The following is a 72089-nucleotide window of genomic DNA, read 5'->3' on the forward strand; positions in this document are numbered from 1 at the left end:
GGAGTTCCCAGAGATGCTTAGCACTTGTTGGCCCTTTTTCCTTCACTCTGCGGTCCAGCTCACCCCAAACCATCTCGATTGGGTTCAGGTCCGGTGAATGTGGAGGCCAGGTCATCTGGCGCAGCACCCCATCACTCTCCTTCATGGTCAAATAGCCCTTACTTTCAAAGTTTTCCCAATTTTTCGGCTGACTGACTGACCTTCATTTCTTAAAGTAATGATGGCCACTCGTTTTTCTTTACTTAGCTGCTTTTTTCTTGCCATAATACAAATTCTAACAGTCTATTCAGTAGGACTATCAGCTGTGTATCCACCTGACTTCTCCTCAACGCAACTGATGGTCCCAACCCCATTTATAAGGCAAGAAATCCCACTTATTAAACCTGACAGGGCACTCCTGTGAAGTGAAAACCAATTCAGGGGACTACCTCTTGAAGCTCATCAAGAGAATGCCAAGAGTGTGCAAAGCAGTAATCAAAGCAAAAGGTGGCTACTTTGAAGAACCTAGAATATGACATATTTTCAGTTGTTTCACACTTGTTTGTTATGTATATAATGCCACATGTGTTAATTCATAGTTTTGATGCCTTCAGTGTGAATCTACAATTTTACAAGAAAACTCTTTGAATGAGAAGGTGTGTCCAAACTTTTGGTCTGTACTGTATGTGGGTGAGACCACGATGGAGATCAGGGAACACAAGCACAAGACTACACAAGCACAAGACTACAATTAGGAAGAAGATGTTGGACAAACCAGTGGCGAGGCATTTTGTCGAGCGTGGAAACGTTGCATTGTCTGTTCGCACATATGCTTTGAAATACCATAATAAAGGAGATCGTTGGAGATACTGCTGTAACACCTTTTTTCTTCAAGCACATGACAGGCGTCGCTCTTAGAATCACTGCACACTTCACTTATTTGGGCAGTCACGGGGCCAAAACTGACCAAATAACTCAAGTATGAACTCAGCCTTAGAGGTCGATGTTAGCGCCAAGAAGAAGCGCACTCCTTTTACACCGTCATCAGCTGATTCCACATGGATTTCTACAGAACCTGTTCTATTAAATGCTTATACAAGTAAAGCCACACAACAGAGTGGAGAGGGTGTCAGCAGTAAGTTTGTGTTGACGTCACAGATTATTTTGCCCTTCCTCTGATCCGTCAGAACAATAACCCCCAAAAAATGGGTCCTGTATGTTGATCCGCCTTCACTCGGTCAGTAATCCATCAGTACTGCTAATGCCAATAAAAACAGGAGTGTATCCATAATAGAGAATATTTGCATGTCATCTGTGTTTTGTACCCACTCCTGATTTTGGCTACCAAATCACAAGCCGCACTAAACACCCACTCTGATACCACACTACTGGCCTGGCAGGACAGCTTTTCCAGGGCAAACTCGGCCAGTTGCAGCCACAAATCCAGTTTGGCTGCCCAGTAGTCCAGTGGATTTTCAATGTCGGCTGATAGGTTGCACTCCAAGTATGCCACCACCTGCTGGTTCAGGTTCTGCTCTACGTCTAGCTGCTGGTGAGTAGTTTCTTCAATAGGCGGGTGAAGAAAGCTGCTTATCAGCAACTCTGGACTCAAGTTGCTGCTGATGGAGCTGGAACTACTCCTCCCCCCCCCCCCACCCCCACCCCGCCACAGCAGCCATGGCAATTCGGCTGTCACTACCCAAGCAAGTAAGCATGCATCGGACCATTTGTGCAAGTGACTCGGAGGGAATATCTGCCTCCATCTCCACTGCATACTGCCACGGTGTGTCTGCGTCCCCTGTTTCATCTTCCTCATCGCCCTGTAAATCCTCTGGCTGCTCCCGCTCCTCCTCTCCTGTCACCTGTGTAGAAAAACCACCCTTTTCACTACACATTGCTTGTGCTCCAAAGTCCTCCTAATCCTCCTCCTCCAGTTCAGCCCCCCCATGTGGCTGTGAGATCTAGGCACCACGTCTCCAGTCCCCTGACCAGCCAGATTTACCAGCATCTGTTCCAGGACATGAAGCAATGGAATGACGTTGTTCATCCTGTAGTCCTGGCGACTGACAAATAATGTGGCCTCCTCAAAGGGCCTGAGCAAACTGCAGGTGTCACGCATGAGCTGCCACTGGCTGACATTGAAGTTACACAAGGTAGTACTCCTGTCCATTTAGATCATCAAGAAATCATTTATGGTCTTTCTCTGTTCGTATAGTCCAGTGATGCCCAACCTGCGGCCCTCCAGCTCTTGCAAAACTACAACTCCCAGCATGCCCGGACAGCCTACAGCAGGCATCCTCAAACTGCGGCCCTCCAGCTGTTGTAAAAGTACAACTCCCACAATGCCCTGCTGTAGGCTGATACCTGTAGGCTGTTCGGGCATGCTGGGAGTTTTGCAACAGCTGGAGGGCCGCAGTTTGAGGATGCCTGGCCTACAGCTATCAGCCTACAGCAGAGCATGGTGGGAGTGGTAGTTTTATAGCAGCTGGAGGGCTGCAGGTTGATCATCCCTGGTATAGTCAGTCCAACATATGGAGGGTGAAATTCCAATGGGTGACTCAAGGAGGGTGTGCTTTGCGGTGTACGAGTGGCTGAAGTGCATGCAAAGTTTCCTGGACATTTGTAGGATGTCTTGCAGATGGGTGGAAAACTTCAGGAACCGCATGACAACCAGACTGAACACATATGCCATGCAGAGCGCATGGCTCAGCCCTCCTTGACGCAGCGCCAACACCATGTTCTTCCAGTTTTCAGTAACTATGGTTCCGATTTTGAGTTGTCACGGAGAAAGCCAGGATTCGATTTCTTGATGCATCACATGGAGCAGTTCCTCCCCTATGTGACTCCGTTCGCCCAGGCAAACGAGGTGCAGAACAGCGTGACACCACCGTGCCCTGCACATGTGCAATGCTGGAGGGGCTCTGTGAATTGTCCCTGCAGTGGAGGCTGAGGACAAGGTGGAGGATGAGGAAGCAGAGGCGGACATTGTCACAGGACAACGGTGTGAGAACGTGGAGGCGGAAGCGGCGTCACCTGGTCAAGTTGCTGGTGTGGCTGTGCAGGGACCATATTCACCCAGTGGGCTGTAAAGCACATGTATTGTCCCTGGCCGTAGTTTCAGCTCCACAAGTCGGCGCTGCTGTGCACTTTGGCAGACACAGACAGGCTCAAGGACTGGCACACCTTCTGTTCTACATGTGTGTGCAGGGCTGGTACTGCCTTTTTGGCAAAGAAATGACGGCTTGGAACTCTCAACCTTGGTTCGGCACAAGCCATAATTTCTCTGAAAGGTGCATAGTCTACCACTTGGAAAGGGAGGAACTGCAGCACCAGCAACTTGGACAGGAGCATATTCAGCTTCTGCGCCAATGGATGAGTGCACGCATACTGTTGTCTCTTGGCAATCGCTTCAGGTGACCGAATGACTGACCGAATGACTGACGAGGAGTAGGAGAAGGAGCAGGAGAATCAGGACCAGGAGATGATGGGAAGGACAGACAGCTCCCTTTGGCTGAGGTGGTGGAGCCTTGATTGCCTGAAATCGGGTCTGTGCCACTGGGTGATGCAGCGGTTGCTTCTGCAGACTGGACCACCACATCAGAGCCACGGTTCTCCCAGGCCACTTTATGGTAACGCTGCATATGTTGACACAGGGTTATGGTGCCAACATTGGCACCCTGGCCACGCTTCACCTTCTGCCCACAGGCATAACAAAAAAACTGCCACACCGCCGAGTAGGAGATTTTACCCCCAACACTCCGCACTGACGGACTGCTACTGCCGCTGCTTCCGTGAACCCCTGCACCACTACTTTCTGGGCAGGTTGGCTCCTGCGAAGCGGGTGGTCCACCCCGGGCACGTTTGGCTATCGACCTTCCACTGCTGCCACCCTGCTGACTCCCGGCCATGCTAGCGACTTGCTTGCTCTGCTGCTGCCGCACGGGCAAGCTGCCATCCTCTTCTCCCGATGATGATGAAGCCCCTAATTCACCCGGCTCCCAAGTGCGATCAGCTACATCATCATCATCCAGTACTGTCTGCACGTCACTGATGTCCTCCTCAACGGCCTCTGGATCAGGAGCCTCACCTCTCGCAACACCAGCTCACACGCCACTCTCCTCATCACTACTTGCCCGCCACATGTCTCCACTTGTCTCCTCCACATCTTGTCTGGCCAGTAGCTGCTGACTGTCCTCTAGTAGGTCGTTCTCGCTGTATAGTGGGGCTGAGCCCACAGCATATAATACTCTCAACCATTCAAGAACCGCTGGGTTGCTGATCAAGACACTACCGCTAGATGACACCGGAGCTCAGGCCTTTCGCTGCGACTCCTGCTGCCATGCCCCATTACTCTGCTGCGACCTGTGCCTGCGCCAGAAACATTTAGGGCGCTGTCACTCCCCTGTGCAGGGCCTGGCACTTCTCTGTCTGACATACTGTTAGATCAGATGAATAAATAAAAAGGAAATTAAAACACGCCAAAAAAGTCTGTAATTTTCTCACATCACCACACAACGGCAAATACTTTTTTGTTTCACTAATACATGCAAAAAAGGGGCTTTAGAACATATAACTGCAATGCTGAACGGCAAATAGGCCCTTATTTATTTCCACTAATACACACCATAAAGGCTTTAGAACATATAACTGCACCGCTGAATGGCAAATATATTTTTCTTTTTCCCACTTATGCAATCCACAAAAGGGCTTTAGAACATATAACTGCACCACTGAATGGCAAATATATTTTTCTCCACAAAAGGGCTTTAGAACAGATAACTGCACCACTGAATGGCAAATAGGCCTTTATTTTTTTCCACTTATACACGTCACAAAAGGCTTTAGAACATTTAACTGCACTGCTGAACGGCAAATATATTTTTCTTTTTTCCGCTTATACACTCCACAAAAGGCTTTAGAACATATAACTGCATCACTGAATGGCAAATATATTTTTCTTTTTTCCTCTTATACACTCCACAAAAGGCTTTAGAACATATAACTGCACCACTGAACGGCAAATATATTTTTCTCCACAAAAGGGCTTTAGAACATATAACTGCACCGCTGAACAGAAAATAGGTCTTTATTTTTTCCACTTATATATGACACAAAAGGCTTTAGAACATATAACTGCACCGCTGAACGGTAAATCTATTTTTCTTTTTTTCACTTATACTCTCCACAAAAGGCTTTAGAATATATAACTGCACTACTGAATGGCAAATATATTTTTCTTTTTTCCTCTTATACACTCCACAAAAGGCTTTAGAACATATAACTGCACCACTGAACGGCAAATATATTTTTCTCCACAAAAGGGCTTTAGAACATATAACTGCACCGCTGAACAGCAAATAGGTCTTTATTTTTTCCACTTATACATGACACAAAAGGCTTTAGAACATATAACTGCACCGCTGAACGGTAAATATACTTTTCTTTTTTCCACTTATACACTCCACAAAAGGGCTACAAAACATATAACTGCACCGCTGAACGGCAAATAGGCCCTTATTTATTTCACTAATACACACCATAAAGGCTTTAGAACATACAGTACAGACCAAAAGTTTGGACATACCGTCTCATTCAAAGAGTTTTCTTTATTTTCATGACTATTAAGGCATCAAAACTATGAATTAACACATGTGGAATTATATACATAACAAACAAGTGTGAAACAACTGAAAATATGTAATATTCTAGGTTCTTCAAAGTAGCCACCTTTTGCTTTGATTACTGCTTTGCACACTCTTGGCATTCTCTTGATGAGCTTCAAGAGGTAGTCCCCTGAAATGGTTTCCAACAGTCTTGAAGGAGTTCCCAGAGATGCTTAGCACTTGGCCCTTTTGCCTTCACTCTGCGGTCCAGCTCACCTCAAACCATCTCGATTGGGTTCAGGTCCGGTGACTGTGGAGGCCAGGTCATCTGGCGCAGCACCCCATCACTCTCCTTCATGGTCAAATAGCCCTTACTTTCAAAGTTTTCCCAATTTTTCTGCTGACTGACTGATCTTCATTTCTTAAAGTAATGATGGCCACTCGTTTTTCTTTACTTAGCTGCTTTTTTCTTGCCATAATACAAATTCTAACAGTCTATTCAGTAGGACTATCAGCTGTGTATCCACCTGACTTCTCCTCAACGCAACTGATGGTCCCAACCCCATTTATAAGACAAGAAATCACACTTATTAAACCTGACAGGGCACACCTGTGAAGTGAAAACCATTTCAGGGGACTACCTCTTGAAGTTCATCAAGAGAATGCCAAGAGTGTGCAAAGCAGTAATCAAAGCAAAAGGTGGCTACTTTGAAGAACCTAGAATATGACATATTTTCAGTTGTTTCACACTTGTTTGTTATGAATATAATTCCACATGTGTTAATTCATAGTTTTGATGCCTTCAGTGTGAATCTACAATTTTCATAGTCATGAAAATAAAGAAAACTCTTTGAATGAGAAGGTGTGTCCAAACTTTTGGTCTGTACTGTATAACTGCACCGCTGAACGGCAAATATATTTTTCTTTTTTCCCACTTATACAATCCACAAAAGGGCTTTAGAACATATAACTGCACCACTGAACGGCAAATATTTTTTTCTCTACAAAAGGGCTTTAGAACAGATAACTGCACCACTGAATGGCAAATAGGCCTTTATTTTTTTCCACTTATACACGTCACAAAAGGCTTTAGAACATTTAACTGCACCGCTGAACAGCAAATATATTTTTCTTTTTTCCACTTATACACTCCATAAAAGGCTTTAGAACATATAACTGCATCACTGAATGGCAAATATATTTTTCTTTTTGTCTCTTATACACTCCACAAAAGGCTTTAGAACATATAACTGCACCACTGAACGGCAAATATATTTTTCTCCACAAAAGGGCTTTAGAACATATAACTGCACTGCTGAACAGCAAATAGGTCTTTATTTTTTTCCACTTATACATGACACAAAAGGCTTTAGAACATATAACTGCACCGCTGAACGGTAAATATATATTTTTTTTTTCCACTTATACACTCCACAAAAGTCTTTAGAATATATAACTGCACCGCTGAACGGCAAATATATTTTTCCTTTTTCCACTTATACACTCCACAAAAGGCTTTAGAACAGGCATCTCAAACTCCGGCCCTCCAGCTGTTGCAAAACTACAACTCCCAGCATGCCCGGACAGCCTACAGGTATCAGCCTACAGCAGGGCATTGTGGGAGTTGTAGTTTTACAACAGCTGGAGGGCTGCAGTTTGAGATGCCTGCTTTAGAATATATAACTGCACTGCTGAATGGCAAATATATTTTTTCTTTGCCACTAATACACGACAAAAAGGGCTTTAGAACATAACTGCACTGCTGAATGGCAAATATATTTTTCTTTTGCCACTAATACACACCAAAAAGGGCTTTAATTTTCGCACTTCACCACACAACAGCTAATAAGCCCTTTTCTCCCGCTAATACAAGCCAAAAAATGCTTTGGAACATATAACTGCACCTTACAAGAGCAAATAAGACGTAGAAATATTTCCTTGTAATAAACCCTGTTAATGGCTGAATTAAACAGCACTTGCACCCCAATAACAAGAACAGTTTGCTGGAATTACAAAGCTGTATAATGGCAATTTGGATCCCCAGTCAGTGCAGCAAGGTGTAATAGGATTGTTCCTATCACCCAGGCTGTAACCTCCCCTACTGAACCCTGTTCTACATAAATGCTGTGGATTGATTCCTCCTTATCCTTTCCCTATATCTTGAATAATCTTTCCCTGAACTTGTAAATCGTTTTTTTTTTAGCACAATGAAGTCTTTCCTAGCACTGTCCCGAGCGCCTGCTGACGTCTCTCCCTGCACTAAGTACACAGTAAAATGGCAGAATCCAAGATGGCTGAGGCTATTTATAAGGCTGTGACATCACAGGGCTGGCTGGCTGCTGATTGGCTGCATACATGGCATTATGGGTGATCCCGCGTTTCCAGAGTTCCTTGCTCCATGTCCTCACACGTGCAACAGCCATTTTAGGAAAAAGTGTGATTCGTTACCACGAAGCGTGAGGAAATTCGGATTCAGTGCGAATTACATTTTTCCGGAAATTCCGATCGAATTCCACTTCGTCAACTTCGATTTGCTCATCTCTAATGGTAATAGATAATAGCAAAAATTCCATTTCAATATATTGTACACAGAAACTCAACTCTGTTGTATTTCCTAAAAGACATCCCCATCTGTGACATTTATGGCATATCAGTATCAGTATGCCTGATTGGTGCAGGTCCCACCTCCGGGACCCACTCCTATCTCCAGAACAGGAGCCTGAAAGTGAATTGAGAGCAAGCTGTGCATGCACAACCACCCTCCATTCACCGCTCAAGGACTTCTGATGCTGAGTGCTGCCTTGGCTATCTTTAGAAGTCCCGTAGTGGTGAATAGAGCAGCTTGCTTTTCCTACACTCCTGTGGGATATTTAAAAATAGCTGTGTGCACTCGTTCAGCTGTTTTCAGAAGTCCCATAGCAGTGAATGGAGAGTAAACCATGCATGTGCAGTGGGCTCTCTATTCACTTTGGGGCCCCTTGCTTGAAACAGAAGTGGGTGCCAAAGGTAGCATCCACACCTATCTGACATTTATAGCATGCCCTATCAATATGCCATAAATATCCCAGATGGGATAAGATTTAAAAAAGGCAATCCATAATCATATTTCAATGGAGAAGACTCAAAAAGAGCAGGCATAACTGTGCAGGATAGATGCACAGGTGTGGTACGCTTCTAGAGTAGCAATGGCTGTCATGTTACGCAGCCCAACTATTTCTACTTTATCTCCATTGCAAAACGATTGTTTGAAGAAGGTCTGGGTAACAGAATGAAATTTCACACATTTTCTCTACATTCTCTTTATTAAATCTTATCATTTAAGCCATACAACAGAATTATTATTATTATTATTTATTATTAAAGCGCCATTCATTCCATAGCGCTGTACATATGATAAGCGGTGCACATACATAATACAGACAATTGCACTAATCATAAACAAGACAAGTTACAAACTGGTACAGAAGGAGAGAGGGCCCTGCCCGTGAGGGCTTACAATCTACATGAATGCCAATGGATTAAAGAATGCCAAACTTTAATCCATATTGGTACAACAAGAACTAATAAGACTTCAAGCATAAGCGCAGAAGAACCATGCAATCCACTGAATAGAAGAGTTACGTCTTCTAATAACTGGAAAGAATATATTCTGCAAATATCTAATTTTGCATGCTTCTGACTCCGGCCCTTGAATGCTGCTAAGCATAGGGCATATGTAAGTTACACGTATTATGTATTGTGGATACTATATTTTCTTTACTCTTGTGATTCACAATAATGTGCACAGTGCTTAACCTAATGTGGACAGAATATACACAGGTCTACAAAACAAAATAAAAGCGGTTGTTCAGGATGAGAAAAACATGGCTTCTTTCTTCCTAAAACAGCACCATATCAGCTCACAGGTTGTGTGTGTATTGTAGCTCAGCCCCATTAACTTCAATCTAACTGAGCAGCAATACCACACACAACCTGTGGACTGATGTGGCCTTGTTTTTGAAAGAAAACAGCCACATGTTTCTAAGCCACTTTAATAATAATTTATTTTTCCTTTGAACTGTTTATCCCTATATAGCAATTTCCTCCTTAAAGGTTCATGCATACAACTGAATTTGTCTTCTGTGTGCTATCCGATTTTTCTCGAAGATAGCACACTGACACTTTCATTCCTATGAGCCCATGCACACATCTTTCTTTTCTGGAGATTTATGTGCCCAACCCACTAATGTCAGTGCAATTCCTATTCCTGTCCATATTTATGAATAAGAATAGCCCTTTCTTCTGATGGTAGTTAGAACATATACAGAACTAAAGCGATCCTTATACTGCAGATCCGTTTTTTGCAGACTGACATGCAGACACGTCCGTGCGCATGCCGACTAAGGAGGCCATTTATTATACTGAAATATGTCTATATCAGGAATATTTCAGGTGCAGATGGCGACTTTTCCCCGCCTGCGCCAGGTCTAAAAAAGTGGGCGTGGTGTGGGAAGGGGACGGGCCTGCTGGCCTGTTTTAGTCATAGAAAATGGTCTAAAAGTAAGCCAGCTAGAAAGCTGTCCTACACTTAGACCGGCGCTGGATGCGACGTGGTTATGTAGAGGCCTGCGCTTCTTCATAACTTCGGCGGATCCACCGCCACAGATAGGGGTTATAAAGTCTAGCGTCTAAAATACCAGTCTTAATAAATGACCCCCTAAATGTACATTTAAAGTTTACCCTAAACACAGTAATAGATCAGCTAAAATGTGACAGTTTATTGTATTTGCAAAACGGTGCTATTATGTTTATATTTTAAGTTTGGATTAAGAATCCGATAAAATATGCAAGTCCTTGGTGGAAAGTGTATTAGCTTACCCATAAAACAGAAATCTGAGCACTTTGGAAGAATTTCTAAAAATTACCAGTAAAAATGATGGAAATGCTTCTACGAGACACAAATATTCTCATAAGTCACAAGCAATCTCATTTGCAGCCTTGGTATCATGAGATGTATAAACATAACACTACATTTTAAATGGGATGGTGTAATTAAAACTTTATTAAAGCACATGCTACTGGTACCAGTGAAACACTTCAGTAAATAACAGCATCTATCTCATAAGACCGCCGCTTAAGTGGAGCTGTCTAGAATAGATCAGTACTGGGAGATACTGCATACCAGTGGATCACGGAAATGCATCAATTACTCTGATGGGAAGTTGCAGACTGACAGGAGACAGAAAGAGATATATACATTGCATGATTTGAGCGGTGTTTGCTGGCACGTAATTGTAGTCATTTGGATTACAATATTTTTAATACCGAATGCAGATTTCAGCACTTTATGGGAAAAATGTGTCAAAGCTTCTAGAAGTCACAATTTAGTTGTTTGCAAAAGCCCCTTTTGTGTAGAAATGTTAGACTTTTTGATGGTTTAAACAATGTTTGCTGCTTTGCTAAACAGTGGGTAGGGGGTGGAAGGGGTCTGAGGAGCAGGGTCTACAAATTTAACATTTTTGTGGCACAAAAAAATTATGTAAATGACACCTGAAATATATCCAGGTCCTAGCAGATTCTGGTGCATGGACATCCCAAATGTGTCAAATTTATTAAGAGCCACGCACCTTTGGGTGCATCTTATTCCAGCGCAGACTCTGATTAAGACGAACGGACTACAAACCAGTCTTAATAAATTGACCCTTGTATCTAGCACTACTCCTGGCATGACCTAAGCAGTAACATTTATCCAACAATCGATAGATATAGCATATTCACTTTCACAGCATAAGACAAGCCATGTAGCATAAGTCATGTATTGTACTTCAGCCATGAAAGCATGAGAATCAATCCCCCCCCCCCCCCCTCAAGTATAAATTACCTTGGGTAAGGTACTTCTTAGACCAATGAGGAGGGTTTGGTACAGCTATGATCTGGTTTGATACACCCAGTAAGCCTTGCTTCGTGTATGACATAATACATCTAGAGGAGGCCATGATTAGAGTGCCCAACCTAAGTAGTTAAGAATGAGAATGCTTCAGATAGGATCAACACTTTATCCGATTTTGGAGATAAGATCTTCCTCCAAAGCTTTGTGATCATTGAACTCTCATAATGTATACCTAGAATACCACTATTCAACTAATTCCAACAAATGGCATCACTTATTTTATAAAATACTGACAAATTGCATTTTTGAAGTTGGCAGTATAAACCTCCAAATGAGGTGGCCCTTTCATCCCAGAGAAGAAGAGGATAGCAGTGTGCAGGGTCATAGTGGCAGCCATGAGTGAGAGAATTTCAATTGAACAGGTCAGCAAGAATTTACCCACTGAAACAGGTTAACAATTGTACCAGAGCCATGGGAGGAGTTGAGATAAACTTGTGCCTTTGACTCAGAGTGCCTACAGGAGCATTTTACTAACAGCTGAATTAACCCCTATACCCCATCAAATCCCTGAGTTCCAGGATACAATGATGGCCCCTGCAAGTCCATAAGAAATAGAGCCGAAACACAACTGAGTAATCCACAAGTATCACTCTGGCCTAAAAGGGCACCTTGTGTAAACCATAGCAGTGTATAGGGGGAGGTAAAAAGAGCATGTTGCTTAAAAAGAGACTGTCGACTGTCCAGAAAAAAATCCTTTACAGTTCATCTCTAGTTTTGAAGACCGTTATCCTTAAATATGCTGACAAAAAATGGTTCCACCCCAATTACTCAGCTACTGCCCACTACAGACAAAGAATTTTACTAGTATGTATTATCATTACATCTCAGTTTTTAAGTTTAATTGCAAAATTGCCACCATTGTAACATATCTGCCTATTATTGCCTATTATCTATTATTGTGATTTGGATAAGATTTTATTCAAGGCATAGTATAGTACACTATATCACAGTTAAAGGGGTTCTCTGCTTTTCCTATATTGATGACCTATCCTAAGGATAAGTATGGGCTCTGTTTTCTCCTCACTGTTTACCTGCTTGCTACCGACCTTGCAGCAGCTCCTCCGCCCAATTCACTTAAATGCACCGTTCCTTCCTATTCACTTGAATGTTGACAGCGAGTAGGTAAACAATGTAGAACACAGCGCTCGTACAAGCACTTCATTCTCTTCATACAACTGATCAGTGGGGGTGCCGGCAGTCGAGCCCCCACCAATCTGATATTGATGACCTATCCTGAGGAGAAATCATTGAACAATTTTAGTCATGTGGCCGTCATCAGACGATCAGCTTATCCTATACAGTCTTGTGTAGAACATGATGTGGAGTGTCCCACACAAGACAGTATAAGATAGGCTGATGGCTTAATGAAGGTCTCATGACTGAAAACCTTAACCGCCATATTGTATTATATTATGTCTTGCAAAATGTCCACGGATAATTGAAATAGGCAGAAAAAGTATTATTATGGAGTTTCATGGTTAAAGAGAGTCTTGACCATGCTAAACTGCTGACACCACTATGCAGGGCTAGGAAGTGCAGTACAAATATAATATTTGTGGAGCTGTTCTCATCAGGAGTAGTGAGAATATGAAATTTTATTGTGTTAGATTCTGATCTTGCTCATTGCAGAGAGCAAAGAGATTAGATCATAATTATAATACATAATGATTTCTGCAATGATCTGTCCAAAAATGGCAGGTTATGGCAAAAACTACTTCCTCTAAGAGATCACAATTTATTTGACCTCGGCAAAAAGAACCCTGAAAAAAAAAAAAAAAAATTTAGGCAATAGCAGTATTTTATGATACCATTATGACCATATGTTCTAGTAAAACATCTCTGCATGTCAGTGGGCTGCCCAGAAGATTGCCCTCATAATAAATTACCGGGATGTCAATTGGATAAGTGTAAATCCTGCCTTACATGAGCTGCACATAATGATCAGTTTTTGTAAAATCAGTCAGACGTGCTGCAAATTACCAACCCAGAAATTACATCTTACAAGTAAATCTGTCATTTGTCTCGCTCATTTGACTTTGAATGTGTGGTAAACGGTTTTGTATATTGTATTTAGGAATTATCCAAAGTGTTATTGATGCATATCATATAGCCAGGCTGGCTGGTAATAGTGGCTTAAGGGGGACTAGTGTATTATAGTCTTAACGCTGAGATTAAGAAATACATTTGTTGAAGAGCTAGTCCTTTTAGTCTAGGATGGATTATTGCTTGATCCTTCTTTAAGCATTTTTATACAAGAGTGCATTATCCTTGGAACCACCCTGGGCTCCATGCCTCATCATTAACCCGGGTGTTAGATAAATCAAAGGCAGACTAAGAGACAAAGATAAGCAAACTGCAGGCCAGCAAGACGATGATGTATAGATCCAGGAGGCTAATAGGAAAGTATTGACAGGAAAATGGTGTGCTTATCCAGCAATCACTGCATATTGCAGTGAGAGCTCCCAAAAGCAGATGGGATACACTTTGGGGAATGCATAACCGTGAGATACAGTAGTTAGGCAGAAATGGATACTTGTGCCTCTTAAATTCTCAAAACTTTTTTTACACAAATGCACATTTTGAAAGACATTATGTTTTGTACATGTGACTTAAAGCTCTGGAGAAAAACTACCTCTTCTAATATTTTAGTTTTACAATGATGCCCTTCAGTGATTTATTGGTATGTGTATCTCTAAGCTGTAGGAGACTTGAACAGTTCATTTTTTTCTAAGCAATGTGGTTACAGAACTACTATCATTTACTCGGTGATATTAACACTTTAAGTAAACATTAACCCCTTCAAGACCAAGCTAGTTTTTACCTTAAGGACCAGGCCATTTTTAGCAAATCTGACATGTGTCACTTTATGTGGTAATAACTTTAAAATGCTTTCATTATCCAGGCCATTCTGAGATTGTTTTCTCGTCACATATTGTACTTCATGACAGTGGTAAAATTGAGTCAAAAAATGTCATTTTTATTTATAAAAAAATACCAAATTTAACAAAAATTTGGAAGAATTAGCAAATTTGCAAATTTCAATTTCTCTACTTTTATAATAGACAGTAATACCTCCAAAAATAGTTATTACTTTACATTTCCCATATGTCTACTTCATGTTTGGATCATTTTGTGAATGCCATTTTATTTTTTGGGGACGTTAGAAGGCTTAGAAGTTTAGAAGAAAATCTTGAAATCTTTCTGAAAATTTCCAAAACCCACTTTTTAAGGACCAGTTCAGGTCTGAAGTCACTTTGTGACATAATAGAAACCACCTATAAATGACCCCATTTTACAAACTACACCCCTCAAGGTATTCAACACTGATTTTACAAACTTTGTTAACCCTTTAGGTGTTCCACAAGAATTAAAGGAAAATGGAGATGAAATTTCAGAATTTCACTTTTTTGGCAGATTTTCCATTTTAACCACTTCCCATCTGGGCCCTTTGCCCCCTTCCTGACTAGGCCAAATTTTGCAAAACTGACGTATCTCACTTTATGTGGTAATAACTTTGGAACGCCTTTATTTATCCAAGTCATTCAGAGATTGTTTTCTCGTGACACATTGTACTTCATGATAGTCATAAATTTGAGTCAAAATATTTCACCTTTATTTATGAAAAAATCCCAAATTTACCCAAAAATTTGAAAAATTCGCAATTTTCTAAATTTCAATTTCTCTGCTTTTAAAACAGAAAGTGATACCTCATAAAATATTTATTATTTTAACATTCCCCATATGTCTACTTTATGTTGGCATCATTTTGGAAATGTCATTTTATTTTTTTAGGACGTTAGAAGGCTTAGAAGTTTAGAAGGAATTCTTCAAATTTTTAAGAAAATTGCCAAAATCCACTTTATAAGGACCAGTTCAGGTCTGAAGTCACTTTGTGGGGCCTACATAGTGGATACCCCCATAAATGACCCCATTGTAGAAACTACAACCCTCAAGGTATTCAAAACCGATTTTACAAACTTTGTTAACCCTTTAGGCGTTCCACAAGAATTAAAGGAAAATGGAGATCAAATTTTAAAATTTCACTTTTTTGGCAGATTTTCCATTTTAATCAATTTTTTTCTTTAACACATCGATGGTTAACAGCCAAACAAAACTCAATATTTATTACCCAGATTCTGCGGTTTACAGAAACACCCCACATGTGGTTATAAACTGCTGTATGGGCACACGGCAGGGCGCAGAAGAAAAGGAACTCCACATGGTTTTTAGATGCCATGTCCCATTTGAAGCCCCCTGATGCACCCTTACAGTAGAAACTCCCAAGAAGTGACCCCATTTTGGAAACTAGGGGATAAGGTGCCAGTTTTATTAGTACTATTTTTGGGTACATATGATTTTTTGATCATTCATTATAACACTTTATGGGTCAAGGTGACCAAAAAATTGGTTGTTTTAGCACAGTTTCTATTTATTTATTTTTACAGCGTTCACCTGAGGGGTTCAGTCAAGTGACATTTTTATAGAGCAGATTGTTACGGACGTGGCGATACCTAATATGTATACTTTTTCTCATTTATTAAAGTTTTACACAATAATAGCATTTTTGAAACAAAAAAATAATGTTTTAATGTGTCCATGTTCTGAGAGCTATAGTTTTTTTATTTTTTGAGAGATTTTCTTATGTAGGGGCTCATTTTTTGCGGGATGAGGTGACGGTTTTATTGGTACTATTTTGTGGGACATACGCATTTTTGATCACTTGGTGTTGCACCTTTTGTGATGCAAGGTGACAAAAATTGCTTGTTTTGACACAGTTTTTATTTTTTTATTTTTACGGTGTTCACCCGAGGGGTTAGGTCATCTGATATTTTTATAGAGCTGATTTTTACGGACGCGGCAATACCTAATATGTATACTTTTTTTATTTGTTTCACTTTAACACAGTAATAGCATTTTTGAAACCAAAAAAATGATGTTTTAGTGTCTCCATGTTCTAAGAGCTATAGTTTTTTTATTTTTTAAGAGATTTTCTTATGTAGGGGCTCATTTTTTGCGGGATGAGGTGACGGTTTTATTGGTACTATTTTGTGGGACATACGCGTTTTTGATCACTTGGTGTTGCACCTTTTGTGATGCAAGGTGACAAAAATTGCTTGTTTTGACAGTTTTTTTTTTTTTTTTTACGGTGTTCACCCGAGGGGTTAGGTCATGTGATACTTTTATAGAGCTGGTTTTTACGGACGCGGCGATACCTAATATGTCTATTTTATTTTATTTTTTCTATTTTTAATTTTTTTTTTTTATTCCTTACTTGGGAACTTTTTTTTTTCACATGTGAAACTTTATTTTATTTTATTTTTTCAACCCTTTATTTTTTTTATTTTTTTTATTTTTTTTTACACTTTTCGTCCCCCATAAGGTCATACAAGACCTCTGGGGGACAATTGCTTCACTTTTTCTTTTTTTTTTCACAGTTGATTTCTCCTGTAACTGGGGCTGACATAGTAGCCCCAGTTACAGGACAAATGCACCCCTATAGAGGCTGTACAGCAGCAATCCTGCGCTGTACAGCCTCACAGCAGGGCTGATCGAGGTCTCTGAGAGACCTCACACAGCTCCTGCACACTCCGGTCACGGCGGTCACATGACCGCCGGGCCGGAACAGGAAGCGCTGTGCGCTTCCTTCTCTGCAGACACAACGCTCGGTGAGCGCTGTGTCTGCAGCGATCGTGAAGGCAGGGACACCTGGGCACTGTCCCTGCCTTATCTCTGGGTTGCCCTGCTGTCACTGACAGCGGGCAACCCGATCAGCAGCTGCACGATTAGCGTGCAGCTGCTATTTCTGACAGGACGTTCTAAAACGTGCTGTCAGAAATAGACGTCCACCCATAGGACGTTTATATCCTATGGGCGGACGTGAGGCGGTTAATCAATTTTTTCTAGTAACAAAGGGTAAACAGCCACACAAAACTCAATATTTATTACCCTGATTCTGTAGTTCACAGAAACACACCATTTGTGATTCTAAACTACTGTTCGCGCACATGGCAGGGCACAGAAGGAAAGGAACGCCATGGTTTTTGGAGGGCCATGTCACATTTGAGGACCCCCTGATGCACCCCTAGAGTAGAAACTCCAAAAACTGACCCCATTTTGGAAACTATGGGATAAGGTAGCAGTTTTGTTGGTACTATTTTAGGGTACATATGATTTTTGGTTGCTCTATATTACACTTTTTGTGAAGCAAGGTAACAAAAAATAGCTGTTTTGGCACCATTTATTTTTTTTGTTATTTACAATGTTCATCTGACAGGTTATATCATGAGCTATTTTTATAGAGCAGGTTGTTACGGATGCGACAATACCAAATATGACAACTTTTTTTGGTTGTTTCAGTTTTACATAATAAAGCATTTTTGAAAAAAAATATTTTTTAGAGTCTCCATATTCTGAAAACCATATTTTTTTTTATTTTTGGGCGACTGTCTTATATAGGGTCTCATTTTTTGCGGGATGAGATGATGGTTTTATTGGTATAATTTTGGAGTGTGTATGACTTTTTGATCGCTTGGTATTATACTTTTTGTGATTTAAGGTGACAAAAAATAGCTTTTTTGACATATTTTTTTTTTAAGGTGTTCACCTGAGGGGTTAGTTCATGTGATATTGTTATACAGCAGGTGATTACCGACGCGTCGATACTTAATATGTATACTTTTATTTATTTATTCAAGTTTTACACAATAACAGCATTTTTGAAACAAAGAAAATTATGTTTGAGTGTCTCCATATTCTGCGTTTTTTGTTTTTTTTTTGGGCGTTTGTCTTAGGCAAGGTCTCATTTTTTGCGGGATGAGATGACGGATAGATTGGTATGATTTTTGGGTGTGTATGACTTTTTAATCGCTTGGTATTACCCTTTTTAGGTGACAAAAATGGCTTTTTTTTTACACCGTTTTTTTTTTTACGGTGTTCACCTGAGGGGTTAGGTCATGTGATATTTTTATACAGCAGGTTATTACAGACACAGTGATAACTAATATGTGTACCGTATTTTTCGCCCCATAAGACGCACTCCCCCCCCCCCAAAAAAAAGTGGGGGGAAAGTGCCCCTGCGTCTTATGGGGCGAATGCTGGCAATTTACATCGCAGTCTGCGATGCTGCAGCATCGCAGACTGCGATGTATTAGTGAGGAGGGTCTGTAGTAGGCGAGGAGAGCGGCGGGACCGTGCAGGCACTGTACTCTGGCCCCGCCGCTCAGTATGTACTGTATTGTATGTAGTGTTAATCATCATATCTAAACTGCGCTCCCCCTGCTCTCCATGTGTACCGTACTTACCAGTACATGTCACGCTCCTGTAGTAAGCACTAGCAGCTAGCAGGCAGGCCGGGCTGCAGGCGGCCGTAACTCACGGAGGTCACGTGCCTGCTCCGCCTACTTTATGAATGAAGCAGGCGCAGCAGGCACGTGACCTCAGTGAGTTACGGCCGCCTGCAGCCCGGCCTGCCTGCTAGCTGCTAGTGCTTACTACAGGAGTGTGACATGTACCGGTAAGTACAGTACACATGGGGAGCAGGGTGAGCGCATTATTACTCAGTTTAGATATGATGATTAACACTACGTATAATACAGTACATACTGAGCGGCGGGGCACTGCCCGCCGCTCTCCCCGCCTACTACAGCCCCTCCTTAAGGATCTGTGTATGGGATAATGATGGGGGGTTCTGTGGATGGCATTATGATGGGGGGATCTGTGGATGGGACTGTTATGGGGGGATCTGTGGATGACACATATAGCAGTGTCATCCACAGATCCACTACCCCATAACAGTGCCATCCACAGATCCCCCCATCATAATGCCATCCACAGATCCCCCCCATCATAATGCCATCCACAGATCCCCCCACCATCATAATGCCATCCACAGACCCCACCCCCATCATAATGCCATCCACAGCACCCCCCCCATAACAGTGCCATCCACAGATCCCCCACATAACGGTGCCATCCACAAATCCCCCATCCCATAACAGTGCATCATCCACAGATCCCCCATAATAGTGTCATGCACAGACAGCCATTAGATCAAACCCACCAAAAGCACACCTTTTGGTTAAAAATATATTTTTTCTTATTTTCCTCCTCAAAAACCTAGATGCGTCTTATGGGCCGATGCATCTTATCGGGCGAAAAATACGGTACTTTTTTTTATTTATTAAAGTTTTACACAATGACAGCATTTTTTAAACAAAAAAAATAATGTTTTAGTGTCTCCATATTCTGAGAGCCATATTTTATTTTTTTCGCCGATTGTCTTAGGTAGAATCTCATTTTTAGTGGGATGAGGTGACGGTTTGATTGGTATGATTTTGGGGTGCGTATCACTTTTATATCGCTTAGTATTACACTGTTTGTGATGTAAGGTGACAAAAAATAGCCTTTTTACACCGTCTTTAATTTAATTTTTTCACAGTGTTCACCTGAGGGGTTAACTCATGTGATATTTGTATAGAGCAGGTCGTTACAGACATGGCAATACCTAATATGTCTACTTTTTTTTATTTAATGAAGTTTTATACACTAATATTTTTGAAACAAAAAAAAATCATGTTTTAGTCTGAGAGCCATGGTGTTTTTTTTTCTTGGGCGATTATTTCAGGTAGGGGCTCATTTTTTGTCGGATGAGGTGACGGTTAGATTGATATTATTTTGGTGGGGAAACGCCTTTTTGATCGCTTGGTGTTGCACTTTTAGTGATGTAAGGTGACCAAAAAAAGTTTTTTTAGCACAGTTTTTATTTTACTTTTTTGACAGTGTTCACCTGAGGGGTTAGGTCATGTGATATTTTTGGTCTATACAGATGCGGCGATATGTAATATGTCTACTTTTCTTTTTTTCCCTATTTTTTTACAATTTTTTTCTTACTTTATTTTACTTTTTATATTTGTCCCACTTTGGGACTTCACTTTTTCAGGGTTTGATCCCTGTTTCAATTCAGTACAATACATTCTGTATTGTACTGAATTGAACTGTCATCCTCTCACACAGTGAGAGGCTGACAGTTGCCTAGGACACCCAGCGCTCAGGCTGGATCTCCTGGGCTTCCATAGGCTGGCAGCTCTGATGCTTGTGTAAGGCATCAGGGCTGCCATGGCAACCTTCAACCCAATGCCAGCGCAGCATGGGGGGAAGAGCCCCCTCCCTCTGTATACCCCGCACGTGCCGTGGTCAGCGCTGACCAACGCACGTGAAAGAGTTAATACACCGGCATCGCCACACACAGTGATGCCGGTGGAAGCAGCAGGGGTCCGGCTATCAGTAACAGCCGGGACCGTGCTGCGGATCAGCCAGGTGCAGCTCCTGCACCCACCCAATTCCATCACGTACATGCACAAAAGGATGCAGCAAGGAGCCACATTCGCTCACGTACATGTACGTGAGGATTCGGGAAGGGGTTAGAAGATATGTTTACTTAAAATCCATAGGATGTTCAGTATATTATAATATTAATAACCATTATAAAGTGTTTTAGGTACATAATAAGGCTACGGTAGACTAAAGAAGAAGAATGATTACTCTAGAAATAGCCTGCACTGATTTCCAAAGTTTTTAGACTGGGGCGACAGGAAATGATTTATTAATGTCAGTTTTAGTGTTGGTCGAGCACCAAAGTGTTTGTGTGCTCTGGCACTCGAATAGAACACTTCCCGATGCTCGGGTGCTCTACAGAGCACCCGAGCACAATAAAAGTCAATGGGAGAACCCGAGCATTAAACCAGGCACCCCCTGCTCCGAAGAGGGGAGGTTGTCGGGATTCTAGTTCGGCTTAGGAGTCTCTGCTCTGACTCCATATATAGCTATGTCCATATGGAGTCAGTGTTTGGGGACACCCAGTGTATTTAGGCTCCATTCACACGTCCGTAGCATGTTTTGCCGATCCACAAAACACGGACACGGCAATGTGCGTTCTGCATTTTGCGGACCGCACATCGCCGGCACTAATAGAATATGCATATTCTTGTCCGCAATTGCGGACAAGAATAGGACATGTTCTATTTTTTTTCGGGAACACAAATGCGGACCCGGAAGTGCGGGTCTGCATTTCCGGAGCCAGAAATGAATAAGTCCACAATTCCGTTCCGCAAAATGCGGAACGAAATTGCGGACGTGTGAATGGGGCCTTAATCTAATTTAGCCTCTATTTCTGAAAAGTGTCTGGTGGGATTTGAACTCACAACCTTCTACATTACAGCCAATAATGTTAACCACTACACTATAGAGCTGCATGGCCAGTTACTGTATATATACAGTGCTGCCCATAATTATTCATACCCCTCGCAAATTTTTAATTAAAGTTACTTTTATTCAACCAGCAAGTCATTTTTAACGGGAAATTACATAGGTGTCTCCTAAAAGATAATAAGACGATGGAAAAGAGGCATTATTGTGGAAAAAAAACATTTCTCAGCTTTTATTTACATTTGAGCAAAAAGTGTGCAGTCCAAAATTATTCATACCCTTCACAAACTGTCACAGTCTGTGGGAAAATCAAAAGTTCTATACCAATCTAAATAGTCCAAGCTGTTCTAAAGCATCCTAATTACCCTGATTAATTGGGAACAGCTGTTTTAATCAACTCAACAGGTGAAAAACAGCAGCTCTCTGCAGTTGGTTTGTGGACAGTCATGGCTAAGACAAATGAGCTCAGTGAGGACCTGCGGCTGCGCATTGTGGCTGCTCACAAGTCAGGAAAGGGCTACAAGGCCATTTCTAAATATTTTCAAGTTCCAGTGGCTACAGTGCAAAGTATTATTAAAAAATACAAGATGTTCCGCACTGTGGAAAATCTCAGAGGACGTGGTCGGAAGCCAAAAGTGACACCTGTGCTGGCCAGGAGGATAGTTAGAGAGGTGAAAAAGAATCCAAGGATCACCACCAAGGCCATCCTGGTGAATCTGGGCTCTGCTGGTGGCAATGTCTCAAGGCAGACAACCCAACGGACACTGCACCCTGCTGGGTTCCACGGATGCAGACCAAGGAGGACGCCACTTCTCCAGATAAGGCACACAAAAGCTCGCTTGGCCTTGGCAAAAGCTCATCTGGACAAAGAAGAAGACTTCTGGTCTTCTGTGTTATGGTCAGATGAAACAAAAATTTAATTGTTTGGTCACAATGATGTTTCCTTCATTTGGCGTAAAAAAGGAGAAGCCTTCTACCCAAAGAACACCATCCCCACTGTCAAACATGGTGGTGGGAACCTAATGCTTTGGGGGTGTTTTTCAGCCAATGGACCAGGGAACCTAATCACAGTAAACGGCAACAAGAAAAAAGAGCAATACATGAGGATTCTCAACGACAACATCAGGCAGTCTGCAGAGAAACTTGGCCTTGGGCACCAATGGACATTTCAGCATGACAATGACCCAAAACACACAGCAAAAGTGGTGAAGAAATGGTTAGCAGACAACAACATTAACGTTTTGGAGTGGCCCAGCCAGAGTCCAGACTTGAATCCATTTGAGAATCTGTGGAGGGAGCTAAAGATCAGGGTGATGGCAAGAAGATCCTCCAACCTGAAAGATTTGGAGCTCATTGCTAAAGATGAATGGGCAAAAATACCTGTGGAGACATGCAAAAAGCTGGTCTGCAATTATAGGAAGTGTTTGATTGCTGTAATAGCCAATAAAGGCTTTTCTATTGATTATTGAGAAGGGTATGAATAATTTTATACTGGACACTTTTTGCTCAAATGTAAATAAAAGCTCAGAAATGTTTTTTTTTTCCCACAACAATGCCTCTTGTACATCGTCTTATTATCTTTTGGGAGACACCTATGTCATTTCCCGTCAAAAAATGACTTGCTGGTTGAATAAAAGTAACTTTAAGTCAAAATTTGCCAGGGGTATGTATAATTATGGGCAGCACTGTATATGAGACTTCTGCTGTATAGGAATACTTACTAGTAGTAAGTATTCCTATATAGTAGAAGTCTCATATTTTATTTTATTTTTATTTTGTTTGTAACTGGCCATGCAGCTCTATGGTGTAGTGGTTAACCACTTCCCATCTGGGCCATTTGCCCCCTTCCTGACCAGGCCTAATTTTGCAAAACTGACATATCTCACTTTATGTAGTAATAACTTTGGAACGCCATTACTTATCCAAGTCATTCAGAGATTGTTTTCTCGTGACACATTGTACTTCATGATAGTCATAAATTTGAGTCAATATACACTGCTCAAAAAAATAAAGGGAACACAAAAATAACACATCCTAGATCTGAATTAATTAAATATTCTTCTGAAATACTTTGTTCTTTACATAGTTGAACAAAATCACCCAAAAAAAAAAAATGGAAATCAAATTTTTTAACCCATGGAGGTCTGGATTTGGAGTCACACTCAAAATTAAAGTGGAAAAACACACTACAGGCTGATCCAACTTTGATGTAATGTCCTTAAAACAAGTCAAAATGAGGCTCAGTAGTGTGTGTGGCCTCCACGTGCCTGTTTGACCTCCCTACAACGCCTGTGTATGCTCCTGATGAGGTGGCAGACGGTCTCCGGAGGGATCTCCTCCCAGATCTGGACTAAAGCGTCTGCCAACCCCTGGACAGTCTGTGGTGCAACGTGACGTTGGTGGATAGAGCGAGACGTAATGTCCCAGATGTGCTCAATTGGATTCAGGTCTGGGGAACGGGCGGGCCAGTCCATAGCATCAATGCCTTCGTCTTGCAGGAACTGCTGACACACTCCAGCCACATGAGGTCTAGCATTGTCTTGCATTAGGAGGAACCCAGGGTCACCGCACCAGCATATGGTCTCACAAGGGGTCTGAGGATCTCATCTCGGTACCTAATGGCAGTCAGGCTACCTCTGGCGAGAACATGGAGGGCTGTGCGGCCCTCCAAAGAAATGCCACCCCACACCATTACTGACCCAATGCCAAACCGGTCATGCTGGAGGATGTTGCAGGCAGCAGAACGTTCTCCACGGCGTCTCCAGACTCTGTCACGTCTGTTACATGTGCTCAGTGTGAACCTGCTTTCATCTGTGAAGAGCACAGGGCGCCAGTGGCGAATTTGCCAATCTTGGTGTTTTCTGGCAAATGCCAAACGTCCTGCACGGTGTTGGGCTGTAAGCACAACCCCCACCTGTGGACATCGGGCCCTCATATCACCCTCAAGGAGTCTGTTTCTGACTGTTTGAGCAGACACATTCACATTTGTGGCCTGCTGGAGGTCATTTTGCAGGGCTCTGGCAGTGCTCCTCCTGTTCCTCCTTGCACAAAGGCGGAGGTAGCGGTCCTGCTGCTGGGTTGTTGCCCTCCTACGGCCTCCTCCACATCTCCTGATGTACTGGCCTGTCTCCTGGTAGCGCCTCCATGCTCTGGACACTACGCTGACAGACACAGCAAACCTTCTTGCCACAGCTCGCATTGATGTGCCATCCTGGATATGCTGCACTACCTGAGCCACTTGGGTGGGTTGTAGACTCCGTCTCATGCTACCACTAGAGTGAAAGCACCGCCAGCATTCAAAAGTGACCAAAACATCAGCCAGGAAGCATAGGAACTGAGAAGTGGTCAGGTAACCACCTGCAGAACCACTCCACCTGTTGTCTATCCCATTTGCACAACAGCATGTGAAATTGATTGTAACTCAGTGTTGCTTCCTAAGTGGACAGTTTGATTTCACAGAAGTGTGATTGACTTGGAGTTACATTGTGTTGTTTAAGTGTTCCCTTTATTTTTTTGAGCAGTGTATTTCACCTTTGTAACAATAGAAAAATGAGCGGGCACTCATACACTTGGCAACCAAATTGACATATGCAGAAAATATTTATTAAATTCCCATAAAATACAAGTAATAAAATTTATAAGAACAATGTAGCAATAATATACAACATTACAATCACATATATTGTGGTAGATATAATCGATACTATATTCGATAAAAGTATATTCGATAAAAATATTCGATAGATTGAATGGTAGAAAATTCAATGTTGAAATATTCGATAGAATATTCGATACCACTCAATAGTGTCGATAAATTCAATAATATATATCACACCAGAAACTTCAAGTATTGTCCAGATCTTATATATGCTGTTAATTGGGAAAGAGAAGGTATTTTCTTCTAGAGCTCTATCCCAATTTGGGAAACTGAATGTCACTGAAAATGTTGTAGGTGTATTCACTGGGAGCGCAATATGTTCATAAAGTGTCCACAGGAATCCTGATAATGTGAAAAGTCTCTTATAGCATATCCTTTTAAGGTCGATATAAGCTTTGAATCGAAGAATAAATCGATATTTGGCTTACCGTCTAGCGTCTGCTGTCTCCCTATTGCTTCAATGGAGCTTTAAATATTTGCCGGCTTATTCAGTCGCTCCATACAGCAAGCTGGTTTAAATTTTGCGGGAGTTCCAAAGATCGCGGGAGTTGCCACTCTGTTCCGCAATTTCCTTCGGTGCAGCTTTCGACGATAAGAATAGTTAATCCTTTACTGTAGAAATTTTCTTCTGTATGGCCATACAGTATTATCGGAGGCTTTTCAATGCAGGTACATCACTTGTTTCACCATACGCGTTTCGGGTAGATTCACTCTCCGTTCCTCAGTGGTCGAATGTCTGCCTGCTCTGCCACTATTTTTATCCATTCCTTAATTGCTTTCCAAATCTCGGACACCTGTTGTTCATGCTACTCCCAGTTGGTCAGGGAATCCTCCCACATAATCAGGGGATAATTCTATACAGCCTTAATGTATTTTTCTTACTTGCGGTTTCCATGCCTTTTTTTGGGGACACATGCGTTTTTTGGCCCAGATGTCCCAATTGGTGTGATATGTCATTGTGTGAAATATAAACTTGATATCTAATTGCTAACACTTATAAAATGACTTTTTATAAAATATTATTAAACAAATTTTCAAGATTAAAATATCAATATAAGAATATAAAACAATAAATAATAAATGTGAGGAATCTTGAAGGTTTCATAGGAATCCTAAAGTTTGATACAATTATTCGGATTTGATAGAGAAAGAAGGGTGGGTATCTATGGGCCAAGGACACGTCGCAGCGCCGATAGACGGCCTAGCATGCGACGTGCCGTCGGCCACGAGATACCCAACCTACATAAATCCAAAAATTTCTAACTCCGAATTAAGGCCTTTCGGTTGTAGAGATCCAAATTCATAAATGCGTCTGGATTCTATCCTAGACATTTGTCTGATAAAATCCCCGCCTCTCCAGTGTTTCTCCACCTTCTCCAGTGCCGTAAACACCAGGCTCGATGGATCCTGATTATGCATCTCTCTATAATGTTTAGATAGGGAATGTTTATCGTACCCCTTCCTGATGTTAGCAATATGTTCGGCCACTCTTTTTTTGAATGGCCTCTTAGTACGTCCTATATACTGTCTGTTGCAGGGGCACTGGAGAAGGTAGATAACTCCACTGGAGTCACATGTAAGACAATCTTCTATCTCCCAATTAGAGTCGAGGGAACATTAGTCGTCAGGCGGGGTTTTTTATTCATTCTACAACCCATACACCTTCCACATTTATAAAAACCCTTCAGACTCAGCCAAGTTCCTGAAAAACTCAACTGATTCTGTTTCCACGGTTTTACGGCTCCCAGTGAATACACCTACAACATTTTTAGTGACATTCAGTTTCCCAAATTGGGATAGAGCTCTAGAAGAAAATACCTTCTCTTTCCCAAATAACAGCATATATAAGATCTGGACAATACTTGAAGTTTCTGGTGTGATATATATTATTGAATTTATCGACACTATTGAGTGGTATCGAATATTCTATCGAATATTTCAACATTGAATTTTCTACCATTCAATCTTTCGAATATTTTTATCGAATATACTTTTATCGAATATAGTATCGATTATATCTACCACAATATATGTGATTGTAATGTTGTATATTATTGCTACATTGTTCTTATAAATTTTATTACTTGTATTTTATGGGGATTTAATAAATATATTCTGCATATGTCAATTTGGTTGCCAAGTGTATGAGTGCCCGCTCATTTTTCTATTGCTACATTTGCCTTTTAAGAGAGGGTGGGGTGATTCCCTCTATATGAGCTTGTAGCAACATACCATAACTACTTGCTAGTGAGCCACCACAACCTACCACTATATTTCACCTTTATTTATGAAACAATCCCAAATTTACCAAAAATTTTGAAAAATTCACAATTTTCTAAATTTCAATTTCTCTGCTTTTAAAACAGAAAGTGATACCTCATAAAATACTTATTACTTAACATTCCCCATATATCTACTTTATGTTGGCATCATTTTGGAAATGTCATTTTATTTTTTTAGGACGTTAGAAGGCTTAGAAGTTTAGAAGCAATTCTTCAAATTTTTAAGAAAATTGGCAAAACCCACTTTTTAAGGACCAGTTCAGGTCTGAAGTCACTTTGTGGGGCCTACATAGTGGATACCCCCATAACTGACCCCATTGTAGAAACTACACCCCTCAAGTTACTTAAAACCGATTTTACAGATCAAATTTTTACATTTCACTTTTTTGGCAGATTTTCCATTTTAATCCAATTTTTTCTTTAACACATCGATGGTTAACAGCCAAACAAAACTCAATATTTATTACCCAGATTCTGCGATTTACAGAAACACCCCACATGTGGTCATAAACTACTGTATGGGCACACGGCAGGGCGCAGAAGAAAAGGAACTCCACATGGTTTTTAGATGCCATGTCCCATTTGAAGCCCCCCTGATGCACCCTTACAGTAGAAACTCCCAAGAAATTATCCCATTTTGGAAACTAGGGGATAAGGTGCCAGTTTTATTGGTACTATTTTTGGGTACATATGATTTTTGGATCATTCACTATAACACTTTATGGGGCAAGGTGACCAAAAAATTAGGTTGTTTTAGCACAGTTTTTATTTATTTATTTTTACAGCGTTCACCTGAGGGGTTCAGTCAAGTGAAATTTTTATAGAGCAGATTGTTACGGACGTGGCGATACCTAATATGTATAATTTTTCTTATTTATTAAAGTTTTACACATTAATAGCATTTTTTTTTAAAAAAAATTTTGTTTTAATGTGTCCATGTTCTGAGAGCTATATTTTTTTTTATTTTTGGAGATATTTTCTTATGTAGGGGCTAATTTTTTGCGGGATGAGGTGACGGTTTTATTGGTACCATTTTGTGGGACATACGCCTTTTTGATCACTTGGTGTTGCACTTTTTGTGATGTAAGGTGACAAAAATTGCTTTTTTTGACAGTTATTTATTTTTATTTTTTTTATGGTGTTTATTGGACTGGGTCGATTATGTGATATATTTATAGAGCCAACCGTCACGGACGCGGCAATACCAAATATGTCTTTTATTTTTTCTATTTTTAATATTTTTTTTTTATTTCTTACTTGGGGAATTTTTTTTTTTACATGTGAAACCTTTTTTTTATTTTATATTTTTAACACTTTATTTTTTATTTTTTTTATTTTACACTTTTCGTCCCCCATAAGGTCATACAAGACCTCTGGGGGACATTTGCTTCACTTTTTTTTTTCACTGTTGATTTCTCCTGTAACTGGGGCTGACATAGCCCCAGTTACAGGAGAAATACACCCCCCAGAGAGGCTGTACAGCGCAATACAGCGCTGTGCAGCCTCAATGCAGGGATGATCGAGGTCTGTGAAAGACCTCACACAGCTCCTGCACTCTCCGGTCCCGACGGTCACATGACCGCCGGGCCAGAACAGGAAGCGCATAGCGCTTCCTGCTCTGCATACACATCGCTCGGTGAGCGCTGTGTATGCAGCGATCCAGAAGGCAGGGACACCTGGGCACTGTCCCTGCCTTCTCTCTGGGTTGCCCTGCTGTCACTGACAGCAGGCAACCCGATCAGCAGCTGCACGATTAGCGTGCAGCTTCAGTTTCTGAATGGATGTTCTGGAACGTCCATTCAGAAATAGAGAACCACCTCTCGGACGTTTATAGTCTATGGGCGGACGGGAGGTGGTTAACATTCTTGGCTGTAATGTAGAAGGTTGGAGTTCGAATCCCATCAGAAGCTTTTCAGAAATAGAGACTAAATTAGATATAAATACACAGATTCGAGCATCGCGCTCAAGCACACGTGACATTCGGCCGAACACCGCGATGTGCTGAGCATAGTGATGCTCGAGCCGAACTAGTGTTCAGCCAAGCATGCTCGCCCAACACTAGTCAGTGTGTAATTTCTAAGAAAAATTGGGAATAAATCCCAGAAAAAAGAGAAGAATAAACAATCAGGAAACTTTATCCTAATTCACACTCTCTGATTTGTTCTGCTTGTTATCACCAGCTCTGTGCAGCCACTCATTTACCATGCAGAAATTTCTGAATGACGATTATGTAACACATGGGTGTATCACAGTGGCGGATCCTGAGCCTGGTCTTGGGAGGGGCACTTCCAGATCCGCCACCACAAAACAATGGTGCTTATAGAACAGACTACACAGTGTAGAGGTATACTGTATATTGTGTGGCACAGTGTATGCTATATGTGTATAACATAAACATATTTCACATGAAAACTTACAATTACGTGGCTTGGCCCTTGGGGATCTTGGACACCACTTCAACACTTTGGCCGTGGGCTCGGTGAAGCTGATGTTGTGTTTTATCCTAATGAGAAAGATTTCATAATAATGATTTGGAGAAGGGGCAGAGGGATAGCAGAGCAGGGAGAGGCTGGTTCTGCTACTAGGGGGCCATACCATGGGGGAGTAATGAAGCCCTCCCCAGTAGAAATAATTCTCCTTATAATGTGACAGTGCAAAAAATACCCCTTGTAATGCCCCCCAGTTGAGCTAATGTCCCCATAGTGCCCCCATAATGTGCCAGTATAAAATACCCCTATATAGTGCCCCCAGTAAATGCCTCCATAGTGCTCCTCTCCCCCTTCCTCCTAGTGCCCCCCATAATGTACCAGTATAAAATGCCCCAGTAGATTCCCTCAGTGTCCCCCATAATTTGCAAGTATAAAATACCCCTTCTTAGTGCCCCCCGTAGATGACCCCATAGTACTCCTCTCTCCCCTTCCTCATAGTACCCACCATAATGTGTCCCAGTATAAAATTCTACTGTACAGAGCCCCCCATATAAAATACCGTTTCTTTGTGGCCTCAGTAGATGCCCCTATAGCGCCCCCAATAATGTGCCAGTAATACCAGCCCCCCCAATAATGTGCCAGTAATAACAGCCCCCCCATCATGTGCCAGTAATGACAGCCCCCATTATGTGCCAGTAATGACAGCCCCCATTATGTGCCAGTAATGACAGCCCCCCATTATGTGCCAGTAATGACAGCCCCCCATTATGTGCCAGTAATGACAGCCCCCCATTATGTGCCAGTAATGACAGCCCCCCATTATGTGCCAGTAATGACACCCCCCCATTATGTGTCAGTAATGACAGCCCCCCATTATGTGCCAGTAATGACAGCCCGCCATTATGTGCCAGTAATGACAGCCCCCATTATGTGCAGTAGCCAGAGCCCCCCATTATGTGCCAGTAGCCAGAGCCCCCATTATGTGCCAGTAGCCAGAGCCCCCCATTATGTGCCAGTAGCCAGAGCCCCCCAATATGTGACAGTAGCCAGAGCCCCCCAATATGTGCCAGTAGACAGAGCCCCCAATATGTGCCAGTAATGACAGCCCCCAATTATGTGCCAGTAGCCAGAGCCCCCCATTATGTGGCAGTAATAACAGCCGACCAGTATGTGCCAGTAGCCACCAGTATTGTACACACAAAAAAATATATAAACACTTATACTTACCTCCTTGGCAGCGATGCGATGCAGGCCTCTTCCGTCCTGTGTCCCGTGCTGTACGGCTCAGGCGGCCTCTGATAGGCTGCTGGCCTAGTGCCTCGAGGGGGTAGGTAATTGCACCGTTGCCCCCCCCTGGATCCACCAGTGGTGTATCATGCATTAAAATAATAATAATAAATCCTGTCAGCCAGCGTTTCCCATTCTTTTCAGTGCCTCTTCACTCTAATTTACTGTACATCTATAACATAATTAAAGTGGTTTTGCTACCAAATACAGTACATTTATTACTGCAGGATTTCTCAGGAATGCCGTACCCCAAGAAATTAGGTTAAAACACAATATACACATCTTTTTAGGGTGGCCTATCACATCACCTGATCTAACTCCTCTACATATATAGCCCATTTATCATCATTTTTCTGAACCAGATCCTCCACCAAACTCTCCACTGCAGCCATGCACCTAGAAGCACTACAGATATCGGCTGGTGACTGGCTCATACAGCTTTTTATCTACTCTCCTATTTTACCAAGAGGGCTAGACCATTGTACAAGACAAGCACTTTTACCTTTTGTGTCACCCCTATCTCCTCATAGACTGTAAGCTCTTGTGAGCCAGGCCCTCATTCCTCTTGTTCTAATTATTATGACTGTTTGTACATGAACCCCTGAATTGTAAAGTACTGTGGAAGATGTTGGCACTACATAAAGATTATTATTATTATTATTATTATTATTATTATTATTATATTAAAATAAGTTAACTTTCAGGAGTAGCAGTGGATTTCGGTATAACTTGGTTAAAGGGGTTCTGCAGTCCTTTTAAACTGATGATCTATCCTCTGGATAGATCATCAGCATCTGATCGGCGAGGGTCCGACACACGGGACCCCCGCCGATCAGCTGTTTGAGAGGGCAGCGGCGTTCCAGGAGCGCTGCAGCCTTCTCTCTGTTTCCCTGAGGCCCAGTAACGTCACAACTAGTATCACTAGCCTGGGCAGGGCTAAGCTCTGTTCACTTAAATGGAGCTTAGCCGTGCCCAGGCCAGTGATACTAGTCGTGACGTCACTGGGCCTGCGGTAAACAGCGAGAAGACCACGGCGCTACTGCCAGCGCCACTGCCTTCTCAAACAGCTAATCAGCGGGGGTCCCGGGTGTTGGATCCCCGCCGATCAGATGCTGATTATCTATCCAGAGGATAGATCATCAGTTTAAAATTACTGCAGAGAGTAGAATCCAGGATTGGAAATCTGTAGCTAGTCTACAAACTACATTAGAAGGAATTACCAAAATGGCCATGATCTCCACTTCTGGTCTCTAATGGTAGAGGCTTGCAGTCCTAGTTGCTAATATATGTAGTGTTACCACATTTTGCAATACTTCACAATACAGTATCAAACAGAGTATAATATAAGTACAATTACACAACTAATATAAAAGTGTCTTGCTAGGGAAAAATAACCATGTTCTATGAGCTTACTATCATGTGACTTATTTCATAGGAGGTTGAGCTGAAGTTGAAACTGAAAGGGTTGTCTATAACATATTGTATGCCAGTCCAAAAACAGGAAGGTATAGGATACGTTTAAGTGTAGGAGCAAGGTGGATGATTGGTTTTAGCCAAAAAGAGAAGAAAAAGGTGGTCTCACTACACAGCAGATGCTGTTATTACTGATAATGTGCTCATCGTCTCAAGCCAGATGACTTATGACTTATGATGAAGTATGCCAAAACAGGACAAAACTTCAAATTAACTGTTTAATCAATTTGGAAATGGTCCAGAAATAAATTAAGTGATCACTTCAAAATAAGTGAGTAGAGAAGTTCTGTCAGAAGAGATGAAAGCCACAAAAGTTCCGGAGATGTGAATGTAAAAAGGTGACAAGAGAATAGAAGGTCATGTGAAGCACAAAGATTGCTCTAGGGAAGGTATAGAGAGAACAGCGATTAAATAAACAATCATTTGTTAATAGGAATCATTTGAGGAATTAAGAAGAGAATTAAGACGATGGAAGAAATATGGATGGCTTAAGCTGCAGGTTTAATATAAATTAGAAGGGGTGCAGCCTGTAGAATGGCAGGCCATATAGGAGGAAATTGTAGTAGGTGTTACATCAGCACTTTGTGTTACCAGCTGCCCTGCTATTTCGGACAGGCATGGGCTATGGTCCATTCACCCTGTGTCTCTTCATTGAACCTCACCTCCTTCTGCAGTGCAGCATGGGTTAATACGTTCCTTGGCTCTGTGCGCTGCTGCTAGCTGTTTCCATAGCTTCTGCTATATATGCTCTGCTGCTTGACTCACTCTCTGCCTGAGAAACTAGTTCCTGCTAAGGCATGCTGTTTTTGTTTGTCTGTCCGAGTACTCACTTCTGCCTGATTCCTAGATTCTGACCATCTGCTTCCTGACCCAACCTATGCCTGTTTACTATACTGAACCTGTGCTGCCTGCCCAGACCTTTGGACTGCTTCTCAGATTCACACAAACTATGCCTATCCCTGCCTGTTTTTGACTGATCGCTCAGTGTCAACCACATCGGGACTAGGTAGAAGCCTGGTGCCTCCCCAGCAGTGAAGTTCAGATTCTTGTATAGGGGTTAAAGACTGAATACCAGGGGATTGCCAGGATAATGCCCTCCGGTTTAGCCAAAAGTCAAACTGGTTGGTTGATGCAGTGGTTCCACACCCACTATCCATAACAGTAGGTTATAGTTCATTCAGGAAATTATGAAAACATGTGCTGGTACAGTAGTATAAAGTATGGGGCAGATCAATAGGACATAGTTCCTCTACTTATCTACACCTCCTTCTCAGTATCTGAAATCTTATTTTTGTCAGGATAGTATAGAGAGGGAGATCAATCGGGTCACTAATATATATTGACAGTACTGCAGTATCGAATATGAAGGCAAGGACAAGCCAAGAAACAGGAGGTACCACTCCACTTTGAACTGAAGTCAGGACAATGAGAAGAAAAAGGAAATTTAAGGGGCAGAAACAAACAGCTATCTAGCAACGATGCACCAAAGAGCTCCTTGATTAGGTCTTATACAGGTCTATTGGAATGGCATGTAGGTGGCTTGTGAGGGAGGAGTAATGCAGACACAGAAGTTGAGTATACTAGTAGCTGACAGAAAATATATAGGAAACCTATAGCTGCTGAAACCCCAAAATTGTGCTTTATAAACCTGGGAGTAGCATTATAGGTTGAATACTTCATTGTAAATATCAACAGCACAGATTACAATCTCAGAGCTATGAAGGAAACAACTACTGCACCATTAAAACAAAATTAAAAATTCTTGTTTGTTAGCCTATTTTATGCAGCTTCTGTGCCCAAACCAGCCCAATATGTCACAGGGTACATTACACAGAACAATTTCATCCTGTTGCTAGTTTGCAAATTAACTCAAGTAATGAAAACATTTACATTTTTATTTGTAATTTGCATCACTTTCTGTCAAAAGATTTAATGCCAGAAAATGTCTTTTAAATGAGCTATATTAATTATTTCCCTCAAACCACTGTATGTAAAGCAGGAAAATACTCAATTTTCTTTAATTCCCTTTATACTTATTAATTAGTTAATGCAAAGCATTTCTCATGTAAGACACACTAACATTTTTTTTCCATCGCTACTTGCCTTGATGTTTTATCACAATACTTTCAATGTCACAAAGAATACTTTGATTAATGGGCTTTTTAACTAGTACAAGTAACATTTACAGGCAAGTAGTAATTCAGCTGGGCCTTAGTGAGTCTATTCAGTCACTGGTGGTCTTGTAACTTTAGCACATTACTCTTTATCTGTCTGCCCCGATGGCCCACAGCTGTGCCTGCTGATGGCCTGATGGACTGGAGCTCTCAGGCTGGGGACATAGTCAGGGTGCATCCATTACTCACTGGTGACAATAAATGATCAAGTAAGATGTAGAACTCAATTTCAGCAGAAAGACCTATAATGTTGGAGTCAGAAGGTTATCGCTGAGGGACCTGCACCTTGCTCTCTACCCCCTCTTATCGAAAGCTTTCACAGCCTCTTCTTGTAAAGCTGAGAGCTGCAGATTTAGGAGCCAGATTAGCATACATCTTACTATGTGCGACTCATTTTAATTAAAAAGTTAAAGTACATAAAGCTCATAAGGAATAATTAGACTCCAGTATCTAGCTTTAAAGGATAGCAAAGTAGCAGAACTAGCAAATTCCTAGATTGAGCGGAAAACTGATCATGAAGGGAGATTTCTAGTTTTACCTCCACATGTTTCCACTACATGAAGTGAAAAGCTTGGAGCTTGAGGGCATCTAGCTTAAAGTAAGCTGACAAATACATACAGTTGCAAGAAAAAGTATGTGAACCCTTTGGAATGATATGGATTTCTGCACAAAATGGTCATAAAATGTGATCTGATCTTCATCACAACAATAGACAATCACAGTCTGCTTAAACTAATAACACACAAAGAATTAAATTAAATGTTACCATGTTTTTATTGAACACACCATGTAAACATTAACAGTGCAGGTGGAAAAAGTATGTGAACCCTTGGATTTAATAACTGGTTGAACCTCCTTTGGCAGCAATAACTTCAACCAAACATTTCCTGTAGTTGCAGATCAGACGTGCACAACGGTCAGGAGTAATTATTGACCATTCCTCTTTACAGAACTGTTTCAGTTCAGCAATATTCTTGGGATATCTGGTATTGAATCGCTTTCTTGAGGTCATGCCACCGCATCTCAATCGGGTTGAGGTCAGGACTCTGACTGGGCCACTCCAGAAGGCGGGCGTATTTTCTTCTGTTTAAGCCATTCTGTTGTTGATTTACTTCTATGCTTTGGGTCGTTGTCCTGTTGCAACACCCATTTTCTTTTGAGCTTCAGCTGGTGGACAGATGGCCTTATGTTCTCCTGCAAAATGTCTTGATAAACTTGGGAATTCATTTTTTCTTTTATGATAGCAATCCGTCCAGGCCCTGACGCAGCAAAGCAGCCCCAAACCATGATGCCCCCACCACCATACTTCACAGTTGGGATGAGGTTTTGATGTTGGTGTGCTGTGCCTCTTTTTCTCCACACATAGTGTTGTGTGTTTCTTCCAAACAACTCAACTTTGGTTTCATCTGTCCACAGAATATTTTGCCAGTACTGCGCTCTTGTGCAAACTGTAAACATGCAGCAATGTTTTTTTTGGACAGCAGTGGCTTCCTCTGTGGTATCCTCCCATGAAATCCATTCTTGTTTAGTGTTTTATGTATTGTAGATTCGCTATCAAGGATGTTAGAATATTCCAGAGACTTTTGTAAGTCTTTAGCTGACACTCTAGGATTGTTTTTCACCTCATTGAGCAGTCTGTGCTGTGCTCTTGCAGTCATCTTTACAGGATGGCCACTCCTAGGGAGAGTAGCAGCAGTGCTGAACTTTCTCCATTTATAGACAATTTGTCTTAACGTGGACTGATGAACAGCAAGGTTTTTGGAGATACTTTTACAACCCTTTCCAGCTTTATGCAAGTCAACAATTCTTAATCGCAGGTCTTCTGAGAGCTCTTTTGTGCGAGGCACCATTCACATCAGGCAATGCTTTTTGTGAAAAGCAAACCCAGAACTAGTGTGTGTTTTTTATAGGGCAGGGCAGCTGTAACCAACACCTCCAATCTCATCTCATTGATTGGACTCTGGTTGGCTGACACCTCACTCCAATTAGCTCTTGGAGATGTCATTAGTCTAGGGGTTCACATACTTTTTCCACCTGCACTGTGAATGTTTACATGGTGTGTTCAATAAAAACATAGTAACATTTAATTCTTTGTGTGTTATTAATTTAAGCAAACTGCGATTGTCTATTGTTGTGACTTAGATGAAGATCAGATCACATTTTATGACCAATTTGTGCAGAAATCCATATCATTCCAAAGGGTTCACATACTTTTTCTTGCAACTGTATATACTCCAAGTCGTGATAAGTGATGTTGAAGGTACGTTTCGAGGTGGAGGATAGGGAATTCTTTCCCTAGGATCACCCTATAATATAGCTCAGCCCAGAGACGGCCCCTAATGGTGGGGAATCTCTGTCCTCGTACCTGGGCTATCACACCCTAAATGGCCCTACCGGGTCCTCATACCCCATTACACCCTAAATGGCCCGTTATAAGAGTGGCCTACAGGAAGGCACACATAGATCATCTGATTGGAACACAGGTATGAGACTGTGAGGTGGGATGTGCACCTACACTGTGGGCAAAAGTGTTAAGAGCAACAAGAATTTCCCAGTTGCTTCATGCTCGCCTGTTTACCAGCATTGCTGCATCTGAATCTCGGATAAGTTATCGGCTAGCTTTGTTTGGTTAACTTTTGGTGGAGCTGTTGATTACTTAGTGTTTACAGGGAGTGCAGAATTATTAGGCAAGTTGTATTTTTGAGGATTAATTTTATTATTGAACAACAACCATGTTCTCAATGAACCCAAAAAACTCATTAATATCAAATCTGAATATTTTTGGAAGTAGTTTTTAGTTTGTTTTTAGTTTTAGCTATTTTAGGGGGATATCTGTGTGTGCAGGTGACTATTACTGTGCATAATTATTAGGCAACTTAACAAAAAACAAATATATACCCATTTCAATTATTTATTTTTACCAGTGAAACCAATATAACATCTCAACATTCACAAATATACATTTCTGACATTCAAAAACAAAACAAAAACAAATCAGTGACCAATATAGCCACCTTTCTTTGCAAGGACACTCAAAAGCCTGCCATCCATGGATTCTGTCAGTGTTTTGATCTGTTCACCATCAACATTGCGTGCAGCAGCAACCACAGCCTCCCAGACACTGTTCAGAGAGGTGTACTGTTTTCCCTCCTTGTAAATCTCACATTTGATGATGGACCACAGGTTCTCAATGGGGTTCAGATCAGGTGAACAAGGAGGCCATGTCATTAGATTTTCTTCTTTTATACCCTTTCTTGCCAGCCACGCTGTGGAGTACTTGGACGCGTGTGATGGAGCATTGTCCTGCATGAAAATCATGTTTTTCTTGAAGGATGCAGACTTCTTCCTGTACCACTGCTTGAAGAAGATGTCTTCCAGAAACTGGCAGTAGGACTGGGAGTTGAGCTTGACTCCATCCTCAACCCGAAAAGGCCCCACAAGCTCATCTTTGATGATACCAGCCCAAACCAGTACTCCACCTCCACCTTGCTGGCGTCTGAGTCGGACTGGAGCTCTCTGCCCTTTACCAATCCAGCCACGGGCCCATCCATCTGGCCCATCAAGACTCACTCTCATTTCATCAGTCCATAAAACCTTTGAAAAATCAGTCTTGAGATATTTCTTGGCCCAGTCTTGACGTTTCAGCTTGTGTGTCTTGTTCAGTGGTGGTCGTCTTTCAGCCTTTCTTACCTTGGCCATGTCTCTGAGTATTGCACACCTTGTGCTTTTGGGCACTCCAGTGATGTTGCAGCTCTGAAATATGGCCAAACTGGTGGCAAGTGGCATCTTGGCAGCTGCACGCTTGACTTTTCTCAGTTCATGGGCAGTTATTTTGCGCCTTGGTTTTTCCACACGCTTCTTGCGACCCTGTTGACTATTTTGAATGAAACGCTTGATTGTTCGATGATCACGCTTCAGAAGCTTTGCAATTTTAAGAGTGCTGCATCCCTCTGCAAGATATCTCACTATTTTTGACTTTTCTGAGCCTGTCAAGTCCTTCTTTTGACCCATTTTGCCAAAGGAAAGGAAGTTGCCTAATAATTATGCACACCTAATATAGGGTGTTGATGTCATTAGACCACACCCCTTCTCATTACAGAGATGCACATCACCTAATATGCTTAATTGGTAGTAGGCTTTCGAGCCTATACAGCTTGGAGTAAGACAACATGCATAAAGAGGATGATGTGGTCAAAATACTCATTTGCCTAATAATTCTGCACGCAGTGTATATGTCCAGGCCACTAAATATTCAGTCAGTACCTTGTTCTTTTTTATTGTGGTGCTCTATTAGTGTTTCATGAGACCTGTGGTACTTCAGTCTTTCACTGTTGTCAGCACTGAAGTTTGCCTGTCTGCTCAATAGGTTTTTTATTTTTCTTGGCTCTCTTGCTGGGTTGTATTCCAGAGCAGGGGCAGTTCAGTATATCATTATTTCTGTTCACTGTCATTCCTCTTCTGTACGCCATTATAGCTCTCATTTACTTCATTGGCAAACTTCTACAGTATCTCCTCCATCTGTGGCTGTCATCATTTGGTTCTTGTAATCTATTGGTGAGTTTATTTCAGTACATTGTCATCTGCCAGTATTTATATTTGCTTCATATATTTTTTTGTGACTGTCCGATAGAGTTCTGCCCTACTTTGGGGACACCTAAGCACCAAGAGACACTATTGGGAATGGCGACTGTTATAAGTGAAGTCCAGTTCTGTGGACTTGTGAACAAAAGGGGTCATTACGAAAAGTTGGGGTTTTTTCTTATACTATTTCCTTTTTTTTTTTGGGGTGTGAGGTCAATTCTGACTTTTGCCCTGTGATTTGGTATTTATGCAGAGTCCTACGAGACTTCTATAGTACACGGTAGAAGAATGAAAAGGATATTTTTAAAAGACAATGAGCTACAACTAATTTTCTGTTATATGCTTGTAGTGAATCAATAGGAATTAAAAGCACCTTAGATTACGTTTCTAATTTTACCTAATGTACATACTAGAGCTTGATGCCACCTCAAGAAAATTCATTATGACTGTCACCATAATGATATATATTGGAAAGAATACAAATTTCTACTTTTTATTTGGCTTTATTTGGTTTTCTGGATATTGCAGTTATTCATCATAATGGTCAAACATGCAGAATGACAAGACTATTTATTTATTATGATATATAGAGATGAGCAAATTGAATCCAACGACGTGGAATTCGATCTGAATTTCAGGATAAACTCGATTCGCATCGAAGCAGAATTTCTTCGTGCTTCGTGTAAGCGAATCGATTTAATCTGAAATAGTATACAAAAACTCAAAAATTCATTCTAACCTCCTCCATTTGCTCACGATGGGCCTCCAGCCGCCATCTTGATTGAAGATCTCGGCCGAAATCCCGTGCAAGGTGACATATGACGTCACCACGTCGGGCGGCGTGATGATGTAATCTCGCGCCGTGCAAGATTTCGCGTCAGATCTTCAAGCAAAATGACGGCAGCCGGCCAGTTGCGAGCAAATGGATGCAGTAAGTTTGATTTAAATTTTTTTAAATGTTAATTTCACACTGTTTTAACAGTCAGATGCCACGATCATGTATGAACGCGGCATCTGAGGGGTACAATGACGGGGGCAGCGCTATCGCAGCTCCCTATTATTGCATCCACTACTTACAAAAAAATATGCTTCCTAACGAAGTAATTCGTCACAAAGCGATTGTTTTTGTAAAATTCGGCGAATCAGCCGATTCAAACTTTTTGAAAAATTCTCTAATTATATATAGGTGAAACTCGAAAAATTTGAATATCGTGCAAAGTTCCTTTATTTCAGTAATGCAACTTAAAAGGTGAAACTAACATATGAGATAGACTAATTACATGCAACGTGAGATATTTCAAGCCTTTATTTGTTATAATTTGGATGATTATGGCTTACAGCTTATGAAAACCCCAAAGTCACAATCTCTGGTACCCTTTGCTCAGGGGGTATGGATTAATTAGCTGACTAGAGTGTGACACTTTGAGCCTAGAATATTGAACCTTTTCACAAAATTCTAATTTTAAGTTGCATTAATGAAATAAATGAACTTTTGCACGATATTCTAATTTCACTCATTCACACAATAAATATGAAAATGTGATTTTCATGTTGCGCTTTCTTGACATTTTCCTTCCATCTTAAACACTAAAAAGGCACTAAGAAACTGGCATAAACAGCTAAAATTGTTTTTAAGGGAAACTGTTTCAACTAAAAGTGATCAAAAAGGTCTGTTTCTCTGAGTGACAACCATAACCTCTTCAGGACTGGGCCATTTTCCATTTTTTTGTTTTTTTACTCCCAGCCTTCCCAGAGCCATAACTTGTATTTTTACATTCACATAGCCATATGAGAACTTGTTTTTTTATGGGACAAGTTGTACTTTCTAATGGCACCATTTACTGCTGCATACCATGTAGTGGGAAGCTGGAAAAAATAAATCAAATGGGATAAATTTATAAAGACAAAACACAATTCCGACAAAGTTTTATGGCTTTTGTTTTTACGGCATTTCTTGTTTTAATACTGAAAAAAAAAAAAAACTTTGGAAAAAAACAGTTTTTCTTTGCACTGCCGTATTATGTCTGCGGAACTGTGTAAGCTCATTTTTTTGTGGTACGATTTGTAGTTTTTCTTGATATATGCGGGCACTGGCCGTGTGCTCCCCGCATCACGGATTTGGACCCATTCACTTGAATTGGTCGGCAATCCGGAGCTGCAATATGGAACGGAGGCACGGAACCCCATGGAAGCACTCTGTAGTGCTTCTGTGGTGTTTCTGTCCGTGACTTCGCACCACAAAAAAATTGAATATTTTTTTGCGGTGCGGACGGATCATGGACCCATTCAAGTTGAATGGGTCTCGATCCGTCCCGGCCGCCGCACGGATGTTGACCGTGCATTGGGGACTGCAAATTGCAGTCCCCAATGCACGGAACAGCTGCACAACGGCTGTGTCCATGAAGCCTTAGTCATTACTAATTATCACACTTTTCTTTTTAAAGATGCAAAGAATTGATTCTCCCTTCATATGTATAAATGCCACCATAAAAATATTCAGCACCGCCTATGTACAAAGTATCTACAAAGCAGTGGCCTTTCACTATAGCTGAATAGTACCCATACTACTGAGCTGCGCAGTGTGCTGTCCACGTGACAGTGCCTCAAAACATTGACTGCACAATGGGCCATACTGGTAGTAGTCATATAAGTGGCAAGTAACAGTTCCAGAAGTTAGTGCCCACAAGGTGATATCATATCTTACCTATTGAAAAAAGGTACTTGAAGTATAATAAGAAAAGATATGACAACAGATAGCTAATAGGAAGCATGGGTCACTTGTCACAGGCCATTCCAACAGTAAACATATGGTTGTTTAATATTTGCAGGTTCATGTATAATGCAAGGCTTATCTAAAGGGGTTTTCAACTCAGTGTCTTGCTCTAATTCCTTAAAGACTTTCCAAATTAGAAGAATTTATACATCTAAATGTAGGTTAATGATGAGCAAGACAGTAACCAATTTACATATTTCTAACAAGGCTAGAGGCTACATCTATAGAGTAAGTGTAGAACATTGTAGGACTGGATACAAAAGGAAATGTTACATACGTTTCCCATTATTAAATTGTAAATGCATAACCAAAATAAAAATGAATGCCACAGTCCACTAAAAATTCATGTTTAAGTGCAGGTGACATTAACAATTAATACTTCCACTAATCTCCCTCTAACCTCAGTGAGATTTCATGCACTGCCCTCACTCTGGAAAACGACTCTGTCTCTGTGTCCACCTGTGACTTGGAGAGTCAAGTACTCTTAAAGAGGACCTTTCACCGATTATTACACTATGAACTAACTATACAGACATGGAGAGCGGCGCCCGGGGATCTCACTGCACTTACTATTATCCCCGGGCGCCGCTCCGTTCTCCTGCTATGTCCTCCGGTATCTCCGTTCCCTAAGTTATAGTAGGCGGAGATTCCAGTCACTAAGTTATGGTAGGCGGAGTCTGCCCTTCTTCTGCTCTAGCGCTGGCCAATCGCAGAGCAGAGCTCACAGCCTGGGAGGTTATTTTCTCACAGGCTGTCAGCTCTGCAATGCGATTGGCCAGCGCTACAGAAGAACAAGGGCAGACTCCGCCTACCATAACTTAGTGAACGGAGATACCGGAGGGCATAGCGGGAGAACGGAGCGGCGCCCGGGGATCATAGAAAGTGCAGGGAGATCCCCGGGCGCCGCTCTACATGTCTGTATAGTTAGTTCATAGTGTAATAATCGGTGAAAGGTCCTCTTTAAGAGTACTTGACTCTCCAAGTCACAGGTGGACACAGAGACAGAGTAGTTTTCCAGAGTGAGGGCAGTGCATGAAATCTCACTAGAGGTTAGAGGGAGATTAGTGGAAGTATTAATTGTTAATGTCACCTGCACTTAAATATGAATCTTTAGTGGACTGTGGCATTCATTTTTATTTTGGTTATGCATTTATTCTATAAATAAAATATAGTGAGTGCGTCTACAGATTAAGGCCTCATGCACACGACCGTTGTGTGCACCCGTGGCCGTTGTTCCGTTTTCCGTGATTTTCTGCAGACCTATTGACTTTCAATGGGTCCGTTGAAAACTCGGAAGATGCCCCGTTTGTCATCCGCCTCCGTGATCCGTGTATTCTGTCCGTCCAAAAAATATGACCTGTCCTATTTTTTTGACGGACAACGGTTCACGGACCCATTCAAGTCAATGGGTCAGTGAAAAAACACGGATGCACACAAGATTGGCATCCGTGTCCGTGATCCGTGTCCATAGGCTACTTTCATGCAGACGGATCCGAAGATCCGTCTGCATAAAAGCTTTTTCAGAGCTGAGTTTTCACTTCGTGAAAACTCAAATCCGACAGTATATTCTAACACAGAGGCGTTCCCATAGTGATGGGGACGCTTCTAGTTAGAATATACTGAGAACTGTGTACATGACTGCCCCCTGCTGCCTGGCAGCACCCGATCTCTTATAGGGGGCTGTGATCCGCACAATTAACCCCTCAGGTGCTGCACCTGAAGGGGTTAATTATGCGTATCATAGCCCCCTGTAAGAGATCAGGGGCTGCCAGGCAGCAGGGGGCAGACCCCCCTCCCTCCCCAGTTTGAATATCATTGTTGGCCAGTGTGCGGCCTCCCCCGGCCCCCCTCCCTCCCTTTATTGTAATATCATTGGTGGCCAGTGTGCGGCCCCCCCGGCCCCCCTCCCTCTATTGTAATTTCATTGGTGGCCAGTGTGCGGCCTCCCCCGGCCCCCCCTCCCTCCCTCTATTTTAATATCATTGGTGGCCAGTGTGCGGCCTCCCCCGCCACCCCTCCCTCCCTCTATTGTAATATCATTGGTGGCCAGTGTGCGGCCCCCCCCGGCCCCCCCTCCCTCCCTCTATTGTAATATCATTGGTGGCCAGTGTGCGGCCTCCCCAGGCCCCCCCTCCCTCTATTGTAATATCATTGGTGGCCAGTGTGATGCCCCCCCGGCCCCCCTCTATTGTATTAATATCATTGGTGGCCAGTGTGCGGCCTCCCCTCCCCCCCCCGATCATTGGTGGCAGCAGAGAGTTCCGATCGGGGTCCCAGTTTAATCGCTGGGGCTCCGATCGGTAACCATGGCAACCAGGACGCTACTGCAGGCCTGGTTGCCATGGTTACTTAGCAATATTACAATATTAGACGCATCATACTTACCTGCTGCGCAGTCTGTGACCGGCCGGGAGCTCCTCCTACTGGTAAGTGACAGATCATTAAGCAATGCGCCGCACAGACCTGTCACTTACCAGTAGGAGGAGCTCCCGGCCGGTCACAGACAGCGCAGCAGGTAAGTATGATGCTTCTAATATTGTAATATTGCTAAGTAACCATGGCAACCAGGCCTACAGTAGCGTCCTGGTTGCCATGGTTACCGATCGGAGCCGCAGCGATTAAACTGGGACTCCGATCGGAACTCTCCGCTGCCACCAATGATCGAAGGGGGGGAGGGGAGGCCGCACACTGGCCACCAATGATACTAATACAATAGAGGGGGGGCCGGGTGGGGCTGCACACTGGCCACCAATGATAATACAATAGAGGGAGGGAGGGAGGGGGGGCCGGGGGAGGCCGCACACTGGCCACCAATGATATTACAATAGAGGGAGGGGGGCCGGGGGGGGCCGCACACTGGCCACCAATGATAATACAATAAAGGAAGGGAGGGGGGCCGGGGGAGGCCGCACACTGGCCACCAATGATATTCAAACTGGGGAGGGAGGGGGTCTGCCCCCTGCTGCCTGGCAGCCCCTGATCTCTTACAGGGGGCTATGATACGCACAATTAACCCCTTCAGGTGCGGCACCTGAGGGGTTAATTGTGCGGATCACAGCCCCCTGTAAAAGATTGGGTGCTGCCAGGCCGCAGGGGGCAGTCATGTACACAGTTCTTAGTATATTCTAACTTGAAGCGTCCCCATCACCATGGGAACGCCTCTGTGTTAGAATATACTGTCGGATCTGAGTTTCACGATGTAACTCAAATCCGATGGTATATTCTAACATAGAGGCGTTCCCATGGTGATGGGGACGCTTCAAGTTAAAATATACCATCGGATTGGAGAAAACTCCGATCCTATGGTATATTAACTCCTGACTTTACATTGAAAGTCAATGGGGGACGGATCCATTTGCAATTGCACCATATTGTGTCAACGTCAAACGGATCCGTCCACATTGACTTGCATTGTAAGTCAGGACGGATCCGTTTGGCTCCGCACGGCCAGGCGGACACCAAAACGACTTTTTTTTCATGTCCGTGGATCCTCCAAAAATCAAGGAAGACCCACGGACGAAAAAACGGTCACGGATCACGGAAAAACTAAACCCGTTTTTGCGGACCGCAAAAAAAACGGTTGTGTGCATGAGGCCTAAAGCTCATGACAGAGAAGCACCAAACATGAAATTTATCATATTTCCTATATTGGGACAGTGACATATCAAAAGTTTTGGTGGGGTCTGGGGTCTGGGTTCTGAGACCCCCAGGGACCGCTAGAAAGCGGAGAGGGAAGTGCTGGCGTATCACACTCTATCTCCTCACTGCAGGAGACAGGCTCAACAGAGAGTCTAAGGGTTCATCTTGATTTTGTTTGAAGAGAGAGAGTGTGATATGTGAGCACTCCTCTCTCCTCGTTCTACAACTTGATGGGGATCTCAGCGCTCAGACCTCCACAGATCAAAACTTTTAGATACCACTATACAGCTCCCAGAAAAAGAAAAGCTCTGGCGTCTGAATACTGTGCCTGGAATTTAGAGCATACCACCCATCAGTAAACTGTTCTTAGCCAATCATCATTTCCAGGAACGTTCTTAGCCATTCTGATTGGCTGAAGGACATTCTTGGCAAGGGCTTTCCCTACCATGTTCCTTCTAAAAGGCCCTTTTATGTGGATGCCAGGCACAGAATGCAGATTCATAAAGTCAGCAAGTCGTATAGTCAAGGATATGTGGTCCAGATTTCCTAATGTATCTAGTGTGTCAGACTTACTAATCTGTATAAAAAAGTGGCACAAATTGGTGCAATTTGGTGCAGTTACAGTTTGTACACATGACATGTTTGACCAAGGGGGTGAGGTTTAGTTGAAAGTGGGTGGAGCTTTGTTGAAAAAGGGGAGCTTTCGAAGACACTGGTGGAAAGCCAACAAAAATGAATCCAGCCAGCAAAGGAAGCAATATGGACAATCACAATACATTAGGAAGTGGCTTGTATTAACTTTCTCTACATGATAAATGCCACTTGCTGAAGTGACAAAACCCCTTTAAGGAAGCAGTCAGTGAGGTAATTGTGTGTGTGTATATATATATATATATATATATATATATATAACTCACAAAAAGTCAGGGATATTTGGATTGTGAACTTTTGAATGGACACGTCCAACTGTTCAATGTTTCAGTACTTTTTTCACAGTTTGCTGTTCTCTAACAAGGAGCTTAATGGCAAAATTCACAACAGGTATTTGACCATGAATCACCAAATAAATTTCCTGGTTCAATTAGAATTGGTATTTAAACATTTAAACAGTCCTCCTCATTGCGCTGTTCACATTTTGACTTCTTGAGACCAAGACGACACCTGACAATTAATCAACAGTTTTCTCAGACTGAAGATGATACTGCATGAAGTCTTCCTCATCCTTTGATAAGGAAAAGAAAGAGCAGGGGGCAGAGGGAAACAACACTTAGTAAGCAGCAAACTGGCAAATGTGTCTAAGCCAGAACTACAGTATAATGATGTAAACAGTGATTCAGTCTTTATTCACACATAAGGGGTAACTAATTTATTATAATTTAACAGCATAAAATTTGATAGCCATTAGGTAGATTCTTTCCTGCCTATATTATTAAACAGTGCAAAACAAAATTTGACTACTTTTTCTTTATTATCTGCAGTATATCTAATATCCTTTTCCCATCTGACAACTATAGCTATATAGAAACATGGCTCTAGAACAAACCGTTGGCCCCAACCGATCACTGGCCTCCTGCATCGCAAAAATTATACACCATGAATAATTTAGTGACCACCAGGGACCAAAGGGTAAATGTACCACCAACCACCAGGGACTGAAAGCTGATAATGAATTTACTATTGACCACTAGGGTCTGGACATGAACAGACCACTAGTGCTCTGTAACATTGCATAAGTGTATAGTGAGGGCTGTATGATACTACTGATGATTACTTCATATGTACTGCGCATAATATACAGTCCTGATCAAAAGTTTAAGACCACTTGAAAAATGGCAAAAAATCATATTTTACATTGTTGGATCTTAACAAGGTTCCAAGTAGAGCTTCAACATGCAACAAGAAGAAATGAGAGTGAGACAAAACATTTTTTGAGCATTCAATTAATTGAAAATAACGATTAAACTGGAACAGGCTGTTTTTCAGCTGATCCAAATTTTAGGACCAAATGCCTTTAAAAGGCCAAATCTGTGCAAAGATGTGGATTCATTGTCATTTTCTGTCAGGTAGTCACACGTTGTGATGGCAAAGGCAAAAAAACTCTCCCTTTTTGAACGTGGTCGGGTTGTTGAACTGCATAAGCAGGGTCTCTCACAGCGCGCCATCGCTGCTGAGGTGGGACGCAGTAAGACAGTCATTTGGAATTTCTTAAATGATCCTGAGGGTTATGGAACAAAAAATTCAAGTGGAAGACCCAAAAAAATTTCATCAGCGCTGAGCCGGAGGATCCAATTGGCTGTCCGTCAAGACACTGGACGATCCTCAAACCAAATTAAGGCCCTTACTGGTGCTGACTGCAGCCCCATAACAATCAGACGGCATCTGAGACTGAAGGGCTTCAAAAACAAAAAACGTCTTCAAAGACCTCGTCTCCTTGAACGCCACAGAGCTGCTCGTTTGGACTTTGCAAGAGAGCACCAAACATGGGACATTCAAAGGTGGAAGAAAGTTTTATTCTCTGATGAGAAAATTTTTTACCTTGATAGTCCTGATGGTTTCCAACGTTACTGGCATGACAAGCAGATCCAACCTGAGATGTTTTCTACGCACCACAGTGGAAGGGGCGCCATAATGGTCTGGGGTGCTTTTTCCTTCAGTGGAACAATGGAGTTTCAGGAAGTGCAGGGGTGTCAAATGGCCGCTGGCTATGTCCAGATGTTGCAGAGAGCATTCCTCATGACTGAGGGCCCTCGTCTGTGTGGTAACGACTGGGTTTTTCAACAGGACAACGCTACAGTACACAATGCCCGCAGGACAAGGGACTTCTTCCAGGAGAATAACATCACTCTTTTGGCCCATCCTGCGTGTTCCCCTGATCTAAATCCAATTGAGAACCTTTGGGGGTGGATGGCAAGAGAAGTTTACAAAAATGGATAACAGTTCCAGACAGTAGATGGCCTTCGTGTGGCCGTCTTCACCACTTGGAGAAATGTTCCCACTCACCTCATGGAAACGCTTGCATCAAGCATGCTGAAACGAATTTTTGAAGTGATAAACAATAACGGCGGAGCTACTGATTACTGAGTTCATGTTTGGAAGTTGGATTTCTGTTTTGGGGGATTTTTTTTTTTTTTGGGAGCAGCTTTTGATCAGCTGAAAAACAGCCTGTTTCAGTTTATTTGTTGTTTTCATTAAATTGAATGCTGAAAAAATGTTTTGTCTCACTCCCATTTCTTCTTGTTGCATGTTGAAGCTCTACTTGGAACCTTGTTAAGATCCAACAATTGGGTGGAAAATTGCAGTGTATCTTATGAAGCGAATACTAATGAGCTCCTCAATGTAAATGCTCACTAGTACACAGTAGGAACAGGGAGCAGTGAATATAGCACTTCTTGTGCTGCATGTGCTCACTGCTTCCTAGTCCTCTTCTACCATTGGTGTGAGCAGCACTGACCTAATGGTGTGCAACGTCAGGTCACAGCACAGCGCGCGGCACTGATAGAAGAAGGCCAGGGAGCGGTGAGTGCAGGAAGAGCATGATGGATCTGCAAGTGGCTGCACCATCCGGAGCAGGAGAGGTAGGATCATGAGGGTGTGATCTGAGGTCTGATGAGGAATGGGGGTCTTACTTGAGAGTCTGATATGAGGTCTGATGAGGAATGATGGTCTGATCTGAGGTCTGATAAGGAATGGGGATCTGATCTGAGGTCATATCTGAGGTCTGTTGAGGAATGGGGGTCTGATTTGGGAGCCTGATCTGAAGTCTGATGATGAATGGGGGTCTGATTTGGGAGCCTGATCTGAAGTCTGATGAGGAATGGGGGTCTGATTTGGGAGTCTGATCTGAGGTCTGATGAATAATAGGGGTCTAATCTGAGGTATGATGAAGATTGGAGGTCTGATCTGAGGTCTGATGAAAAAATATATTTTTTTCTTAATTTCCTGCTCTAAAATCTAGATGTGTCTTATGGTTAGCTGCATCTTATTGTGCTGGAAATATGGTAGATATAAAAGCATAGTGTAGAAGAAAGAGTCTATGGTTACTAATGGGTGTCAGGTCATTGGGAGGGTACGGTATCTAATAGGGACACTCCTGAGATATTTGTATAGAGAGAATATTACAGATAATAAAGTTCATATCCATATGTTTGACTATTTTGCAGCCTGTTACACAATAAATTTTAGGTACATTTCTTTACAGGCATGACTTAATATTTCTGAAAATCATATACTGTACAACCACCCCATACCTCTTTTTAAATAAATTATGCTAATATGAGATAAAATATGCTATAGAATTTAATATCTATACAGTATCTATCTGCCTGGTATGAGCCAAGATCATATTGGCAATAGTGGCAAGCAAAATAAATGATTTATCTGCAGACATGAGGTTATAATTGTAAAAAAATTAAACCACCCATCCAAACACTTAGCCTTTCACCAAACGGGATTTCATTATTTATTTAGTCTTCTTATATATACAGATTTCCCAGCCTAAAATTTATGAATGAATATTCACGACATTGATACCTCTCCCGTATTTTGGATATATATTTTTAATTAGATTAGTCCCCCATTTAAATTCAGGCAGCTCGGATCAGCTACATGCCCTTTCTTCTCTTTAAACAAAGGATTATCCTCCCTCAAAGAGGGCTGTCTACTTCTTTTATTGTTTTATGACACACAAGGGAAAAATGCTTTTGAGGCATTACCTCTGAATTTAGCAGGGAGGAGAGTTTACTGCTATATAATCATTAGTCAATGCAGTAGCTGAAACCTTAAACAAAAGAAAACAAACTACAAACAGCCAAGCATCCCCTAAAGGCACATCAAAACACTAGAGAGCGGAGACATGGATTTCAAACACGACTGTCCAAGCATGTGCTAAATATTGCTGCTCCTGACTTTGAACAGCACACTGAGGAATACAACATCACCTCCTGTACTTTGAAATAATACTGTGAAGCAGGAAAAAAGAAGGCAACAACGTCAACTACTACACTTTACTTCTTCTCTCTGTTCGTATGGCGACAATTATGGTTTTCATCTGAAACAATTCCTTGTTAAATGTATGCTAATAGCTGCGCTATTTTTTTTAAGATACAAGAAGGCTGTTTTTTTATGTCTTAGACAATCTTCTAAGGGTGTTTGTGCTATCTCAAAGTTCTTATTGTGACTATAACAGGAAAAGATGGATGTTAGCAAGAAGATAAACATTACTAATCATTTCTGATATTAATAACACCATTTAAGAAGGTGTAAAGTTACAGGTTTTCAGGCTTTGTGATGTAAGGAATCTGTTTTTATAGGAAGTAACGTATTTGAACTTGCCTGTGTTTCTTTAAAGAAGGATCTACTTAATCTTGAGATGGTTCAGAAAATGTTATTTAACCCCTTCACAACATCTGCCATACCTGTACAGTGGAAGTCAGGACTTTAAAGATAGCGTCCAGAGCTACCGGGTGCCTGCTGTTTTACACAGCAAACATGGTGGCAGAGTCCATGATCAGCGATAACCGCGACTTTTAACCACTAAGATGCCCTGGTCAATTGTGACAATGGCATCTGAGTGGCGGATCACGGCTCCAATGTCTGCAATATAAAAGTCCTTATAAGGCTCTGCCTGTGGCTTGATAAGAAGGCAGCATTTCTCCCATAGACTGCAATGGTAAATCATTGCAGGCTATGAGAGAAGTGATCAAATGAGTACATGTAAAGGCTTCAGGAAGGACAAAAATGTGAAAAAAAAGTTTAAAAAAAGTTTTTAAAATATATAATGCATTATATATTTATATTCAAAGTACAGCCCTTTCCTCATTTTGCAATTAAAAATAAACAATAAAAATAATAAACATCATTATCATGATGTCCCAAAGCGCCTTAACTATTAAAATATTTTAAAAAATGAGCCCTGACAGAGCTCCATAGACATAAATATAAAAAATTTATTGGAGGTCAGGATATGGCAATGAAAATAAATGTGGTTTTTTTTCAAAGTTTTTATAAAAAATTAATTAAATACAAGAAAAGCTATAAAAATGTGGCATCACTGTAATCGTACTGACCTACACTATCAAGATAAAGTATCATTTATACCTCACAAGGAATGCTGTAAACAAAAAACCCATAAAACAATGGTGGAATTCAAATCCACGCTATTTTTTCCAGCTTCTCACTACATCATATGCAATAAAAAATTCCATTAGAAAGCACAATTTGTCCCGCAAAAAAAAAAATCTCATACACCTATGCAAATAGAAAAAAATAAAAAGTTATGGCTCCAGGAAAAAAAAGTAAAATTCTGCACCATGAAGAAAAGCCAAGCAACTGTAAACCACAGATATAGGCATCAACCTACTTTACACCAGGAATAGGAGCTTTAAAAGGGTTTTCCAACACCTCAAATAACAGGCCAACGGTGGGCAATGTTACATAATAAAAAGATGCCTTACTCACCTGCTCAAACTCCAACCAACCTCCTGCCGCTTCAACACTGCTGCTCTGGTGCTTCCAGGAGTCTTTGTTTCAAATTATATGCCTCAGCAGTCACTTAGGGCAGTTAGGCAGGTTATCATTGCACTGCCGATTTCACTGTATCATTCCGAGGCAACAGATCATTTTTGGGGGTCTTGGAAACACATTTTTAACTTATAGACAAAGTCAAGATTGGTAACAACATTTAAACAATGGTAATAGGGACATTAGACCACTGCAGACAAGCAGCGGAAGTACTAACGCAATTGACATCAGAGACAGTGGAGGTGAGTAATGCTTCTTTTGTAAGTTTAACATTGTCTGGCCAGTTATTTTTTAAATAACTTTCTCCCACGAAAACAATTAACCCTTTAACGCCCAGCGCCGTACATGTACGGCGCTGGGCGGGTCTTCAAAGATGGCGCTTGCTCCTGAGCAGTGCGGGCGCCAGAGCCGCAGGTGGCTGCCTGCTTCTTATAGCAGACACCCACGGCGCTCGCCGATCGCAGACATTTAACCCCTCAGATGCCGTGGTCAATCGTGACCCTGGCATCTAAGCGTGTGAAACACCGGAAGCGCACGCTTCCGGTGATGCTCCGGCTCCTCCGTACTGCGATCGGAGGAGCCAGAGTGTGTATGAAGCAGCCCCTGTCTTTGTGAATGACAGGAGGCTGCTGCATAGTATTTCCATACACACACCCCAGAATTGTATCAATGAAAAGTTCCGATCTCCCCGCAAAAAATGAGCCCCCATACAGCTCTGTACACATAATTACAAAAATGTTATAAGGGTCAAAATATGGCGACAAAAAAATAAAACAGATTTTTTTCCCCACTTTTATTTTTTTTAATCAAAACGCAAGAAAAACTATACATATAAGGTATCACCGTATTCGTACTGACCTGTAGAATAAAAGTTAAAAGTCAATTTTATCGTACATCAAACGTCGTAAATAAAAAACCTGTAAAACTGTGGTGGAATTGCTTTTTTTTTTGCAATTTCACCCCATTTGGAATTTTCTTCCTGCTTCCCACTATATCATATGCAATATTAAATGGTGGCATTGGAATGTACAACTTATCCTGCAAAAAACAAGCCCTCATATGGCTATATGAACAGACAAATAAAAAAGTTATGGCTCTGGGAAGGCAGGGAGCGGAAAACAAAAATGCAAAAAAAAAAAACTCCAGTGCTGAAAGGGTTACATTGCGAGTAGAAGCTCTCTTCTTTGTTCCACATAGGACATATTAGCCATAAGTAGTTAGTGTCAATTGTTAGGATGATAGCATAAATACTGTTATAGACATATTGGCCAGTAGATGCATTGTAGAAGATAATATATCGTACTGGAGTATTGCAGGTACAATTACAGGAGATTATAGTTACATATAATAATGATATTCATTGCAAGAATACTCTCTTCTGGCCAGAGGTCTAAAGAACGCCTGTATAAGTGTCTTAGACTCCTGTGCAGGCAATTCTGCTCTCTGAAAAAAAGTCTCATGTGTATTTCTATGCATGAGACTTTCTTTGTTCTGGAGCACTGTAGTCTGAACAGACCTCACAGCGCCCCAGATCAACGTGCGAGCCCACCAGTGACTGAAGCCAGGCTCCAGCTGTAACGGCCAGCATCTGAGATAACTTCAGTGCTGGTCGCATAACTCCCTAGATCCCATGGCCAATAGCAACTGTGGTGTCCAGTTAGAAGGGCAGGGCTCCCTGTTGCCATCGTTTCCCCACAAACACAATCGCAGGTCGCTGATGTGGTGCCATGACAGCTGGGGGGAACAAACAAAGGTCCCCAGGCCTAACATGGCTGTATGTTTATTAGACTGTGCCACAGACACAGCCTATTAGACAGCATGTCACTGGTGCAGTGATAGGCTTTAATGCATTGGTATACAAGATATACCAGTGCATTATAAATTGAAGTGAATAAATGGTTAAAGTTAATGAAGTTTATTAAATAAAATAATTTTATCCATAAAAAAGTGGTTTTGTTTAGTGAAAGTGGTAAAAAACACACACGCATATATGGTATTACACCATGCTTGCCCCAACCGGTACAATAAAAACATGTTATTTATACTACTTCATTAACAAAATAAAAAATTCAAAAAATACAAAAAAAATATTTATTCACAACCTCCCCAAAAAACGAAAGTTAATAAGTCCAATTTACCCCAAAAAATGGTACCAAAGTAAACTACATCTCACGCTGGAAAAACAAGCCTTCATATAGCTGCAACATTATTATGCACAAGTAGTAAAAACAACAAAAAATATACAGATTTGGTATTGCCATAATCGTTATATGTACCCCAAAATAATGTTACTAAAAATGATAATATGCCCTGCAAAAATAAGCCGTCATATGGCAAAGTTGATAGAAATATGACAGAAAAATAAAAAAGTTATGGCTGGAAAAAGAAATACCACCCAGCTTCTTATTTTGTACTCCTGCTTGTTTGAAAATACTCCTCAAAAATGCTAAGAGGGGTATTTTTACTCTTCCGGAAAAAATTTAGGGCAACCTTTGGTTCTGGCTCATAATGAAGACCGTATTTCATGTATCATGCCATAGTTATTACACATGACTATGAAATAATTATCTCCAACATTAACATAATAGATACTCCCTGACTGCTCAGAAGAGTGTCTGCTTGTTTATAGATTTTACTGAATTATAAATTGTTATGTGCTCGTTACACTAAAAGATAAAAGCCACTTGATAAATTATAGACTAGTTTTTCGGTTTACTTTTCACACATGTTGCTGTATTGTTATGATGAATTGCGGTAAGTTGTAGCAAAACAGCCATAGAAGAAGGTTCCAAAAGAGTGAACAGTCAGGATTTAAAGCATGTTATGTATTGCAGAAACATATACGGCAACACAATAATTATAATTGGTGTTTGTATTTGTAATAACAAGGTTAAAATGTTGGTAATTTAAAAATGCTGTTTCTATAGGGGACCTCATGGCTGTACTGAATGTAAAAAAAAGCTGAAAATGCTTTAAGATAATCTTCGTTACCTAGAATTCTCTAGGTTACTCACCATTCTTCTACATATTTAGGTCATTCTGTGTTCGAAAAACTTTTGACATCCTTTGTGTGGTGTGAGAGGGGGTGAAGTTGGTTCGAAAAAAACTTAATCTGTGGCATGGCAGTCCTTGATCTACAACTGACCTTTAAACAGGTCCTTCCCCACTCCTTCCCCAAGGGAAAGCCTAGAACATCCTGGACTAATTACTGGTATATTACTGGTATATTGTCACCTCATATCTTTTATCCCAGATATACTACAGGGTGGGCCATTTATATGGATACACCTTAATAAAATGGGAATGGTTGGTGATATTAACTTCCTGTTTGTGGCACATTAGTATATGTGAGGGGGGAAACTTTTCAAGATGGGTGGTGACCATGGTGGCCATTTTAAAGTCAGCCATTTTGAATCCAACTTTTGTTTTTTCAATAGGAAGAGGGTCATGTGACACATCAAACTATTGGGAATTTCACAAGAAAAACAATGGTGTGCTTGGTTTTAACATAAATTTATTATTTCATGAGTTATTTACAAGTTTCTCATTGCTTACAGCCATTGACATATCACCGAGGTTAACACGTGAGGAGCGGATAGAAATTGTGTTGCTGTCTGGTGAACGCAGTAACCGGGTCATTGCAGCAGATTTCAATGCAAGACACCCTACGGAGACCACCCATCTCCCATGCTAACTGGTTCAGTGTTGGATTTGCCAAAATGTGGACGCATGAAATCTGTCTCTAATGAAGAAACATCAGTGGCTGTCCTAGCTTCATTCAGCAAGAGCCCACAGCGTAGCACTCGCCGCATGTCACTGGAGAGTGGCCTTAGTCGAACATCCCTTCGGCGGATATTAGCTACTCACAAATGGCACCCTTACAAACTCCAGCTACTGCAGCATCTCAACGAGGATGACCCAGATCGGCGCACTGAATTTGCAGAATGGGCAAAACAAAAATTGGAACAGGACCCTCAGTTTACGCAGAAGATTTTGTTCAGTGATGAGGCAAACTTTTATGTGAATGGTGAAGTTAAAAAACAAAACCACCGCTAATGGTCTGACACTAACCCACATTGGATAGATCCCTCCAAGACTGTTGGAACAAAAAAATTGATGGTATGGTGTGGTATATGGGGTACAAAGATAGTGGGGCCATTCTTCATCAATGGAAACCTCAAGGCCACTGGATATGCAAAATTGCTACATGATGATGTGTTTCCCTCTTTATGCACTGAAGATGGCACGTTCCCTGAGTTTTTCCAGCAAGATGGTGCACCACCACATTATGGGTGTCAGGTCCGAGCATTCCTAGATGAACAGTTTCCTGGAAACTGGATTGGTCGTCGTGGGCCAGTTGAATGGCCCCCAAGGTCTCACGATCTGACCCCCTTAGACTTTTATCTTTGGGGTCATCTGAAGGCAATTGTCTATGCTGTGAAGATACGAGATGTGCAGCACCTGAAACTACGGATACTGGAAGCCTGTGCTAGCATTTCTCTTGTGGTGTTGCTATCAGTGTGTGAAGAGTGGGAGAAGAAGGTTTCATTGACAATCCAACACAATGGGCAGCACATTGAACACATTTTATAAGTGGTCAGAAACTTGTAAATAACTCATGAAAGAATAAAGTTATGTTAAAACCAAGCACACCATCGTTTTTCTTGTGAAATTCCCAATAAGTTTGATGTGTCACATGACCCTCTTCCTATTGAAAAAACTGTTGGATTCAAAATGGCCGACTTCAAAATGGCCGCCATGGTCACCACCCATCATGTAAAGTTTCCCCCCTCACATATACTAATGTTCCACAAACAGGAAGTTAATATCACCAACCATTCCCATTTTATTAAGGTGTATCCATATAAATGGCCCACCCTGTATATTTATTTTTATTCATTTTTCACTTGTATAGCACTGACATGTTCTGCAGCACTTTACAGACATTAGCATCAAGCTGTCCCCAACAGGGCTTAGGGTACTTTCACACTAGCGTTTTTGTTTTCCATTATTGAGTTCCGTCCTAGGGGCTCAATACCGGAAAAAATTGATCAGTTTAAGGCCTCATGCACACGACCGTTGTTGTGTTCCGTGTCCGTTGTTCCGTTTTCCGTGATTTTCTGAGGACCCATTGACTTTCAATGGGTCCGTTGAAAACTCGGAAAATGCACCGTTTGTCATCCGCGTCCGTGATCCGTGTTTCCAGTCCATCAAAAAAATATGACCTGTCCTATTTTTTTCACGGACAACGGTTCGCGGACCCATTCAAGTCAATGGGTCCGTGAAAAAACACGGAGGCACACAAGATTGTCATCCGCGTCCGTGATCCGTGTCCGTTTTGTTCCTATCATTTGCAAGGCAAACTTGACTTAGATTTTTTTTCACTTTTCATGTCTGGTGATCCTCCAAAAATCAAGGAAGACACACGGAAACAAAAACGGAAACGGATCACGGAACAACGGAACCCCGTTTTGCGGACCGTGAAAAAATACTGTCGTGTGCATGAGGCCTAATCCTAATGCATTCTGAATGGAGAGCATTCCGTTCAGGATGCATCAGTTCAGTCCCTCTTACGTTTTTTGGCTGGAGAAAATACCGCAGCATGCTGCAGTTTTATCCCCAGCCAAAAATCCTGGACACTTGCCGGAATTGAAATGCATTAATGCCGGATCCGGCCCCAAGTGTTCCGGAAAAACTGACCCGTTCTTTCCGTCAGCGCATGCGCAGACCATTAAATCTGTGAAAAAAATAAATTCCGGATCCGTTTTTCCGGATGACAACCCGAAAGACGGATCCAGTATTGCAATGCATTTGTGAGACAGATCCTCATCCGGATCCATCTCACAAATGCATCCGTTTGCGTCCAGATTGCTGGATCCGGCAGGCAATTCCGGCGACGGAACTGCCTGCCGGAATCCTCTGCCGCAAGTGTGAAAGTACCCTTATAATCTAAGCTCCCTATCACTATGACTTTGGAGTGTGGGTGTAAACCGGAGAAACCCACACAAACACAGGGGGCATATACAAACTTCGTGCAGTTGTTGTCCTTGGTAGGATTCAAACCTAGGCAAGGCACAAGTGACAACCTCTGAACCACCATGCTGCCCATATTAAAGGTACGAACTATCCTACAAATCCATTTATCTGCTACTTGAAGTTAGATGGGCAAGAAGGCTACCTTGGGGATCCTGAATTGTGCACATAGACACCAGATTATGGTATAATGCCATAATTGCACCCTTTATCCACTATAGCTCTTCCGCATGACAGGAAAATGATATGCTCTATCTGGGCCAGATAATATCCTTTTCTGGCCTCAAAATGTTCTAGGTGTGGGAAGATGGGTTCTACCTCCGGACAAACATGCTTTTTAGGCACAACACACAAAATAAAAGGCAGTCGCAGGTGTATTATTTCACCCTTTCCATTTGACAGAAGAGATCAAATTGTTGCTTGATGAGAGGAAGGTGTGGGTGAAATAAATAAAGGTGCATGGGTGGAGGTTCTAGATGATCCCACCCATCTGTTCCTTCGATGCCCAGAAACATTTCATAAACATGAGGCCTTCTTGTCTACAACAGGAGTGGCAAGGGACTGCCTAACCAGAAATGATACGATATATCCTAAATGCACTCAAGGTCCTGGCTCCTTTTATCACTTCTACTGGTATCCCTCAGATTCAGGGCTTCAAGGCTCAAGTGACTAGGTTCTTTGTTAATATCATCGGCTTTTTTATATGAACCCTGTACTCCTGATAAGATTTGTACCCTCTGGTATCAGCCCATTTATACTCTGTCCAAAACTGAGTCCCTTTGTATTATAACTATGTTTGGAATTTTTATTTCCTTCACTGCCCTTTTAGCCTGCTGACTTACCGAGCATAGCCCGATCTTTATTTATATACTGTAGCTCCAACATATTTTGCAGCGCTTTACAATGAGAAACAAAATCCTACATTACGTAGCAACAAACAAGTCAACAAATAAAACAAGAGAAACAAGGGCCCTGCTCATTAGAGCTTTTGTATAATGGCCCAGCCATATTAACAAAATAGGGGAGTAAATACACTGCTCAAAAAAATAAATATTCTTCTGAAATACTTTGTTCTTTACATAGTTGAATGTGCTGACAACAAAATCACACAAAAATTAAAAAATGGAAATCAAATTTTTCAACCCATGGAGGTCTGGATTTGGAGTCACACTCAAAATTAAAGTGGAAAAACACACTACAGGCTGATCCAACTTTGATGTAATGTCCTTAAAACAAGTCAAAACGAGGCTCAGTAGTGTGTGTGGCCTCCACGTGCCTGTATGACCTCCCTACAACGTCTGTGCATGCTCCTGATGAGGTGGCGGACGGTCTCCTGAGGGATCTCCTCCCAGACCTGGACTAAAGCATCTGCCAACTCCTGGACAGTCTGTGGTGCAACGTGACGTTGGTGGATAGAGCGAGACATGATGTCCCAGATGTGCTAAATTGGATTCAGGTCTGGGGAACGGGCGGTCCAGTCCATAGCATCAATGCCTTCGTTCTGCAGGAACTGCTGACACACTTCAGCCACATAAGGTCTAGCATTGTCTTGCATTAGGAGGAACCCAGGGCCAACCGCACCAGGATATGGTCTCACAAGGGGTCTGAGGATCTCATCTCGATACCTAATGGCAGTCAGGCTACATCTGGCAAGCACATGGAGGGCTGTGCGGCCCTCCAAAGAAATGCCACCCCACACCATTACTGACCCAATGCCAAACCGGTCATGCTGGAGGATGTTGCAGGCAGCAGAACGTTCTCCACGGCGTCTCCAGACTCTGTCACGTCTGTCACATGTGCTCAGTGTGAACCTGCTTTCATCTGTGAAGAGCACAGGGCACCAGTGGCGAATTTGCCAATCTTGGTGTTCTCTGGCAAATGCCAAACGTCCTGCACGGTGTTGGGCTGTAAGCACAACCCCCACTTGTGGACGTCAGGCCCTAATATCACCCTCATGGAGTCTGTTTCTGACCGTTTGAGCAGACACATGCACATTTGGGGCCTGCTGGAGGTCATTTTGCAGGGCTCTGGCAGTGCTCCTCCGGTTCCTCCTTGCACAAAGGCGGAGGTAGCGGTCCTGCTGCTGGGTTGCTGCCCTCCTACGGCCTCCTCCACATCTCCTAATGTATTGGCCTGTCTCCTGGTAGCGCCTCCATGCTCTGGACACTACGCTGACAGACACAGAAAACCTTCTTGCCACAGCTCGCATTGATGTGCCATCCTGGATAAGCTGCACTACCTGAGCCACTTGTGTGGGTTGTAGACTCCGTCTCATGCTACCACTAGAGTGAAAGCACCGCCAGCATTCAAAAGTGACCAAAACATCAGCCAGGAAGCATAGGAACTGAGAAGTGGTCTATGGTAACCACCTGCAGAACCACTCCTTTATTGGGGGTGTCTTGCTAATCGCCTATAATTTCCACCTGTTGTCTATCCCATTTGCACAACAGCATGTGAAATTGATTGTCACTCAGTGTTGCTTCCTAAGTGGACAGTTTGATTTCACAGAAGTGTGATTGACTTGGAGTTACATTGTGTTGTTTAAGTGTTCCCTTTATTTTTTTGAGCAGTGCATAAAAGCTGCTTGAGCCAGCCACCAGCGGATACTTGTAGTGTTTTTGTGTGCATCGGGTGTAGTGGATAGTATTAACCTAGAGTTAACCTAGTTGCTTGGGGTAGTGCATTCTAGAGAACTGGTGCAGCTAAAGAGAAGTCTTGGAGATGTTAGTGAGAGGTTTGGATTATGGTGGATGTTAGTGGTAAATAGTTTGCAGAGCATAAAACACGGATAGGGTGGTAGACAGAGATGAGGGAGGAGGTGTAGGGGGTTCAGCACTGTGGAGAGCTTTGTGGGTGAGAATGAGTAAATTAAATTGAATTATGTGCTGTATGGGCAACCAGTGCTATGACTGGCACAGAGCAGAGTCATCAGAGTAGAGGTTGGATAGATAGATGAGCCTGGCTGCTGCATTAAGGATAGATTCAGGAAGGGAAAGTTTAGTGAGGGATGGGAAGACCAATTAATAATGAGGTACAGTCTGATAATCTTGCCCTCTATCTGGAACTCTGTTTTGTACAGTATGACTCTTTTAGACCCTTTATAATGTGCTATGGCTTTTTGTACTTGTTTGGACCTCTTTTTTTTATGTGATAACCTCTGTATTTTGTTGTTAGTTATAACTGTCTTTCTACGTGCAGTTGTATTGCGAACTGAAATCTTGGACTTGCAGTAATTAGGTACCTTTTGCTAACTATGCTTCAATTGAGGAAATGGGTTGCTTCATGCTGTGTTGTTTCTGTACCCTAACCAGTTTTGCTCACTTTTGAGGAATTGTGCTCCTGTGCAAATATTCCCATTATTGCTTGAATACAGCGGGTTTTGAATTAATAAAAAAAAAAAAAAAACAGCAGATTAAAGTTAAGTAGAACATTCCATAGAAATGCTAGGGTTAGTGTATACTTCAACATAATACACAATGTTTAGGTTGTGGCATACTGTCTTTTTTAACTGTAAACAGGATTTTTTTTTTATAGTACTGTATGTAACATCAAGTGTATGCAACAGCAGAAAATACAGATGCAGTTATAACAGGTCTCATCCAATTTACAGGGCACCACAGGCTTTACTTTCATGCTTATTGTAGAACTTTCTGAAGACTAGCGCATACATTTTTAATGGGGAAATCTGGGCAAAAATGAAAATTCACTTCAACCCACCGAAATGTTACTTACCTCAAATCCCTCAATGCCACAGATCATGAAAGACTAACATCTAGACAGAGAAATTTCATAATCTGACCTGTCCAATTCATAAATCAGAGGTCCCTCTGGAACATATTATGCAGTCTAGTAAAGTATTTCATTGTTCATAGAGTGAACTCAACACAATACAAATCAAGATCTCATGTAATTAAAGGGGTTCTTCATGAATTAATAAAATAAAATTACTGAAGAAACCTAAATATTACTTTATCCCCAAATAGATTTTATTATTATTTTAATGGCTTGTTTTCTCTAGGGAGCAAACATCAGGGGAAATAATAAGGCCGCTGCCCTATTAGCAAACAGAAAACCACCCTAAGGCAAGGGCTACACGGTGACACTAGTCGCACGACACCTGTCACAGCCAGGATCAATGAGTAGAGGTGATCCCATATATCGGTGATCCCATTCCTATGGGATCACCGCTACTCAGAGATCCTGGCCGCGACAGGTGTTGGGAAACCAGTGTCACGGGTAGCCCTTGCCTAATAGTCCTAATAGCATAACTGGATAGGTTACTTCAAAGCAGTTAGCAAATGAGCTGTCTCAGCTATGCTCACTACTCTTGCTGTCATGAATTACGATCTTACATACAGCTGTGTGTAGTAACAAAGCAAAGTGAAAGTACAGAGAGGAGAACGGCTGGGGGATGTGGCTAACAAGCAGCAGAGCTTGTATAAGTACACTTTGCTATGTTACCATATCCCCACAACAGTCTTGTCCGTCCTCTATGTACTTTCACTTGCTCCATTACTACACACAGCTGACATCAGCTGTATGTAAGCTCGTAATTCTTGACAGCAAGAATTGTGAGGAGAGCTGAGACATGACATGATAATAAGCAAATTACTGGGTACAGTCCCTGTCAGTGGGACCCTGTGTTATCAGCTGTGGTTTGTGAGGAATCCAGCAAGCAAGCAACAGCACAAAAAAATGATAAAAGAAAATGTATCAGCTTTCCTTCATCTCACTTAACTCCTCAAAAGACCTATCTAGCACATTTAATGGCTGTACACGTTCTCCAGTCAACCAAGTCCGCTACCTTGGGGTAATCTTCAATTCTGCTCTATCCTTTAAACTGCACATCCAAGCCCATTCCACCTCCTGCCACCTCATGCTCAAAAATATCTCTCGGGTCCGGTCATTCCTCACCCAGGAGTGCTTGTACATGCCTCCTTCTCTACTCTCCTCTTATCACCTCTTCCCAAAATCGCCTCCAAGATTTCTCCAGTGCATCCATCATACTCTGGAACTCACTTCCCCAATATATCAGACTAACCCCCGGAGTGGAAACCTTCAAAAGAAACCTGAAAACCCACCTCTTCAGTCAAGCCTACAACTAAACAACTATAATGCCATATGACCAGCTTTAACCTTACCTACTGTATGCTTCCCCCATCCTTTTTAGATTGTAAGCCCTAATGGGCAGGGTTCTCTCATCTTCTGTCCCAGTTTGTAACTTGTCTTGTTCATGCTTATTGTAATTGTTTTGTTTTGTATTATGTACAGTATGTACAACCCTTTTTTTCACATGCACAGTACCATGGAATGAATGGCGCTTTAATTATAAGTAATAAAAACAAAGAAATTACGCATTATATTTAGAGTTGAGCGAATTGAATCCAACAAAGTGGAATTTCAGGATAAATTATATTCACTGCGATGCCGAATTTCCTCGTGCTTAGTCGTAGTGAATCGATTTAAACTGAAATAGTGTAAAAAACAAAAAAATAATACTTACCTCTCCATTTGCTCACGATAGGCTGGCCGCTGCCTTCTTGATTGAAGATCTCAGCCGAAAATTTCATGTGTGGTGACGTATGACATCACCACGCCGGCCGGCGTGATTACATCATCTCAATGGAACAACAAATCCCAGCTGCTGTGTCTTTGCAAATAGGTTTACTTTATTTCATCACAGGTTTCCAGAAAATGTCCTATAACCAGGACGCGTTTCGGCGTACAAGCCTTTCTCAACTAGTACATCCAACAATAAATCACAAGCTATATATGTAACCAGTACCGCCCACAGGGACGTCTTAACCCTAAATGGGTGGTATTTACAAAATTTCTCAGGATGATTGCTGAATTGGGCCCTGTTCCCCCGGATAGCCTCCTGGTGACCATTGATGTTGTAAGTTTATACACGTCAATTAGTCATCAGGAGAGCTTACAAGCTGTTTCGGCCCTATTGACTAAAACTAAATACACAGCATTGGAGCAAGATTTTTTCTTACAACTGTTACATCTTGATTTATATGAGAACTATTTTTTATTTATGGATACGTTTTACCTCCAGAAGTGTGGTACCGCAATGGGGTCTAACCTGGCCCCGCCCTATGCTAATTAGAACTATGTATACAATACTGAGCTATACCGCAATAATGTAATTGTTTGGAAAAGATTTATCGATGACATTTTTTGCATATGGGCAGGGCCACGCGAGACCCTATCGGATTTTATGAATCATTTGAATACCATGCTTGATGGCCTACAATTTACAGTGACATCTGATATTAATTTGGTGAGCTTCCTGGACACGACAGTTATTAAGGATCAAAAAAGGAATCTTTTTACAGATCTTTTTCGTAAGGATACGGATAGAAATAGTATACTCCATTTTAAGAGCGCCCACCCATTGTCCCTCAAAAGAGCCATTCCTAGGTCACAATATCAGTGAGACGGATAGTCTCTGATCCAGCTACGCGTGATATAAGAATGGCCGAAATGACAGCGAGATTTCAGGAGAGGTGTTATCCCCAGTCTGTCCTTAGGAGAGCTAGAGAAGGGATTGAAAGTGATATAAGCCCACAAGAAAAAAGTGAGATGTCCAGAATTGCTTTTATTCACAAGTTCCACCCGTTCAATGTAGGCATTGATAATATAGTTAGGAAGCATTGGCACCTGTTGGGTAAGGCATACCCACAGGTTAATGAATTTAAGAGTCTACCCTTGATCTGTAATAAAAAGAATCCGAATTATTGAGATAAAGTAGTCCATGCAGATCTGGGTAGTACTAAATTGATGTTAAAACAACAGCGGATATCCACACTACGGATGGGTACGTTCCTCTGCCTGCATTGTCTACAATGTTCCCACATAATTAAGGGTTCCTCATTCAATCATCCACATACGGGCAAAAGCTTTGGAGTAAAAAATTTTTTTACTTGTGAATCAATGAATGTGATACACCTGATTAAGTGCCCTTGTGGCTTACTATATGTGGGTGAGACAATGCAGGCAGTGAGGGATCGTATCAGTAAACTTAAGTCCGATATTAGGACAAAAAATCTGATGTTACCAATTCCTAATCATTTTGATAAATTGAAACATACTGTAGCACAATTACGGTTTCAAGTTTTGGAGCAGGTGAAGAGACCAAGGAGAGGGGGTGACATGAAGAGACTTCTCCTTAAACGGGAGGCCTTTTGGATACACACCCTTGATACATTGCACCCAAGGGGCCTAAACAGAGATTATGAGGTCATGCATTTATGATGTGTGTATATGTACTGTACATATACTTAATCAATATATTTTTATTTATCCTTTCTAGACTTCTACCTTATGAAGAAGATAATTAGACTCTCCTACAAGGTAGAAACAACCTCTACAAAATGTCTGTTCATTTGTTGCTTTTTGATTGACATATTTTGTAAATACCACCCATTTAGGGTTAAGACGTCCCTGTGGGCGGTACTTGTTACATATATAGCTTGTGATTTATTGTTGGATGTACCTGTTGAGAAAGGCTTGTACGCCGAAACGCATCCTGGTTATAGGACATTCTCTGGAAACCTGTGATGAAATAAAAGAAACCTATTTGCAAAGACACAGCAGCTGGGATTTGTTGTTCCATTGTTTGTTGGAGGTTGCTCCTCTCCCGTGCAGCGTGCAATTTGGAGCGAGTGCTGGCCAGTTTCCTCATCGATGACATCATCTCAGGCCGTGCGAGATTTCGCCCCAGATATTCAATCAAGATGGTGGCGGCCAGCCCGTCTCGAACAAATGGAGGCGGTAAGTATGATTACATTTTTTTTTCTGTTCATTTTACTCTGTTTTTATTCTCAGAGAGAGGGGTCGTTGATCCAGGGAGTTAGTCTGATTGCCTGATTGGAGTCGGGAAGGAATTTTTTATTCCCCTAAAGTGGGGAAAAGTGGGGAAAATTGGCTTCTACCTCACAGGGTTTTTTGTTTGCCTTACTCTGGATCAACTTGCAGGGTGACGGGCTGAACTGGATGGACAAATGTCTTTTTTCGGCCATATGTACTAGGTTACTATGTTACTATGCCGCAATCATGTATCAACGTGGCATCTGAGGGGTAAAATGACGGGGGGCAGCACTATCGCCGTTCACTGTCATTGCACTCGCTACTTACAAAAAAATACGCTTCGTGATAAAATAATTCATCACAAAGTGAATTGTTTTTTAAAATTCGGCGAAGCAGCTGAATAAAATTTTCCAAAACTTCGCTGATCTCTAACTATATTGTGTGCACGGACTCCCCCTAGAGAGAGAGACATGTTTTTTGCAACAGATGAGGACGTTAAACAGGGGACCTCTTCTATTGAACAGTTTAGTGCTGTTCCCTTAAAAATTAACAGGGTATCTTCATTACAGATATGTATGACTATTTTTTAATGCAATCCCAGTGTAATGTTCAATACTTATATGTACAATGTACAATAACTATAACATTTAGCATTTTTACTTACATATCTATTGCCATATGGTGCATCCTTTCTAATTACAGATAAATAACTAGTATCAGCAGTAAGTCTGTAAAGTAAAGAGAATATTTCTGGCCCCCACCAGCGCTGGGACATTGGATATTTGGTGACAGAACAGATGACAGTGTTAAGTTGATGTCATTGATTGCCCATCTGACAACTAATGAATTATGTTTCAACAGGAAGTGGTGTCACAAAGTTCATGCATGACTATATCAATGGTGAATCTATAAAGGTCTTTAGGAGGGCAGCAGGAAACATTACGTTATTCAGAATCACTACCATTTACAAGACTTGCTAAATATTTGGATTCTGTTTCATTACTCCTCTACAAATGCACACATATGGAGATCCTGGGCATTATTTAGAGGCATATTTTAGATCTGGATTACGACGATCTGAAATATGGTGCCTGGGTTCACACTTCTCCTCGATGCATTTCTGAAGCACATGTTCTAAAAAACAAAAAAATGTGGCATGTTCATGCATGCCGTGATAGAAAGAAACATTCTCCCTTAGAAGAATTGTGTGTAGGAGAGAATATGGTGCCAGTCTGTGTACCACTACTCACTATAAGAGATGGCCTTGCGGTTTGCCCAGTGGTCGTTCCGCGGCAAACTTTACGCGTTCACGATTCGCCGAACATGCCAACATATGGCGATGTTCGCATGGCCATATTCTTTTACATTGCGCCGTACTTTGACCCATGACACATCTATCAGGTGGGACAGGACAGCCAACTGAGACGTTTCAGCACATGGACACACCCCCAACCTATAACAGAACCCGATCTGGCAGACATTTTACATTCTGTGTTTTGCCAGAGTAGAGGGAGGTTGCTTTGTGGAGCAAGGACAGACTGTTAGGGACAACAAACGCTAGCCTATAGGGTCACAAAAGTCCTTTTAAGGACTGGTATAGGTGTGCTATCGATAGGTGTGATATACTGAGTGGTGTGATATACTTATAATATACTTTCTATACTGAGGGGTGTGATATACTTATAATATACTTATAATATACTTTCATAGAAAGTATATCATAGTGCATTTGTATTGTGCAGCAGTTGTGTGCGGTTCTGCTGCGATACTGCACCTAGATAGATGGACAAATGCTATTGGAATAACTAATTGCAAATGGTGTGATATACCTGTTGCCCCCAAAAAAATTGATTGAGGAGTGTGATATACCTATAATATACTTTCTAACATAGAAAGTATATAGTGCATTTGTATTGTGCAGCAGTTGTGTGTGGTTCTGCTGCGTTACCGCAGGTATATAGAGGGACAAGCGCTATTGGAACAACTATTTGTAATGGGTGTGATATACCTGTTGCCCCCCAAAAAACTGATTGAGGGGTGGAATATACCTGCATCTACAAAACTCTGATTAAGGAGTTTGATATACCTGCTTCCACCAAATATTGATTGAGGCCTGAGATATACCTGCTTCCACAAAATACTGATTGAGGGGTGCTATACACCTGCTTCCACCAAATATTGATTAAGTGGCGTGATAACCTGCTTCCCCAAAATAAAGATTGAGGGGTGCAATATACCTGCCTCCACAAAATACTGATTAAGGGGTTTTTATATACCTGCTTCCACAAAATACTGATTGAGGGGTGCGATATACCTGCTTCAGCAAAATATTTATTAAGGGGTTCAATATACCTGCTTCCACAAAATACTGATTAAGGGGATTTATATACCTGCTTCCACAAAATACAGATTAGGGGTGCGATATAACTGCTTCCACCAAATACTGATTAAGGGGTTCTATATACCTGCTTCCACAAAATAATGATTAAGGGAATGGATATACCTGCTTCCACAAAAAACTGATAGGGTTTGATATACCTGCTTCCAGAAAAAAAATGATTGAGGGGTGCGATATTCCTGCTTCCGCAAAATACTGATAGGGTTTGAAAAACCTGCTTCCACATAATACTGATTGAGGGGTGCAATATAACTGTTTCCGCAAAATACTGATTAAGGGGTTTGATATACCTGCTTCCACAAAATACAGATTGAGGGGTACGATATACCTGCTTAGACCAAATATTGATTAAGGGGTGCGATATACCTGCTTTCACAAAATACTGATTGAGGGGTGCGATATACCTGCTTCCACCAAATTCTGAATGAGGCATGTAATATACCTGCTTACACAAATACTGATTGAGGGGTGCAATATACCTGCTTCCACAAAATATTGATTGAGGCCTGCGATACACCTGCTTCCACAAAATACTGATTAAGGGGTTCTATATACCTGCTTCCACAAAATAATGATTAAGGGAATGGATATACCTGCTTCCACAAAAAACTGATAGGGTTTGATATACCTGCTTCCAGAAAAAAAATGATTGAGGGGTGCGATATTCCTGCTTCCGCAAAATACTGATAGGGTTTGAAATACCTGCTTCCACATAATACTGATTGAGGGGTGCAATATAACTGTTTCCGCAAAATACTGATTAAGGGGTTTGATATACCTGCTTCCGCAAAATACAGATTGAGGGGTGCGATATACCTGCTTCCACCAAATATTGATTAAGGGGTGCGATATACCTGCTTTCACAAAATACTGATTGAGGGGTGCGATATATCTGCTTCCACCAAATTCTGAATGAGGCATGCAATATACCTGCTTCAATAAATACTGATTGAGGGGTGCAATATACCTGCTTCCACAAAATATTGATTGAGGCCTGCGATACACCTGCTTCCATAAAATACTGATTAAGGGGTTTGATATTTCTGCTTCCACAAAATACTGAGTGAGGGTTGCGATATACCTGCTTCCACCAAATACTAATTGAAGCCTGCGAAACACCTGCTTCCACAAAATATTGATTGAGGCCTGTGACAAACCTGCTTCCACAAAATACTGATTAAGGGGTTTGATATACAAGCTTCCACAAAATACAGATTGAGGGGTGCAATATACCTGCTTCCACCAAATATTGATTAAGGGGTTCTATATTCCTGTTTCCACAAAATAGTGATTGAGGTGTGTGATTGTCATGGCCTTTGGTGTGTGCCGTGACACTTTCGCAGCGCATGCTGGTTGCCGGTGGCAACTTGTTGGTATGCATGTGTGTGCGCTTTCCCTTTAAGGAAGTTTCCTTTCCTGCTTTGGTGTGCACGGGGTTAAGGTGTGTTTTTTAGGTGTGGTGGGTGTGACCTCAGGCCTCCTTATATGTTGGTGTGGTGGAGCCTGAAGGTCAGTTTGATTTTTCTTCAGTCTGTGTAGGAGCTTTGCTCCCTGGCTGAATGATTATGTCTGTGTGAGCTATCCCCATTTGTTATTTTGTTTACCTTCCTCTGTCTGTTGTCCCCTCCAGTGTGTTTCTGTCATTCCTCCACCCACCTGGTGTATGTAGTTATGGTGTGGGTTTTGCTTGGAGGTTTGATTGTGGTATGTGGCTACGGAAGGGGCGTGCTTTCCCGGAGGGGTTTAAGCGAAGACTAGACTGTGGGTTTTCCAGCTTGGAGCCCCCTTTCATCACGGCTGTGGCAGGTAAGTGTGGATAGCATTGTTATGTTGCTGTTACTTACCTGCCATACTGTTTAGCCCATGGTCTTGCATCCTGTTTGCTACTGGGCCTCTGGAGACACCATTCATCCGTGGTGTAGAATGAATGGGTTGTCTCTGCCCTGTCATTAGGCCTAGGGCTTTGCGGGGATAGCAGGGTCTAAGGTTGGTAACAATGAGCCCCCTCACCTTCTGAGGCGGCTCATGCGTTAGGAGTCTAGGGAGAGTTCAGGGTTGCACTAGGAGTGACTGTGGCGAAACTAACCTCGCCACTGGGTTTTGGAGGGGCCTGGTTGCCAGCCTCTTGCCCCAGGACTATGGGCCCTCTCATCAGCCATGCTTCCTTTGTTCACAAAGGACTTTTAGTAACTTTTGAACCCCTGGTCTAATTCGTGCCATTTTGGGATATGCTAAATGTCTATGTGTACTGTAAAGGGTGGGACATTGTATGTTTGAGGGGTGATGTCTGTCCTATTGTCTCCTCATGTGTATTGGCGATTTCCCTTTGTCCTGAGAGATAATTGAATTACTCCTCTGTTGTCTCCAGGACAGAGGACATTGTGTATTCTCCTGCCTGTGAAAATTACATCAACCCATTGTACCATAATTATATCACAGGCAGAGGGTAGGATTTTGTGTGGTAGTGTTTTACTGTATAGTACGTGGTTATTTGTTCTTTTTACAAGACCCTGTGGGTGGTACTGATGTGTACCAATGTTATATAAGATCAATAATACGCAGCCTCGTCTCGTTCTTGGGGGGATTCACTGTATGCTGTTAGAGACTGATTGCTAGGAGTGTAAGCCGCTTGGGTGCGTGTCCTATTCGTCTGCTAGCAGCTATTTGTGAGGTTTTCCTGCAGGCCTAAATCCCTGCCCTTGTGGTCTAGCAAACAAGGGCAGGGAAGGTACATAACTTTTACTGCCCACTGGGTGAACCTTCTGACAGCCGTCAAGCATGTAACCCGTGGCACTCGTATGGATTTAGTGTTACCGCCACGGATTGCATGCAGGCCTGCCTCTTCTTCTCCAACTCCATCCTCCGTTTTCTCCTCGACTGACTTTTCCTTTTACACTGCTACCGCCTCTTCTGCTGCACCCCCCAAGCTCCCCAAAACCTTTTAGACGTGCCAGGTGAGATGTTGCCATGCTGTGCTGCGGCTGTTGAGCCACACTGGTCCTGCACTGCTTTCAGCTCTGCGGTCACAGGTCAATCAGTGGCTAACCCCACTCAATTTGACAGTTGGTAAAGTGGTGTGCGACAGCGGTGAAAATTTGCTGAGCGCGCTGAAACAGGGCAAAAAGGACACATGTGCCGTGCATGGCACATGTCCTGAACTTAGTCGTGCAGCGATTCGTTGCCAAATACCACGGGGTCCAGGACGTCTTGCGGCAGGCCAGGAAAATCTCTGGCCATTTTAAAAGATCTTACACGCCCATGGCTCGCCTTGCCGATGCTCTGGAACTCCACCTTGTATATGCTTGATAGGCTGC

This window comes from Bufo bufo, chromosome 3 (assembly GCF_905171765.1).
Source record: "Bufo bufo chromosome 3, aBufBuf1.1, whole genome shotgun sequence".
NCBI lineage: Eukaryota > Metazoa > Chordata > Amphibia > Anura > Bufonidae > Bufo > Bufo bufo.